The following is a 59,852-nucleotide window of genomic DNA, read 5'->3' as shown; positions in this document are numbered from 1 at the left end:
GGCTTTAAGTTGTCCTCCTGCAGTCCACCGTTCTCCTTTTAGGGGATTGGGAAGTTTCTGGGAGGTGTTTGTATAGCTAGGCAGTGGAGCCGCCTGGTTTTATCAGTGAAATCACATGAAGGCACCCGTCTCCAGCACCTCTCTCTGTCGTACGCGTAGCGCTACAGTACAGTTGCGTTTAATAATACTTCCACGCATCTGGGGTTCCGAGCACTGTAGCTTGTGGGATTTTAAACAAGTGTAGCTGATGGATTATTATTGTTTCAAATACTGAAATTTGGGGGATTCAAATAGTAAAACAAGATTTCAGCAGCCCCGCCTTCCTCGTTAACTAAGACTCCAATTAGGTTCTGACTGAGGAGTTACTAACCTGTACCGAGTTACATTTGGGTCCGCACGACATTTATCTTCACTGAATGTCAGAGACTTGAATAGGAAGGAATGAGTGTGTGTATTCGTCCCTTACCACACAAATGACTGCTTCTCTTGCTTGTCTGTTTTCCTTCATGGTTGCTGGATCATGCTAACACTATGTACAGATAGGCATGCGATGAAGTGATTATTTTTTTCCTGCTTGCCTTTATCCCTTTTCATTCTCCATTTCCCCAAACCTCCTAATGCATAAGTATTTCATATTTCTGCTGTTAATAATGTTCCTCAGTTAATTTTTTAGGACACTGAACGAATACAAGTGAGTTAATGAATGTATGGAACTCTGATGAGATTCTTCAACTTTTCATTACTTCCATCTCCATCACGGCTTCAAAATACGAGTGTAATATAATTCCTCTCATACCGATGACAAATTTTCGCTTTATTTTTACAACCTCCAGACTCACTTATACGGTTTAAGAGAGATTTTTCGAGCTAATGAGGTTAGGTATGGCTTTCATCAACTCTTCGATTGGTAGGACGATCTCCTGATTTGCTTACAATCGCCTCAGTCTTTACTATAGCTCAAACACCTTAACCTGGTCCAGATGTTCGTCTTGTTGCACGTCTTCATGATTAGCCTCATATGCTAGTGTTAAACTATTGTTGCAGCTCAGCATTCGAGCCGGAGAGATGACTAGTTTAAGCCAAATAAGAATAATAGGAGCATAGTATTTCAACTAACTCGCTGGAATATTTTACTGCCATTGGTGACCGGACTGGCTATCTCATGACTAGTGCTGAAAGAAGGTACGTATCTCAATATGCACTTCTTCGTCCACAGGGGTGAGGGTGAAGTGGTGCGGGAGGATGACTCTCGTTCCTTCAATGACGCCAGGTACATACAGCGCTCCCATTACTACTACGACCCCTACAAGAGCCATACCAGCCAAGTCTAACACTCCCACCACCACTACGACCCCTACAAGAGCCATACCAGCCAAGTCTAACACTTCCACTGCTACTACGACATCTGAAGTCACATCTCTGCACCTCATCTTCGAGTCATGTTCTCCCTGATACCTCTTCCTAAGCGATTTATTTTGCTTATTGCACTGTACTATCATCCTCTGTATATAATCCTTCTAATATCAACATACACTGCATGACTAAGGTACAACAGGATTGCAACCAGTCGTAACTAAGAAAATGTGCTAGGAGTTCTTAAGTTGAATAGAGTTTGGATATTGTAGAAATTAAAAAAAAAAACAAGAAGAAGAAGGTCTTAGAATTAAAGAAATTAATAAACCAAAGTCTCCGATACCTAGATATTTGTGTAAAAATACATTGTAAACTGTATGTTCTATTTTACTTGCTGCTGACTTCTCGTGGTGTATATATACTGTATTGTCATGTGTAAACTAGACATACGTACTGGCTGTGTGTGTGTGTGTGTGTGTGTGTGTGTGTGTGTGTGTGTCACTGTAAACCAAGTGATGCTACCTTATATAAATACGTTACCTCCCATGTGTGTGTGTGTGTGTGTGTGTGTGTGTGTGTGTGTGTGTGTGTAAACCAAGTGATGCTACCTTATATAAATACGTTACCTCCCATGTGTGTGTGTGTGTGTGTGTGTGTGTGTGTGTGTGTGTAAACCAAGTGATGCTACCTTATATAAATACGTTACCTCCCATGTGTGTGTGTGTGTGTGTGTGTGTGTAAACCAAGTGATGCTACCTTATATAAATACGTTACCTCCCATGTGTGTGTGTGTGTGTGTGTGTGTAAACCAAGTGATGCTACCTTATATGAATACGTTACCTCCCATGTGTGTGTGTGTGTGTGTGTGTGTGTAAACCAAATTATGCTACTTTATATTAATACATTACCTGCCAAATGGCACTGAATATATATATATATATATATATATATATATATATATATATATATATATATATATATATATATATATGTATATATATATATATGTATATATATATATATATATATATATGTATATATATATATATATATATATATATATATATATATATATATATATATATATATATATAATCGCTGTTTGTTAATAGAGTGTGTTTGACTTTAATTCATCTTTTAACTATTTATATCAGCCTTTTTTTTTTTTTTTGTATCAGTATCCTCATTTATGTTATTTATGTTCATTTAACGAAAAGTACGTCGACATCAAAGATGTAAACATTGGACAAGAGAATGTTAAGGTGAAGTATAATAAATATATCGCTATGGAAGAGGTGCTACAGCCCAATGAACTGTGAGGAAAATCCCAGAATAGTGAATGAATAACTCGCCACTGGCTGACATTACGGAGCACCACGTCTAAATGCCTCACCTCATCTGCCCTCGTCTCCACATATCAAGAACATGTCAGCCTGTTTTCTATTGGCATGGTAGACTCCGCAGCACTTGTTGTCTAGCGATTTAGTTTGAATATTGCACCTTAGTATAATCTTGTGCGTTCTGTATATCTTTCTAATATCGATATAGTTTGTATATGCAACGTACTTAAGAGTACATTGGGTCTGGGGATGGACGCCTTCACGTAGTGGCGCTGATGTAACTGAGTGGTGGAGCTACCTGGTCGTAGCCTTTATTCAAACTCCTCTCAACTTACTCCCTGTTCCCCGAAGGAGGATGGTGGGCTGCAGAAGGGCAACTTAAGCCTGCAGTCCACTTGGGTTCACGTTCCAGATGAACCTTGAGAATTATGGAAGGCAGGACACAGTGCTGGTAAAGGAATGTCGACAAATTTTGACTGATGTCTGTAGTGATCAAAACAGTATCTGTAGTGCTTCCGTCTTTATATTTGGAAAAACTGGACGAAGCGTTTCAAAGCAACCTTCTGTAACCTTTCATGAATATGTATGTCTACTCTTTTCATCAGCACACCATGAGGAAGGAACATAAGACAACACATGATATACTGTATTCAATCACAAACATTTGCCAGGAAAAATAAACAGCAGCATCACTTATTCTGAAATCAATGCTCGCCTATGCTTCTTTTCTCTAACTTGCTCTAAAATTGCCATCTCTCCATCTTCAGTGCTGAGTTGTAACAATAGATTAAGACTAGACTATGATGCTCGTCACGAATCAGCGTTATGTAAAAGATTTAGAGTAGTAACACTGTCTTCTGTCATTGAGCTGCGTGAAATAAAATGCAAAGGACTATAATCTGGGCCAAGTTAGTTTGAGAGAACTATAGCTGGATATACATTTTCCTTTCGTTCTTTTCTTTTCTTTTTTCTTTTCTTCCATTTTTTGTTTTTTTATCGGATGAAGTGCAAATACATGTCGTGCTTTTGAATCCAGAGAGGCATTATGAGGCCTTAACGGGGATGGACGTGTGTGTGTGTGTGTGTGTGTGTGTGTGTGTGTGTGTGTGTGTGTGTGTGTGTGTGTGTGTGTGGTGAATAATGAGTCAGCTAGGCAACCATAACTGAATGGAGTATGTGGGGTAACTTGCTGCAACACTGGCTGTGGTGTACCCAGTGATTCAAATTTATCTGCAGACCTTATCATCCATGCCAGTTTATTTGACAGCCTCTCAGTAACCGTGGTATTTTGTAGCCAACTTCCATAAAAGGATTCTAAACTCGAAAACAAAATTATTCCGAAGTGACTCTTGAGATGTATCCCCTCCCCTGTCACACGCGACACTGATCCTCTGCTGGCATGTGGGGGAACCGCGCTGCGGAAGATGTTTGTCATGTAAGTTGAATCGTACTATGCCACAGATTCCCAAGCCTCGTCATGTGACTGAGACGTGTCATTGGCGTTGAAGCAATGGTCGTATGCGGTGTAGGCGTAGTGGTCGTCGCCGGTTGTGGTGGGTACATAACTGTGGCTGCAAAACTGAACCAGCACCACCACGTAGGTTACCATCACACCAGACAGCGACACGAACGTCTGTGCTGACAGCCTGTTAAACATACAATAAATACTAGAACATGTCTGGTCTAGAACATATTCGGTCACTTGTTGAACAAAAATAATACTTTGAACATGTGCGATCACCATTTCATTTAAGTTAGCCTAATAAGAAGTAAGGATTATTGAACAAAAATGAATACTTTGACATCTCCCATCATAACGTCATATCATAAGAGTTAGCCTAATAAGAAGCAGGCAAGTGTCTTAGTTTTTCTGTGTGATCCTGTATAGAACACTTCATGACGGCACAATGATGATGATGATGATGATAGTGATGGTTCTGTGATCTAAAGGTGTGACAAACCCTCCTCCACCCACCCTCGTACCGGCAAACATAATAAAGAAGGTGAACGTGGTATGGTAGATTTATCAGTGGCCGATTTTGACCAAAGAAAAGCATTACTGGAAGTTTGCTGTATTTGTCTGGAACCTTGTCAAAGAAACAGGCAGACACTCGAAGTAAGCACGGACTATAAAATGAAGGTAGAGTCAGTGTAACAGGCCAAAGTATACCCCTCCCCCTTCCCCAGAATACACCCGGGATTAATTTGGGCTACGAGGTTGTATATTTCATATAGTGGGGTAAATTTTGGCTCAGCACACACTTTGCCCAGACAAGTAGGGCAGGGTGGAGGGCACAATGTAAGGGGTACCCTATATGATGCAGATGTGAGTTGAGAGAATCGTGTCATTACCTATCCATGCCCCAGACGTGCAGGGCAGGTGGTGTGGCCTCCAGACGGGCGGTTAACATAGACAGGACTTGGTGGGGTGGCGTACCCAGGCCGGCAGAGTAAGTGGCAGCCCTCACCGACCCCAGCACTGACTCCCCCTGCACCAGTACAATCGGAGACATATATTAGCCTATACTCATTTTATTTTCATCTGATGGGACGGGGCACTTCCACAACCTGAATACTAAGTCGTGATTGCATGAAATTTGATTAGCCTTAGTTATGAGATAGGAATGACTCTCCTTCATTACTAGTCAAAGTTACCATCCAATCTGACATCATTTAGCCATCAACTGAGCTCTCAGGCAAAAGCAAACAGCCATAGTGTTTCACTTAAACCTGAAGTCCACTGGGTTCATGTTTCAGATGAGCCCGTGTTACAGCTACTACTGCTATTACTACTACTTTTACTACTACTACTACCACTACTGAGTCCTGAGTGATGGCACTGACCGTCATGATGACCAACTCCCCCACATAACAGAGGTTCTGGAAGCGTGATAGCACTTCCAAGAGCATGCCCGCGGTTACCAGCACGAGGGGCAGACACCCCCTACTGAAGGGCTGGTTCACCGACCACAGCACAAAGATGTAGGACATGCCGTTCACCAGCAGCCCCACCAGACGCAGGTGCACCCGAGTTTTGAACATCTGGGCCACGGATGCCAACAAGAATCAGGCGCAAACAATATTTTCTTTTTATGTTGCAATAACATAGGAGTCTTAGAATAGTTGGAGCCATTAATTTTCCCCTTTAAAATTTTTCTTACAAATTACCCAGACAAGTACGCTGCAGGCATGCTAACTGTATATATGAAAGGCTAAGATTCAACAGTTTTAAAATAGACAGATAGATCAAAATGGCGACAGTTAGAAGAAGCCTTTGTCCTGTATACTGATCTGAGGTAAAGTTGGGTAAGTACGTATGGCAGACTACATAAATGAACACACTGCATCACAAATGATCTTTTCAACTTCACTGCGCTAGCACTATTTACGAATTATTCGTGTTACCTTATTGTAGATGTTAAGAAGTGAGGATAAGTAGAGCCATCTGTCTGTCGCCAACCGGGCAAGTTCAAGAGTCCAGCGAGACTGCTGATCAACATCCCTGTGCAGCTTGACAAGATTCCATTGCAGGGCCATGATGAGGCTGCCCATATAGATATCCAAGGCTGCTGGTGCGAAGGAGACCACGACGATGACGAAGGCGAGGTCGAGTTGCTGCTGACACACGAACATGGCGGTGGAACACGACATCATCAGCATCGGGTACACCAAACCACACACCACCACTGTCTTGAACTTGAATTTTACTGGGATGCTGAGCTCACTGGCAGCTCTCAAAAAGACCTTCATATCGCAGGTGTGGCAGGCAGACTTTATGTAGGCGTAAACACTGAAGCAAATGCCATACGCGTAGGGCAACATAAGGACCTTGAACCAGATGGGCACAGGTTGGAAGAGAACCATAACTGTTGGCACAAATGAAGCTAAAGCAAAACTGGACCAGAAAATCATGATCACCACCTTCCACACTCTGACCACATATTCCCCGTCCTGCCGTCGGCTCAGAATGTGCAGACCCATCACCGTGGCCAGGATGAAGGGAAGTTTGTATCTCTTTTCTAATATCAGCTCAACTTTCTTTGTCTCCGATTCTTTCTCTGACGGCTTGAATTCGTTTATCACTGTTTTTTCTCCTTCCTCCTCACGAGCGGTCAAGTCACTCTGCTGAGGTTTGATGTTGTCTTCACTAGTACAAGTAGTGGACTTCATGTGAACTGAATAAACTGTCATTTTAAGAATATGTATTGGTGTAAAGAAGTTTCGCTTTAATCCAGTCAAGATATAGAGTTGTGGTGTCAAGCTTGTCAGTTATATTCGGTTTGTTTTCAATTGACGGAACTGTGCCAATCTCACACTTGAATATCAAGTAGTGGTTGCATGAAATTCGGTGAGCCCTAGTTATAAGATAGGAATGAATCTTTTTGGTTACGTCAACTCAGCCTTTCAATCTGACCACATCTGGCCATCAACTTAGCTGAAATGGGTTAGGGATCTTGATCAGGTTAGTATAATCTGGGTATAGTGGTGAGAATGTGGTGGTAGTGAGGGTGAGGGTGACGGAGTGGTGGTGTTGGTGGGGCTGTAGTGGGTAATGCCGACCCAACACTGCTGAGAGCTGGGCAAACATTTATCCCCGCCACATAGTAAACCTAACGTGATCACTCCAACACAGCTAACAAGGCGTGGTTAGATGCGCGTTAGGAAAGTGTGTAGATTCTAACACGTGATAATAGGTGCTCTAGGAAAGTGTGTAGACTCTAACAATATGGGAAGGATAGGGGAGAGGAGGATGGGGAGGGGGAGGGAAGGATAGGGGAGAGGAGGGAAGGGGAGGTAAGAGGAGGGTAAGGAAGGGGTAGGGGAGGATAGAGGGGTGAGGGGAGAACAAAGATGGAAAGGGGGAGGTAAGGGAGGTAAGGGAAAAGTAAGGAAGGAAAGGGGAGGGTAGAAGAGGTGAGGGGAAGGTACAGGAGGTGAGAGAAAAGGAGGGAAGGGGAGGGGGGGGAGGGAGAGAAGGTAAGAGAGGCAGTGGGTGAGGCTTACTGATTAATTTGGTCCAAGCAAGGTAAGAAGAGAGCTGTAGTGCCTCACAGACTGACAGCAACCAACACACTGTAAAAGAAAGTTGTTGTGCAATCCTCTTAAATGACTTAAGTAGAGCCATATACAACGTTTATCATTTCATTGCCTCAGAGAGAAAATACAGAGCATCTGTAACCAATCACATCAAGCTAAGGGAGCCGAGAGTAAAAAGATTCCTCTTGCATTTAACTGCTTATTTACAGAATCACTCCAGGTCTACAAGAATGCCACAAAACAGCACTGAGAATCAAAAGGACTGTGAAATTCCGGCTGAGAAAACGAATGAGGACATTAAACAGGAAAAAGGGGAATATTTGTTCCTGGAGGCGAGCAGCGCCATTCTGAGTGTGGCTAGCTGTGTCGGTGTTCACGTGGTGGCCAAAGATCAGAGCGGCGCCTACACTCTGTCCAGTCGCAAGCTTGTGCCGTTGTTGCTATCGATGCTGCTGTCGGGAGGAGGCCTGGTGCTGGCTCAGTACATCAAATACAAAGGATACTTGTCGTACTTCCAGTACATCATGATCCTCCCGCTCATTTTCAGCTGTATTTTCTGTATGTCAGAATACTACAGGTCTGTTACAAAATCCAAGCCCTACATTGAGTATTTAACTGCAGTTGAAGACAGCCACTTTAAAATGAAGAAAATACCTTATATGGGGTTGATAATGAGCAGCATAGGCGTGTATACCGTAGTGTATGCAGTTTGCCTCTTGTATGTCCTTGGCCTACCAGTCTGTATCACCTGTGGACTCCTTATTTCTATTCTAATAACATCATTCGTGCCCAGTTTCATGGACCTGTACCTGTTGCACTTCGTTTTGGTGCTTGAGGCTGGGGTGATGAGACTTCACCATGCGGTACAGAAGGTACACCACTGGACCACAACTCATGTCAAACAAGTGGCCGACGACTGGCTCCGTCTGTGTCATTTATTCCGTCTTCATAATGAGGTAAGTTTCTTCTCGCTTAACCCCTTCAATACGGTGCCATAAGCTATGTTAAATTTAATTTTTGCTACCTTGAGATGATTCTATTCAATTTAGGGAGAGAAATTCAGGTTGTGACGGGGCTCTTGGGGCGTGTGTCGAACGCCGTCAGGGAAGAATATATCAAGCACCCTTAGTTCGAAAAATCTATACCGAAGTGAATTAAATTGTTTGGAGACAGCAAGAACAAAATAGAAAATACATCACTGGATCTAAGGGGCAACTAATTTCAACCCATAAAATCTGGATGATAATACTAGACGTCAGAGATTCCCGGTCAAAAATCGGAATTCCCAGTCTTATCATACTTGTATAAATTTAGAAATTTAGCTGTGTGTGTGTGTGTGTGTTTGCGTGCGTGCGTGTGTGTGTGTGTGTGTGTGTGTGTGTGTGTGTGTGTGTGTGTGTTTTAGCAATTTGTCTGTTTCTCTATATCACTTTCATCCCTTCACTCCGATGACGTATTAATTTTTTCCTGGTAACTTCAGATGATTTTACTCTTATCAGGAAGGATCTTGTGAAGGCTGTATCTAACCCTTTCAGTTTGGAACGTCTCTCCTAAGCTGAAATAAAATCGTCTGGGACGGCAAGGAAAAAAAAAAGCAGGATTAAAGGCCTTGAGATCATTCTGTAACCATACACTGATCCAGACGATTTTCCCCACATCCAGGTGTTCAGCTATAGGATGTACCAACGCATGACGTTGTTCATAGTGCAGATGATGTGCTTTTCCTATGGCCTGGTGGAGGTGGTGCCCCTCACCTATCAGCCTTCCAACGCCTCCCCACTCCTGCTGTTACCGCTCCTCGTGCCCCTCGCTGAGACATTCACACGTGCCCTCATTGTCTGCATCATCGGAGAAGCCTTCAAGAAAATCGTGAGTCCTGTACAGTGTAGGCGCCTGGTGGTTTAGTGACTGAAACGTCATATTAACAAACCTTCATCTGAGTCCTGTCGGTCTTGTGGTTGGAACGCCCCATTCGGGGTGACGTCATGAAAGTTAGAATGTGTGGTAATGCAGGACAGCTGGCTGGTGAGTGCTGAGGATGGCGGCAGGAAACGGGTGCTGGGTGTTAGGTGATATTGTGGGGTGTTGAAGTAGGACAAAAGGAGACTGTGATCAAGTCCTATGGATGGGGATCAGACTAGCTCTGTTACATCACTAAAATATCATGCATAATATATTATGCTTAAAAAAATTGTTAATGGTTTTACTTGTTTTACCAATGTGTTATCCGATAGTTCATACTGGTCCAACGAAGTTTCATGGGATACGACTCCTAAAATAATAAGGAAAGATCACCCCAGTTAGAGTATAGTTGAGTGCATCCATGAACAGTCGTACGAGTATTTGCCGGAGTGCATCCCTTAATAATATACAACCGTCCTGCCACAGTCTTACTTCACTGGTATTCAATTTTCTGACAAGGCTAGCTCCACACCTGACAGAGTTTATATTTGACAAGGTCAGGTGAGCGTATATAGGTGAGAATGATCCCCAGCTCAAAGGATTATTCACAACATTACAGCTATTAACACTTAGGCTCCTATGATTCACTCTCAGCTAAACTGAATTGTTTGGCACTGTTGAAACAGAATGGTAGAGATGTTCCGACCATAAGAGGGTTAATGGTGACAATATTATTACTCTCAATCTCCTGTGACTCACTCTTAACCAAAATTTAATGGTACCATCAAATGTTACCTGGAACGGAATACCAGCATTTTCCCAGTCATGAGAGAATCTGAACTAAATTGCTAGAATTGTCTCAATCATGAGAGAGTCAAGATCTCGCGTCATGCAGTGCCACTACATTCATAATTCCAAGTTTTGTTCTGCCTTTCACATCGTGTGTTTGACCTGGGGCGTGGTATGTGCAGCACGAGGAGCTGCTTGAAGGTGTTCGAGACGTGGTGTGCGCCTCCACAGCCACGGAACAGCGTGGCACCGCTCCAGCCCTCACCCACCTACGCCACCTGTTGACCAGTATGGAGGCACGACCACTCACCTTCAAAGTCTGGGGTAGAGACCAGTAAGTCAGCCCGCCAAATGTTTTGTAACACAACCAAGTTCTCGCAACGAGCAACCCCAAATACTCTCCTCGGCTGCCGCGAGGTGCCGATGCTTCCTGGAACCTTAATGTACTTGGAACATCATTTGTAGCTCCTCTCGAAAAATAAAGCTGCATATCAGAACCATATATTATTATACTACTTAATTCATCAAAGAGACCAAAATTAATTCATTTATTTGATAAAAAAGGAAATATCATAACTTCCTGATCAACTTCCCGGCCTGAGCTATTTGGGTAATTTCAGGAAAAAGTTACTGCCTGCGCTGTTGCTTCATTATCCAGTAGCATAATACATCAGTTAGACAGTTTGACTTATAAAAGGGTGGTTAATAGTTTCGCCACTGGAAATTACCCAAAATTCTTCCATGTGGATGATACAACCGAATGCGACTTAGGGGTACAGAGTAGCTATCTGACTACGTTGAGTGAATTTACTTCGTATCAAACTGACATAATCTAATGTATAGAATTGAAGCTTGGGCCCTGCTGAAAGTGCTTACCTGAGAGCAAGTATGTGGAGTTACATGGAGAGACAGCCAGACATATGAGGAAGAGAAGGACCATTGTGATGACGACGTAAATGTGCTATAAATATTAGGAGAAATGCCCTACGATGGTTAGGGTATGTGGAAAGGATGAAGAATGACAGTGTGGCTCGGAGTCTATGTGAGTGAGGTGAAGGGGAGAAGGGGAGGAGGGGAAAAGGGATGAGATGGATAGATGGGGTGGACAGGATAAGAGAGAAGGGAGTGTAAATCGGAGAAAATGAGGTTTGTTGGCAGGGGATATGGCAACACTGAGGCGATTCGTTTGTGGCCACCCCTCACAGGATTAAGGAGTCTGGAGAAAGATATATAGACAGACAGACGGATAGATTAAAATGTTTCGAAAATAATGGGAACCAAATGTACATCAGGTAAATTTAGACAACATGAGTAAACTAAGTAAAATAAGTGATGATACAGTAATGTGTTGTCTGTGATGACGGCAGGGTTGACGGACGGGCCTTTGTGCACAACGCTGGAGTGGTGATGAGCTACCTGATGGTGTTACTGCAGCTGCACCCCATCCTGAGCCCAACCCAGCAGCCTGTCGCCACCACTATCACTACCCTTACCACCACCACCACCACCATCACCACAACCATACATCAGCTTTAAGCAGCACCACCACACAGTAACTATACTTTGCTGTATAGTGACTTGCGAGTTGCTTATATTAACATATTTAAGTTACAAAATAAATATACTTCATTAAAATTACATGGTTTTCCAGTCTCCTTTTAAATAAAAAAATAAAGTGTTTGAATCAGATGAGAGGGGGAAAGGGGAGAGTGGAGATGGGGCGCTACCCAATAAAAGTTAACGGCTGGGCTAAAACGGTACTATAATCTTTTTACTTTAACTTGACCTAGATTTTCGCGATTTTAAGGCTTATTTCAAGTAGCTCACTGGTGGAACAAGATATTGCTGCGGTCCTACAGCCATTTCATAACATTTCCTCGTGACTAGCACCATTTTCTAATATTAATCTATTGTTGCAGCTAAGCATTCAAGATGAAGAGATAGCAGTTTTAGGCCAAGTTAAAGAAAAAAAAAAAAAGTAAAGGAGTATAGTAAGAAAATACAGCGTGTGAATTCCGTAGACTTTGTCAGAATACAATACACTTGCTGGGGTGCAATGGTTTAGGAGCGCATGGGAACGATGCTCCGTCGAACTGAGACGGTTTCGTAAAAAAGATACCTAATGGACGACAGTTATCTATACTTTAGCCTAATCTGTGTTGGAGTTTTAATACATAACCGTGGCTATGGCTGAGAACAGTTTATTACGCACGACAAAAAATATGTTATTACAAGAACACAAAGTGGTCCGGTGAATATTTATACACACTGAAGAAAGGTATCTAGTACTTAAAATCGTTCGAAATACAGCACCTGCCACCACAAAAGCGTATACTTTCCTTTGATACAATGGGTAAAATAGTACTCAGAAATGGCACCTGAGTAGATTCATAAGGTAGCCATTACGTGTAATTCTCTTGCCAGTCATCATCTGGGACTCCGATGGTCAATACATTTCATAATAACCTAATGCTAAATTAAACATTTTTTTGGCCAACAATTTTCTTGGAGCTCCGGCACTTCAATATCTGCCACTGCAACCCCTGGTTAGAGGTGAGGAACAGATAATTTCTTGTTAGCAGTATACAAATAGTAGTGGTAGTAATAGTAGTAGCTGTAGTAGTAGTAGTAGTAGTAGTAGCAGTAGTAGTAGTAGTAAATAGTAATTAACAGTAGTTAATTAATGAGAGTAATTAATAACAGCAACAAAGAGTAGATCGATATGTGTCTAGGCAGGTGTGAGAGGGGAGGTGGAGTGTGTTGACGGTGCTAATGTATGTGAAGTGGTGTGAGGTGTGGCGGGGTGGGGGGAGGGGGAGGAGGACTGTATGGGGAAGGAGCTGGAGGGCTGGATGTTATCTCTCCCTTTAATCACGGGCCTTACCGCACCACTTACATCACCCTGCCTTCTTACACTGCCACACAAGCACAAGATTTGGTAGCGCTCAAGCTGTGGTCACAAAAACGGTCTTGTTTTAGCCCGAAAGCACATAATTAGGATAAAGTAGCGCTCAGTATCGCCGGTAATATTGCTGGCGAAAGGAGAACTGCCGCGAGAAAACAAGAGGATACCACTAGTCTTTACATCACAGACACCAGACATTATTAGAGTTATGAATAAACCAGCCAGTTTTGTCAGGCGAATCAGTCTTAAGAAACTGAAAGTGAAGTTATGCGAGACAGAGGACAGGATTGGAGACGCAAACAGGGAGGCTCCACTAGAGGTGTCCTTCAGACTGGTGTTGTCCTGCGCCAGTATGTTGGGTTTCCACTTGGTGCACAGGTGTCAAGATGGTTCGTACAAGATCTGTGTGCACAAGGTAATTCCTGCCGTCCTGCTTTACATTGTGTCCATGGGCATCACCTTGGCATACTTTGCAGACATGTACTTCAAAGGCTTGGCCACAGTCGATAATTTGATTTACTTTATGCCGGTTGGGTTTGAAGGTAGTTTTCTTGTGTCAGTGACTGGAATAATGATTGTTAGAGCTAGAAAGCTGACCAAGTATATGGAAGAGCTACAGTTAGCTGGAGTGAAGGTAAAAGTATCAAGAGGACATCGGTATGTTTTTATAGTAAGCCTACTGTACGCTGCCGTGCGAGGCATGTGCATGCTGTTAATACGCCCACTCCAGGCTACGAACTACCTGCAACTGGTTATCCCTGCTGTCCTTAACTCCGTCGGTCCCTCTTTATTTGACATCTACATCTTCATCTTCATCTTCAATCTGGAATGGTCCTTCAAGAAGCTGAGTGTGAAGGTTTGGGAGACTGGCCACTGGAGCCTGACAGACGTGGAGGCAACAGCGACCACCTGGCTCACCCTCACTCGCCTCCTCACTTACCACAACAAGGTACTGTACGTCACAAGCTTTGCTTCACATTACTTCATCGTTATAATATGCAGTTTCTCAGATCAGTATTTGTAAGGACCCCTTTTGTGTCGGGGGTCCCCGGGCTATAAAAAAAAAAGAAAAAAAAGGCAAGTCTAAAGCAAAAAATAGGTCTCTGTAGTGAAGTTGCCAGGAAAAAATAAATAAATAAAATGAAATAGCCAAGAATAAACTAATAGAACAGGTCATGGTCGTGAAGTAGCAAGAGCAGACCAATAAAACAGGTCATGGTAGGAAAGCTGCTAATGTTTTGGGATGGTTGCAGGTGTTCGCTCGACCTCTGTCCATGCGGATGTCGCTGTACATTTCCCAGTTGATGTCACTCACGTACGGGCTGATTCGGCTGATGGGCGGGGCCGGGTGTGCCCGGGAAATGGTGCTTCTCACTGTGTCCGTGGTGGACGTGCTCGTCAGGTCATCCTTGATCTGCATCGCTGGAGATAACCTGCGCACGGCTGTGAGTTCGGAACAACCTATGCACTGGTGTACTCTAAGGTCGGGACAACCTATGCACTGCTGTACTGTGAGTTCAGGATAACCTGTGCACTGGTGTACGGTACTTTAAGTTCGGAACAACCTGTGCACTGCTGTACTGTAAGTTCGGAACAACCAGTGCACTGCTGAATTGTAAGTTCAGGAAAACCTGTGCACTGCTGTACTGTAAGTTTGAGTCAACCTGCGCACTGCTATAAGTTTCTTGAAAAATAAATAAATAAATAGAGAAGTAAATAAATAACCTAACAGTCATTTGTCCTCTTCCCCACTGGAGACAACCTGCTCACTGCTGCAAATTCCTCAGAAAGAAAGTTCTAATCAAGGCGCAGCTGGAAATGAAAATTTGACTAATATTTCACCTTTTCTGTTTCCTGCTTTCTTTGATTTTCTGAGTTTTTTCCCCTTAATGATCCTCGTACAGGCAATAAGCATCAGTCCAAAGCCCTCTCGTTTCCAACATGACAGTGTGGTGGGTGGACTGAGAACGACTCCCGTGTCAAGTTCATTCACCTTAATTTGCTGGAAATTTTCTTTCTCTCACAGCCTCTTTCCCGTAACTCCGTGCACACTTTCCATAGTACTTTTCGTGACTAGCACCATATTCTAGTATTTATCTCATAGCTCAGCAACAAAGATGCGGAGATTTTATGTCAAATTAAAGCGAACTGAGGACACTCGATATGCATTAATCCACAACTTTCTTGTTTTCGGCAGCATAACAATGTTGTGGGTGGGCTGCGGCGGGCCATGAGCCAGTCGGGGTGTCTAGTCAACCCGAGGTGTGGCCAGGACCCTGATGCTACCCAGGTGACTAGTTGGTAAACTTTGAGACCTGGACCATATTATGGGTGGTACAGTTGACTTCATTTACACCTTTTCCATTGCAAGTTATTCTAAGCATATTATCTGCATGCCTTCCTGTATGTTGTTGATGCAAATCACGTCGATATTAACACGCTAAACTAACATACAAGAGAATGTTGTCGTTGTTCAACCCCAGTCCGTTTGCCAAAGCAAACCCGTCGACCACAGGTAAACAACTGCTTCTAAAGGACCGTCCTACGGGTACAATGTCGTGCAGGGATCCGGCATCCCCTTATGGTAGACAGCATATCACTTGGGTCCTTCCCACCGCGATGTGCAGGGAGATTAAAAGAGGATCGGCTTCTGTGTGAAGGCCACGGCTGCTTCACCCAGGATGCACAGCGACATTAGGCTCCTCGTCAGCACCACACAAGATAGTTAAGGCTGTTAAGGGGTAATATGCAAAACGAATAAAAAAAAAGGTGTTACGAGGCCTCCTGTGCCACCTAGAGTGTGACATTTAAGTTGCATAACCTAAAAATGCTTGCTTATACCATATCTAAGCTTCCCTGAACCTAATTTGTTTATAAGATCTTTTTATACTTTTATAATCGTAACAATGTTCTTACCCAATTAAGGTTGTATATAAAACTTCTTAATTTTATCTTTACTTGTTTGAACCTTAATTGTATATAACCCACCCTGTTTATATTTCGTCCGTATTTGTTTGAACCTAAGTTGTATATATAACTGTCTGTGTATACTTTTAACCGTGGTGCTGTTGAGGTACACCTTCCCGTAATGGCACCGATATGACGGAGCAATGGGAAACTGGCTGGCTGTGCAAACGTCCTTCACTCCCCTCCCTTTCCCCAGTAGGGGCTGTGGACTGAGGAAGAAGGGCAGTTTTGGCCTGTAGTCCATCGGGTTCACATTCAGCTTACCGTGGTTCTACTACGTACTACTACTACTATTACGGCTGCTACTACTACTACTAACTCTTTCCCTCCCATGGATGCACTAAGGTTTTACACTGCAAGCTAAATTCATTCTATTTTCTTACAGGCGACGAAAATTTGAGCAATCCTAAAGTTAATGGAGAGTTTTTAAGCTTGATTTGAATTCCCTTCAGCTGAACAAAATCGCCTTTTACTACCCTAAATAGTTGCAGCAGTAGTAGTTGTAGGAGTAATAGTAATAGTAGCACTAGTAGTAGTAGTTGTTGTTGTTGCTGTTGTTGTAATAGTAGTAGTTATTGTTGTTGCGGTTGTTGTGGTTATTGTATAGTCGCGGCGCAGACAGATCATTATCGTACCCTGGCAACCTACCATTCAAGAGTGCGTCCCATTTCGTGTATAACATGAGACGCAAGTGATTCGTGTATAATGTGTTCGTGTTTAACAATATTCATGTATAATATATTCGTGCATCATAATATGATTCGTGTATAATATGATACAAAATCGGACGCACTTTAGAATGCTAGGTTGCCAGGGTACGATAATGACAACCTCAGAGTCTACGTGGACCCAGTGGACTGCATGCTGAAGTTGCTCTCCCCAGGCAGTCTATTCTCCTTTTGAGCGACACAAAAGGAGCTTGAGGGACGTTTGTATAACCGGACAGAGGAGCCACCCGGTTTTACCGGTGCCATCAAGTGATGACTTCCCTCTCTCGCACCTGCCTGAGTAAATTAAATGCTTCCATAGGAGTTGAAAGGGTTAACTTGCATTACCAGATACATCAGAGAGCCTATATTCTGTTCACTTTAACTTCGCGTAATATGCCATCTCCACTTTGAATGCTGAACTGTAACGAGTCGAATATGCTGCCAGTCACGAAGAAGCGCTATACAAAGGACGTAATGCCGTAGTATTTTCTTATTCTGATACTGAGTTACGAGTAGTAGGCTGCCAAAGGCCAAAGATATCCGCCAAGTTAAAGTGAACAAAGTACAGTGTGAATAATAATGTGAAAAATACGACAGAACAAGATAATTTATAATATTCAACTGCTATTGGCTCCAGCATGTCAGCAGAGGGAAGGACAAGTGTGACCAAGAGAAGCCACTGCGGAATGACGAGGGAAATCAGTTCAAGACTGACGGAGACGAGCAGTGCCACCAGGAAAACGATTACAACATTGACACGCGCCATCGCCAGGACCACCATGACCAAGACAAACTATATAAGAAAAAGGAAGACCAGAACATCATCTTTCAGGGTACCATGCATGATAAAAGCAACGAGTGTTATCAGGACAAGAGAATCCAAGGCAGCAAGTGGAGTGAAGGAAAGAGTGAATGTGACAGACTGAGTGATGGCAAGGGTGATCATGCCAGTAAGTTGAATGAGGACAAGAGTGAGCATGACAACGAATCGAGTGTGGGCAAGAGTAAGGATGGCAGCAAATACAGTGAGGGGAAGAGCGAGCATGGCAACTGCTATGAGGGAAAGAGTGAGCATGACAAGTGTAGTGGGGGGAAGAGTCAGCATAAGTGCAGTGATGAAAAGAATGATCAGGACAATGAGGGCAAGAATGAGCTTCACTTGTGGAGTGAGGGCAAGAAAGATCATGACAACAAGTGTAATGAGGGCAAGAATGAGCATGACAAGTGGCGTGACGGCAAGAGTGAGCATGGCAAATGTGAACCAGGCAGCGTATGTGATCTTGGCGGTGAGAGAAGCAATCGTGAAGAGGCTGACATTCAGTGGAGGCAGAACAAATGCTGCCTTACGCTGGCTTCCATTCACCAGCTCACCTCGCGTCTGGAGGCTCGGCCCGCTGAGGTAGAAGTCTGGGGAATGGGCAGGTGAGTTTTCGGCTTCGTCATTCGTATTATCATCCTAAGTCTACTAATACCAAGTCGGTTCACTTTCCATCAGGGCGCAGGGAGGCGTGGCTTGTGTGTGACGTCAGTTGGTTTGAGTAAGGGAAAGTGTATAAAACGGCAGACTCAAATTAAACATTTATAATAACAGAAAAGAAGAAGGGGAAGAGGTGCGGACTTGTTTAACCCTATGATATACGGTAGCAATAGGTCCCCACACACCCCTACACCTTCCCTCACACCCCCACACATTTCAGTCCCTTCCCTCACTTATGCGGACTGAAAATGTCATGATCTGGTGAGTGGAGTAAGCATACACTCACCAGAATGGTCAGGAGTCAACTGAACCAACTGGGGTTTCGTAATTCGTTCGTGCCAGCCAGTCGACGTCACTGCGATGCTCCGCCCCGTGCGCCAACTTGGTCGAGTTTTAGAAGTGATCCGACTTGGTATTAATAGACTTAGTTATCATCAACGTCATCACAGTCTTCGTCGTCAGTCTTTGCCATCGTCATCAATGGCATCGTCAGCATCACTATCATCATCATCATCATCATCATCACAAGTCATCATCATCACCATCATCGCCACCACCACCACCATCATCATCATCCACATTCACTCGCTTTATTCAAGCCATTTCAAAAGATCGAGTCCATTGCCTCGCCCATCTTTCTCACACCTCCCCTACCTCCCCCACTAATTATTCACCTTGCTTTCATCTCACCTAATCCCATGGTTAAAGTCATGGTCTGTTTTTTTATTGTGTGTGTGTGTGTGTGTGTGTGTGTGTGTGTGTGTGTGTGTGTGTGTGTGTGTTTTTCCTTGTACTGTGTTTGTGTTTTATGCTTCAGCCATTTACCAGCAGGTGAGGTGGTGTGGACAGGATTACGTACGCGGACCAGAATTATTTCTTTACACTCGCACGCCTAAGAACAAAAGTGCTATGTTTAATCCTATTTGTCTGTAGCCTATGTATGTTGGCATGATTATGGAAAAATTACCGGACAGAATTACACCAAATTTGGTATAATGATTTCAATCCCAGTACGTAACCTGTATTTTATTCTTGCTGATTCATCCATCCATCCTTCATCCAGTCGTACTTTGCCCCATGAGAAGCGTAGGAACCCGGGGCTAGGCAAGTAAGTCCTGACATTTAAGATGAGTGACCAACCTCACTCATCCCTGAATGGCATTTCATGAGGAATAAACCCCAGCCACCCCTTGGATATAAACCTTCACTGGCCCAATCTGATTGGAGCGCCGTAATTACCCACTAAACCACCAGGCGCCATAATTTGGTTATATGGTTACCCACCGGCGTAGTAAATGGTTTCCTAGTGAAAAAGAAACCATTCGGCTTGTCACTCAGTGTTGAGTCAACCACAGGCAGAAGGAAGAGGAAAGAACGAAGGACAGAAAGACAAAAGAGGGAGTGTAAAGTCACCCGTAGGCAGAAAGACGCGGAAAGCATGAAGTAAAGAAAGGCAGAAGAGGAAGGAAGGAACGGAGGGAGGAAAGGAGAGGGCAGACACCTGAGAGCACCATCTACATGCTAATTACAGACTTTTATTCACTTGAGGAGAGATTTTCACAACAGGAGATAAAGCCTTCTCTGACCCCATCACAACTAAAGTCTCTTTTGAATTGCTGTTGTCTGACTGAAGTACATGTACATTATCTGAATAAAATGGATAATACAGTACACATAAACCCTTTCAATCTGTAACGATTATTTTTTCCATTATATTCTTGCTATCTTAAGATTTTTGTTCAGCTTTGGAGTTCAGTTGCAAGATTAAATGTACTGGTACCCTTCTGTTCAATATGAGGGTTTTCCATACTGATTAAAACTTTTTGGCAGTAGCAATAACAAAATTAAAATTATGGGACTGACGGGGTTAACCTGGGGACTGCATTATTCTAAGTGCATAGGAAGTTTCATGGCACCTCTTTCTTAGCAATTTATATTGCACATTACAGCTTCTTGTACATTATGTTAATTACAGTACAGTATATTATTTTCATACAAAGTTTGCATCAAAAACTTTTAAGAGGATATTGGGTGGTAGGTGGGAACGCTCACCATCCACTCAGTTGATGTAGTGCTGCTTTGTCTGCCCTTTCCTCTCTTCTTTCTTTCCTTCCTTCATTCTTTCCTCTATCTCCTGCCTACGGGTGACTTTACACTCCCTTTTCTGTCTTTCTTTCCTTCTTTCCGCCTTTGGGTGACTCTACACTGAGTGACAAGCCAAATGGTTTCCTGTACACCAGGAAACTATATACTGTACTATGCTGGGTGGTAACCATATAACCAAATTATGGTGCCTGGTGACTGTGGGTAATTAAGGTGCTCTAAATCAGATTAAGCCTGACTAGGCTTATATCCAAGGGATAGTTGGGGTTTGTTGCTCACGTAATACCACCATGGGATTAGAGAGGCTGGTCACTCTCATCTTAAATGTCAGGACCTACTTGCCTAGCCCAGGGTTCCTATGCTCCTCATGGGTCAACATCAGATTGGATGATGGATGGATGGATGGATGGATGGACGGATTGATTTGTTATAGGTACACCCAAGGAAAGTTCCACCTTATACACCTGACTGCCAGTTCGGACCTTTAAGCGTGAGACAACCACTAATGAAGCAGTAGCCAGACACTTAAATATCAGGTACAACTGTGTGGGAGGGGAGAAGTTAAGGGAGGAGGAAGACTGGGGGAGCTGATAGTTCCTACCCCTCCCTCTTCCTTCCCCATCCTTCTCACACAGTTGCTAGATAGATGAATATTGGGTACTGCTTCGTTACCACTTGTCTCACATTTACTATTTCGAAGTGGTGGGCAAGTGCATAAAGCAGAACTTTCTTCGGCTGTACATACACCTCATCACTCTCTCATATGTTATTTTATTGTTTTAATATCAACATATGTCTACATCAACAACATACAAGAGGATACTGATGTACAATAGGCAGAATAAATTGAAGGAAGAGGTGTCGCAAGATCTCCAAAGCCACTTTGAATCACAGCCCTCTTCTTTGTACAGATTAGGACAGACGACATGGGTGCAACTGGGTGGACTTCATATGACCTACCTGGCAGTGCTCCTGCAGGTGATGCCCGCCAACAAAGGTATCCAGGACTGCACAACCATAGATACATTCCTGCTGACCAATACAACCAATATCTAACTGCAAGCACAGCATATATCGTACTGTATTAATAAACACTTTCTAGCCCACCAATACAATGTCTAAATACACAATCTTAGATACTAAGCAGCTCACCAATTCAACCACTGTCTAGCTACATATTCATAAACACTGTCCCATTCACCAAATAAAACCAGATTTCTTCCAGCTTACCAGTACAACCATTTGCATTTCAGCTCACCAATAAAACCATTGTCTAATTACAATGACCCTTCCAGTTCATTAATACAGTATACTGTAATCTCAGAAGCCTTCCACCTCACCAATACATCCATGACTTAACAACAAAACCACTCCTTCCAGCTCACCAATATAGCCATTACTTAACAACAAAGCCACTCCTAGCTCACCAATATAGCCATTACTTAACAAAACCATTCCTTCCAGCTCATCAATATAGCCATTATTTAACAACAAAACCATTCCTTCCAGCTCACCAATATAGCCATTACTTATCAACAAAACCACTCCTTCCAGCTCACCAATTACAGTACAGTGATTATATAGAACTTTTTATCAATGATTCCTGCTTCAATTTGGCTATATTGCTTTTGAGATTCATTGCACCCCTACTTAAGATAGAAATCAAGTTCAGTGATAAATGGATGTAAAAAAAATCTGGTACTAAAGATGGAAATATAACAAATGAAATAAGGCAAATGTATAACTCAGACGTTAAGACAAATACCAAAAACGAAGACGGTTGTTTCTATAGTGTTTATTACAAAACCACAACACCCACTTGGTACATATCTTGCGTTTCACATAAAAGAGAGGACCTTATAAACTGCTTACTTCTGACAGACACTACTGCACTGTACACTATTTACATGGGAGTAAGTCAAGTTCATCACCCAGGCAGTATCACATAGGAAGTCCACTGATAAAACATACTACCTGGACTGAGTTAAAGCAATACCCCTGCAAATAACATGAATGAGGCACACAAACACAATGATGTACATTAAAAAATTATGTAACTTTCCGTAGCTATTAAAAAAATAAAAAAAATAAAAAAATAAAAAAAATAAAAAAATAAAAAAAAATAAAAAAAATAATAATAATGTTACTTGTGCTCTATAGTTACAATGTCCAGCCTTCAAGAAAACAACAAAGCCCATGGACACTGTAACCATAATTTATACCATACCAATGTTATAAGTTTACATATATCCACTGTCCAAGTTAAGGCAATGTCACAAACAAGAAATCATGGAATCTGTGTACTGCAGCAAGTCTCTCACATGTAAAGTACACTAAAGGCATCCTTAAATAGTAGTAAGGTTAATCATCATTGAATAGCAGTGTGTCTATTATGACTTTAGAACCATTAAAGAAAAGGCTATGAAAAGTATTTAAAAAAAAAAAAAGAAGTTGTAAGCAGGTCACTAAATAAAGCTGTAATTCAATAATCTGTAATTTTCCTCTAACTTTCAAGCACTGAACAGTAAAAAGGTAACTGGTACTCTGACACGATAATTTTGTTCTTGTTGCTTAAAGCTGGTCTGTCTGACCAAACAGACCCATCAACCACAGGCAAGCAAATGCTTCTGTGGTGGCATCCAACAGGTAGAGTACAGTTCATACACTGTGTAGTGATCCAGCACCAACTGTTGTAGACAGTGCCTCATCAGTCCGACTACTGAGTAGTGGTAATATGTAACAGCATGAAACTTTTGGTACAAAAATGCAGCAAGTATACACGCTGGTGCAGAACTGGATAAAGGGAAAAATAAATTGCACAAGAATGGACATAAAATTTATCATGTCCAAACGAAAAATGACAGGGTAGTTTTGGACACTAAATACCAGTCTATAGGAAGAACTGAAGCATTTTACAAGCAATCAGGTATGACCTTTTATCTCCCCTAACAATGGGCTGCTCTAGGGTCCAGAATGCAAGGAAAGAGTAAACATTAATGAAGATGAGGATGATAATCTGAGAGATGCATCCCAGCCCCAGGCAGATAAAATCCATAAAAACTGAATATATGCAAAGTAATCTGGTAACATTTACCATTTACTGTACCCTGTATCCCTTTGTGGAATTTTCAGGAAAGATCCCAACATATTCGAGATACAGTAAGCCTGACTTCTTAACAAGTTTAATTTTTATCATTATGCAGAATAACCATTATGGGGCACTCCCTCCAATAACACTGTAGTAGTAGTAGTTGTGACCCCAGGCTCGTCTGAATATAACCTATGGACTGCAGGCTGAACTTGCTTCCTTCCTGCAGTTCATGTTCTTCCTTTCAGGGAGATATGGTGGGAAATGAGGAACATTTATACAACCAGGCAGCAGAGCTAACTGGTTATATTGATGCCATCACACCCATTAAAAAAAAAAAAAAAAAAAAAAAAAAAAAAAAAATTTAAAGTAAAGCTGGACAACGTACCTTACACTGTATGAAACTAATAATGTACTGTACTTGGGATGGCAATGTGAGTTTTCCAAAGAACATTTTCTTCAAACTTTCCTTTGACCTGAGTCAGTAAAAAAAAAAAAAAAAAAAAAAAAAAAAAAAGAAAAAAAGCTATAAAGAAAACTTCAGTTTCCCACCTCCATTATTCTATAACAGCAGCTCCTAACTGCAACAGACTCTGAAAATGATGCACTAGCTTTGAATGAGATTACCAAGGTAACTCCATGCTGCATGTGACTAGGGACATAATGTTCTTTATATGGAGGCTGAAAAACTAGGTTCTGAATGTGGCAGGACTTATATGGCTGTTGGGGGGGCATCTCAAATGCAGCTTCCATCATGAAACCCCTAAACCCTTCCATACCTTTGAAATTTACAATGTACAGTAAGAATACTGATATGACCCACAGAAAATATTTTATCTTTTTATAAAGAAAAACACAGAGCCTCAGAAAGATCTCTACTTACACAAACTGAGTCCTTGTATACTCCATTAGAGCAACGTCTTACCCTAATGTGGCTAAACAAAGCTAACCTACAAAAATACCTTAACAAGATACTGTACAGTTATTGGTAATTTGACTCTGGATTTAAAGATATTGGTTGTGGTGGCCCCAATACTGAGGGATCATTCAGCTCGCCTGGTGCAATGGGCTTGAACTGCTCTGAGGTCATACGGGTCAGGAGGATGCCCACACCCTCGATCATGGCCAGCAGCATCCCACCAATCACTGCACTTCCTGCCATGGCGGCAACACCACCTGAGAACAATAACCAATCAATCAAGCAATCATCATCTCCCAGACACTGTTTTTCCACTTAAAGATGAAGAGAGGGTAGGTACATCAAACAATTCAAATGATGCCATGCTTCCTATTAGGCTTCCTCCTTACTGAGCTTAGCTACAATACTCTAGAGATGATGTTTTCTATGGACTGAAAGTCAAACCATGTGTTAAATTCATTCATTCATTCATTGCAAGACGCCATGTATCCCAGACAGGGTGGCCAAGGGCTTAGTGGTAATTGTTTTACAGGGAGGGGCACTAATCCTCCACCAACCCCACTTGACGTAGGGATGCCAACAGCATCTGGTGTTCCCAGGCGGTCACCCATCCAAGTACTAACTAGACCCAATGTTGCTTAACTTCGCTGATTGAACGGGAAGCGGTGTACTCAACGTGGTATGGCCGTTAAATCAAGCTAGTTAATTACTTCCCAACATCTCCTGGAAACTACTAGGAAAAAGACATCTCAGATGTGTAGTAAGACTTATACCAATGTGGGTCTCAGCTTGGACTGTGATTATTGCCATCAAGAATGGGTATTTACTATTCAAAACAGACATGTATATGGCTTTCTTGGGGAAATCAGTAACTTTAAGAATTTTATGATCAAGACTCTGCTTTCTCCAAAGAATTTCTGATGGACAGCTGAGATATAAAATGTACAATGGCTATTTTATTGTCAAATGCCTATACTGTACTTCTCTTTCACCTGCAGGATGATGAGCTATATTTGCACTGTGAGTAAACAGCATCAGGATCATTCAGAGATGAGTTGGAAGGAAAGAACTCCACAAATTGTTCTGTTTTATTTGTACATGACACAGCAACAAAGCCATATCAATAGAAGATGGGAGGAGAACAAGTAAAATTGAGAAGTAAAGCTTTTGGCACGAAGATACAAGCAATATGTAATGTCTGTACTGGTAAGCCCGCTGCAATTAGAGGCCTGTAATCTTATCAGTTAGGAGGCCTTCTAGCGCCTCTTCCTGATCAGTTTACTACTTTATATGGTTTGTTAATATTCTCCTGTATGTTGTTTATGCAATCTATGCCAATATTTCAATGACAGATCGCAGGAGAAAAACGTTACATGATAGCATTAAAATGAGGATTACACTCGGTACATTATGAGTAAAAGAAAAACTTGCAAATCATGTCACTAACTTCTTGCTGCCAGTATTCCTCCCGTTGCAGCTCCAGAAATAATGGAGTTCCATGGATCCTCCTTCTTCCTCATATAAACCAACGAGCAGTCTATTGTAGAGAAAAGGCCTCCCCACACAGCAAACTGGCCACCAACTATAGGTGCACGTTGCTTCACTGCCACTAAGCTGCCTGCAAATCGTCTTGACATTCCCTGGAAAAATATAACTCAGTTACTCATCTATAGAACCTATTCACACACAAAAAATACTGTAGTGAAGTAATCAATAAAAGACACTTACTACTACTACTACTAGCATCTCTTCACAGTAAGAAAAAATTAGGGGACAGAATTAAGGAACTGTCTAGTATAAGGTGTACAGTATACATGCAATTTCCTCTTTATGTGGGTACATCTTATGTAAAACTTAACTTCACATAACTTCTGTAAAAAAATGACAAAAATACCTTTGTGATCATACTAGTGCATTTACCAAATCTCCTGTTATGCAATTTTTGGGACTGGTGAAAGTCAAGCATTAGCTGAATTTGTGTAAAACAATTTTCTAATGGAAAAAAAAATGCATGTAATAAGATCTCCACAAATTGAACCTCATACCTGCTCTATTCCACCTAATTTTATTTCCAGAGAAGTTATGTCAACGGATTCAGCCACAGAGAAGTTATGTCAATGGATTCAGCACATATTTAACTGTACTCTATGTATGACACAATGATAAATGCTATCAGCACATAAAGCCAATCCTTTAAATGTAGGATTAGCAAACACTGATACATCAGGACATGACTATTTTGATTACTACAACAACTGTACCTGCATTGTGCTGAATAGACTGTAGAGATAATCATTAGTAAGAAACACTGGTGTACAGTGTACATGTATATAGAGGAATCACTAAATTACACACTAGAAAAGCATTGTTTTATGTCACACTTCTTGCAATTTTTCCCAAACCAACATCAAATAATGGTGGATCACATTCACATTATGAAAAAGAGGTAGGTACAGCAGCAATTAGGCACTCATGTAACACTGCAACACACATACAGTATGCACTACATGAGAACATTCATATGTAGCTAATTAATATCTACAGTACTTACACTACGGTATCATAACAATCCATAATCCCTGAAGAATGACAGGGTGGGGTACGATCCAGGAAAAAAATACACACACACACACACACACCGCTCGCTGGCTCAGTGGTAGCGTTCTCGCTTGCCATCTGGTAGACGGGAGTTCGCGCCTCGCTCAGGTTGCGAAAAGTTTCACTGACGAAGTGGGTGGTTACTGTCCCCCTGGAGCAAGGGGACGGGTGTGTGCGTGTGTGAAGGTCACAGCTTTGCTCTTAGATCGGACTATATGAGCTCTCAGCTCACTTCTGGGAGGGTAAAAAGCTGACGATCACGACCATCAAATGATCCTGACCCACCCGGTGAATTACACACACACACACACACACACACACACACACACACACACACAAAAGCTGGTAAAAAATACATAAATTAATACAATGTAAAAGACGGTGAAGTATGGATAAGGTACGGTAAGATACAGAAACTAAGAAAAGGCAAGCAAATGGGAGACCTAAAACATCATGCTCACTGAAATGGACCACAAAATTATTCAAACCTGGCATCCTACCTCCACCTCACAGGCATAACCTTACACACATTTTTCTTGTGTTTTTCTTTACAGATGGTGTTCACACTCTATAAACCCATCAAGAGAGAGAGAGAGAGAGAGAGAGAGAGAAAGTGTGTGTGTGTGTGTGTGTGTGTGTGTGTGTGTGTGTGTGTGTGTGTGTGCATGCGTGCGTTTCAAACCAGCCATGTACTTTTGGGGACAAGAATTCTTACACACCTCCGATTGGCCTCAGCCAGATTTCATCTGGTAACACTGACTCCCCCTCTTCCCCCCCCCTCTCTCTCTCTCCTACTCCCTCTCGCCCCTGCTCCCTCCCTCCCTCTCTTTCCCCGTTCCTCCTCTCCTTTTATTCCCCTTCCCTCTCTCATTCTCCCTCTATTGCTGTCCTTATTCTCTATCCATTCACCTCTGTGTGTGTGTGCGTGTGTGTAATTCACCGGGTCGGTCAGGATCACTTGATAGTTGATGGTCGTGATTGTCAGCATTTTACCCTCCCGGAAGGGAGCTGAGAGCTCATATAGTCCGATCTAAGGGCAAGGCTGTGACCTTCACACACCCATCCCCTTGCTCAAGGGGGACAGTAACCACCCACTTCGTCAGTGAAACTTTTCGCAATCTGAGCGAGGCACGAACTCCCGTCTACCAGATGGCAAGCGAGAACGTTACCACTGGGCCAGCGAGCGGTGTGTGTGTGTGTGTGTGTGTGTGTGTGTGTGTGTGTGTGTGTGTGTGTGTGTGTGTGTGTGTGTGTGTGTTCTGCAATAAACGTATCATGCATATACTGTATAACACCCAATATCCTACGTATAGATTTTATAAATCTGTTTCACATTTGTCAATTAATCAATTGCCAGACGCCATAATCCCGTAAGGGGTGGCCATTGACTTTGAGTTATTTGTTTTAAGGGGAGGGGCACTAACCCTCCACCAAACCACTTGTTGACACGCAGAGAGCACGTATGGTTTGGTTATATGGTTACCACCCAGCGTTGTAAATGGTTTCTTGGCTTACAGGAAACCATCTGGCTTGTCACTCAATGTAAAGCCAACTGTAAAGGAAAGAAAAGTAATAAGAAGAGACAGGAAAGATGGGAGAAATAGGAAGAGAGGAGGGCAGCCACAGAAAAAAAAATAAATAAATAAATAAAGGCTGAGGAAGAAGTAGGCAGCACTACATCAAGTGAGTGGATGATGGTCGCCACCACCTTTCACATTTGTGATTGATGAAAATATTAATAGATGATGTTTGGAAACATTTTGAAACTAGTGTGAAAAAGGAAAAACTTGCTATAAAATTAAGTATAACGTTTACAGCAAATCTAGTATGCTACGGAGCAACAGAAGGCATTTATAAAGATTATACAAGGAAAGTCTGTAAAATATTTGGGACAGCTTTGCAATTTTACAGTTTAAGGGGTCACAAACATGTGAAGTATCCACAACCTCTAATTTAAAACCACCACCTGAAGCCCAAAGAGGAATATGGGGCCCAGGGGTATTATAGTTAATGAGTGAGGGCCAGCGCTGAACGGGACATAGTAAAACCTCCAGCAACACATTGAGACTGAACGGAAACTAATGGGAAGAAATGACAGAAATGTTTAGTTTTAGACCTGTCCCCTGTCTCTGACAGAGGGAAGGAAGTTATCCTTAACTGCGAGGTGGAACGATCCAATACAAACTATTCTCTGCACACTGCACAATCTGTGCAATAATTTATAAGTTTCGAAAAACAAATTTCGCTACTGGGTTACCAATATGTTGAAAGATCTTCGGTTTTTACTAATAGGCTGTTACCAGAGCAACTATATAGTAAATATTATAATGTTTTCCGGAAATAACATTCCATTAACAAAGGAAAACATCTTCGTTTCCTTCTTGATCTCCACAACCTGCCCACAGGGGTGTGTGTATGTAATATTGCAAAATAAACCCTGAGGAGTACTGAAAAAAAAGAACAATTGGCCATGAAACGACTCAGAAATGCAGGGAAAACGAAAGCTTTCTGTATGAATGGATAAAAAAAAGGTATAAAGAATCCTAAGCACTGCCACTTCTCTACTTGACAGCCATAGCATATGATAACACACACACACACACACACACACACACACACACACACACAAAGAGCGGTGTGAATGGATAGAGAATATGGGCAGCAAGGAAGGAAGAACGAGAGAGGGAGGGAGGGAGCAGGGGTGAGAGGGAGGCAGGGAGAGAGCAGGGGTGAGAGGGAGGCAGGGAGGGAGTAGAAGAGAGAGAGAGAGAGGGCAGAGTGGGGGGGGAAGAGGGAGAGTCAGTGTTTCCAGATGAAATCTGGCTGAGGCAAATCAGAGGTGTGTAAGAATTTTTGACCCCAATAGTACTTCTTCATACACTCATTTCAGTATCTTGTCAGGTCCTTTTTTTCAACTTCCATACCTCACTTTCTTACAGATCATTTATCATAGCCATCTACCCCCTCCTGGCGAACGGCATCTCCTACCACCTTCAAAATTCCTTACACCCTTTTCACCATCCTATCTATATCCATTTTCTTTTTATGACTATACTGCCTAAACACTCTATTATCCATTTATCAAGACTTCATTACTCCATCTCTTTTGCAAATACTGTACACAGTAAATGTTTTTTATCCTATCCAGTTGGCAATTCATATATACCTTACAGCCTGGCAGTACCTTACCAATGCTGAATAAAATCATCTAGTGCTGGCCAGAATATACCAGTAAAGGCATACCCAGGATGAAGGGCTTACCAGTTCCATTTCCACTCACACCAAACCAAAGTCTCTCACCTTCGCAATAATGTTACCACAGACAACTCTCATGCAGTCCTCTTGCAGCCTATTTAATGAGCCTCTGTTTCATATCAGCATGATCATAGCCCTCATCACCTTCCTTCAGCCATTCTACTCTACTGCACCAATGCTGTAGAGCAGAATGAATGAATTTCACTTATCTCAGTTGAGATAAGTGATATTCACACATCACCACATTATACCTGTACTGAGAGTATGTTCTCTCACAACAAGCATCACTTAGCTCTGTCTACATCTACTTATGCCACCCACAGACATTCACAAAACTCTGAATTAGGTTACCAAGCCTCTGTCCATTATCAAAATACAACACATAATCATCAGTTACAAGAGCCCAGAATGAAAGTACTGTACTGTATTTACTGCTCACACCCTTGCATGAAGGTGCAACAGGGGAAGTGAGTGGCAGGGACCTTTCATGGATAAAAGCTGTAGAAATGACCTTTTCAGAACACCTGCAGGCATGAAGATGGATGATGCAAGAGACAGAAATTTATGAGTGATAAGCAATGGACAAAATGATCAATGAGATGTGGAATTCTCGGTGGATAAATATGAATAAACTGAGATGGCAAGGACATAAGAATTCATTTAAATGGATTCCAAAGAAAGTTTTTAAAAGTGAGATCAAAGGTAATACAGTACAGTATATGAACGACCATAGGAATCTTACAAATACTTACACTTGGAGCATTTCTGAAGCCTTTAACTGCCTGAAAAAGTCCCCCACCAATGACTCCCATGGTGAAAGCTCCTCCACAGTCATCTACGATACGCCATGGGCTGTTGAAGATCAGGATTATGAGGTTACAGTATGTCTATATACAATCCATTTACATGAAACAGCACTCAGAAACTAGTGCCATCTGCATGCACAGCTCAATACTCATGCACTACAACAATGGCTACCTGCAACCATTAAATTCTTCTAAGTGTATTTCTCACATAAACACTTGATGACTATTGGGTTCTTATAGATGGTGGGATGACAGAGGCTGTTCAGTATTCCCAGAACCTATTTCAGCCCATCAGGTAAAAGGTATCATGCTGTTTACATATGCTGAGAAGCAAGAAATTGTCTCCACCAGCGAGAATAATGTATGGAAGGCTGACATTAGAAAGCGAAGGAGTCAAGCATTTAGGTAAACTCTCGATTATCTGTTGTTGCAATATCCAGCCAAGTACAATATCCGGCCCAATGCAATATCTGGCACTGCTGGCTTGGCTCTAGTAAAGATGTATCTGGCGCCAAAACATGACATAACCAGTTGTTCTATGCAATACGCGGCTTCGAGGTGTATCAACCAGCTCATATATAAATGGTAGCCAACTGAAGCTGTATTATAGTAATTTATTATTTATTACTTTATTGTATCTCTATCTATCTATTGCCAGACGCCTCAATCCCGTTTGGGGTGGCCACAAACAAATCGCCTCCAAGTCGCCCTGTCCCCCGCCATTTCACTACCCTGCTCCCAACTCACACCCCCCTCTCTCATATACCTCTCCACCCCATCCCTCCATCTCATCCTCGGTCTCCCCCTCCCTCTTCCACCCTCCACCTCACTCACATACACTCTCTTCGTCAGTCTTTCACCCTCCATCCTCTCTTACTCATGGGAAAGTTAAGATAGAGGGTTAAGACAGATAATAAAGCAATATCCGGCTCGATGCCAAGTACTGAACCAATGGGGGTACTAATAGGAAACAGATTAAATTCAGTTCTAACCTTTACTGGTAACCAATGCAACTCAATTAGCCTAGGGACTATGTAGTCGAGGTTCTCAGGGAAGACCAAAGAAGCAGTGCTGCCCTGTTCAACACAGACTGAACTTTTGTTAGTATATTATTTGGAAGACCAATAAACGGTAAATTACAATAATCCACGTGAGACAAGACCACTGCATGGACCAATGTTAAGAGGCAACATCAATTCTGGAATTCTCTCACAGAGTACAGATTTCTGATATGCAAGTTACACCCTCTGACAACTTGATTTTTATGTTCTTTGTAATTTAACTTTGAATTAAAATAAACTACCAGATTTTGAACAGAAATGACTGGATGAAGCTGTGACACACCAATGTTCAAAGCCAGGGCATTACCAGTGTCATCACCTCTTCTGGTTCCTCTGATGATGCCGATCTCAGTATTACCATCATTCAGCTTAGGTTTCCTCCTTGCCATCTAAATCTTAGGATGCTAGGTTTGGTTAGGTTAGGTTGAGTTACATTAAATTATTAGGTACAGTTAAGGTAGGTTAGGTTAGGTTTTGTTAAACACTTAGGACAATCCCTTCCGCAATTTCGCAGACAAATTAAGCAACACAGTAGAACATAGCTAACAAAAATGAGGTACAGATTTCGCATGAAATGTTTATTTACCCTAGAAATAATCAGAAAAAATATAACAATCGAGAAGAAATGATTTGGTAAGGTCCTTCTACCTCAAACAAAGCGCATGTTTACCAATTTTTCATATACTGTTGGCTACAGAATCCCTGAACTACCTTTGCCAAAATTTAGTACCCTAGCCTGAGCGGGGAGGAAGAAAAAAATGCAAGAGCATGGAAACTGGAAGATAATCACAATCAAGGCAATATGCAACGCACGGTGGCCTACTGTAAACGTCAATCGGGTGTAATTATTAACAAACACTTTAACACACATCACCTGAGCAAATTTTATCTCGTGTCAACCACAAACCCCATCTTTACCTACGACAGTTACATTTAACATTATTCATTAAGCAGCACAAGCATCCTGAAATGTCTTAGGTACAAGTTGCATAATGTGTACATGTAGTGGCTTCTGCAGACGATGCCCGGGTCGCATGCCTCTGGCATGCTGTAAACAGCCATACCATTTGATATTGCCAACCACATCACTCTGCAAGTTAAAACCAATAAAACTCAAACATCCAGGCATTTCCAGAACGTCCATTTACGTATACTTCATAACAAAATCTTACCACGGCTCTCTTGCGTATTCCTCCATGGTGCCAAGCTTGACTGCTGACAAGTGAGTATCTACGAGCGCAAAAATTTCATCATCCCAGTCCCTGCTTTCTGAATTTAAATATTTATTGTTATGAGTTTATGCGAAGTACATAATACAATAATAGGTGGTTTGTCTTGCCACACACCATCAGCATATACTCGTGTGCATACCATACATTCATACATCCAGTGTCGATGAACCTACATTCTATATATATATATATATATATATATATATATATATATATATATATATATATATATATATATATATATATATATATATATATATATATATATATATATATATATATATATATATATATATATATATATATATTGTGTGTGTGTCACTGAGCTCTATAATATGAAGAGGCTTTCTGGCTAACACAGCGTAACTGATGTAGCCGCCGCCAGGGCGGCGCTGGTGTAGCGGCAGCTATGGTACAACTCGCATGATGATTTTCGTCTGCCCTTGATGCCACAGTTTTTGAACTGAGGTGTTCAGTTGCGTTATTGAAAGTAGCCGACGGATGCAAAAATGGATACAGGAATTCAACAGAGAGAGATGGCATTATATTTCACAAGTAAGAAATATATCTTGTTGCTAATTCTATAAGATTATTGCCCTCTGGGGTGGGGCGGGAAGACACTTCCCCGGTATCCCTGCATGAATGAGGCCATCCATTTACCCCCAGTCTTTCTCTCCCTGTCCTCTTCTTTTATTCACACTCTCTTGTAGCTATTTCCATGTTTCTTCCGGCCTTTATCAGTCTAGACATTCGGGTTCATGACATAGTGCCATAAAGGATAAGTTCTGCTGTTAAGGTATAAGTAAACTTCAGTTTCTTTGTCTATTAATTTTAGTATCAGTACAACCAAACCTTCAGTTTGGAACATATTTAAATTAGGCAAAAATTGTTTTGACCCTGCTTAAGTTGAAACCCAGTACCCTCAACCTCTGTATATGGCAGCTGAGAGAGACCCTCCAGGAGTAAACAAGAGAGAGCAACAGAACTCCAACATCTGCACCGCAGCAACCTATGGCGTTGTTTTATACTCATTGGCTAAATGTACCCGATATAATTCGTTGAACTAGGCAGAAAAAAAAAAAAAAACATAATCCCTATATGTTTTTGTATTGTAAGCAAGAAGTGTCTCTTTATTAGTAATCATTGCTTAGCTGAAATGAAGTACCTGTACTTGAATTTGAATTTAAGTGTCGGTGTTTCAATATGGCCGCCAAAATCACGCCCGCGGCGGAGATAGCCCCTTCATATTATAGAGCTCAGTGGTGTGTGTGTGTGTGTGTGTGTGTGTGTGTGTGTGTGTATGTGTGTGCTGGAACTTCAACACGAAATGCAACTCAGACAACCCACTATACCCACACTGCAATGCAGCCTCCCACACCACAATACACTCACTTTATGTACCGAACTATCACAGCACGGACAAAGCTTGACCATAATCTCAAAAAAAAAAAAAAAAAAAAAAAAAAAGCCTCTAGGAGCGACCGGCTGAAGTGATAGTTTTTCTGCAGTCCACTGGGTTCAAGTGCAGATGAACCTGGAGATGCAACAATATGTATGGAAGCACTGGCTGTTTGGGCTACCTTTGATCAGGGTGGTACAGAGATATAAATCAGATTTCCCCTTTTATCTGATCACAACACATACATGTACAGATGCAGAAACATGCTTTATAAAATGCCCGCCGTGCCCGCCGCCGGACCTCCCACCTCACCACCCCCCACCCCACCACCGGGCCGCCACCGCACCGCCACCCAAGAAGGACACAACGGTGGGGTTAGTGACCCCAATCAAGAGGGTCACCAGGACACTACGGTCCTGGGCCCTTGTTCCCCGCAACTGCCCCAACACCAGGTGACCAGGGAAAGGCAACTACCTTGCGGGCGGAACAACTGTCGTCAGAAAAGGGGTGGGACTGAACTAGCTTCAGGCCCAAGGCTACGGCCTAATAAAGTGTACGAGGGTAAGGCGACCCAAGGCTCCGGCCTTAGTACACCCCAGAGAGAGAGTTGCCCCAGTGCATCTCTCTCCTGCTGTTCTCCCCTACAGGAGCAACACCGCGCCGACGGTCCCTATACGTGGCGGGGAAGGAGCGGCCCTGTACGCCCTTCAGTTGTTTCTGATCGGAAAGATCAGCTCCCGTCTACGGCCAGAGTACGTATCAGGGTAAAGAGCCCCTGCTATCGTACGTGTAGCTTTTCCCTACTACGGGAGCAACACCGCGCCGACGGTCTCTATACGTGGCGGGGAAGGAGCGGCCTTGTACGCCCTTCAGTTGCTCCTTGTTCGCCGGGTAAGCTCACGGCCACAGCCAACGTACGTACCAGGGTAAGGCGACCCAAGGCTCCGGCCTCGGGACGTACCAGAGGGGACACGAGTGACGTGAGTCCTGCTCCAGCCTCTTCCCCCTGTGGGAGCCCTTGTCACCACCCGGGAATATAGCTCCGGAGGTGACACTAGAATGGTGGCAAGGCCCGATATCGGACCTACCTCCCACGCCTGGGAGATCCTTGTTCCTGCCCGAGTCCGGAAGGAGAAGCTGCCGCAGCCCAGCCCTGCCGGCGCCTCTCCCCCTAGGCGCCCGCAGTCCCAGGACACCCAAGCCAGACCCACCAGCTCCCGACGAAGGCGATCCGGGCTCCCTCACTCCATGGAGCCAGAGACAACAGGCCCGACTACTCAGGCTGTTCGGCCCCAGTCCCGAGGGCCACCTCTCAGGTCGAGGCCCCCAGACAGGAGGGCCTCCCTGCACCACACCGACGAGGCCCCAACTCGAGGGCCACCTCTCAGGTCGAGGCCCCCAGACGGGAGGGCCTCCCTGCACCCCACCGACGAGTGTGATCCGGGCAGTGACTCCCCTGCGGGTAATCCCTTGCCCTCTGCAGGCCGGGTCCCCCTAGGGCTCTACCCTCACGCCCTGGTCACGGAGTGAACATTACCCAGAAGATACAGGTAAATAGTGACGCCCCTTGTGTCGAGAACAAATCGGGGAAAAGAACAGTGAACAGCGACTAAGTGAAGAACAGTGCAGTTACCAATAGTCCACAAGAACTCAGTGTCGGCAGGACAGAGAATGAACCTTAGAGTAATTATCCAAGTCCCCCCCAATAAAAGAACTTTGTGAACGCATAAGGCTAGGGTGCGCGGGCCGGTCAAAAGCCTGAGTGTGAGTGTCGCCGTGACCAGGTGACTGTGTCAAGTGTCGCTATCCGCACCCTATCTTATTTATAGTAATATTTCCCCTACAGACTCCCAATCTTGTTTATCCCCTTTGTGATCAGTTCAGTGTATATCCTGCCTAAAAGTGACACATAGACAATACCATATATAATTCAAGATATCCCTGTATGAGCATTGTAGTGTGTACTGAGTGTAACTATATTTTGTGGTGCTGAATGTTAACTCTGTGTCCCTGTTCCCCTGTATCTCAAATATCACTCTGTGTTGTATTATAACGGTTAGAATTAAGGCAATAGATGTGTTAAGGTATACTGCCTGGTTTTTATGTCCTGTTCCTTTGTTGGTGCTTTACTTCCGGTCTAGAAAGAGGACCCCGCTTCAGTAGCTAGTGTTTTTAGGACAAGAAGTCGCCTTAAAAACACCAGCATAACACTTTAGTATAATAGTAGTGTCACCCAACGGTTAACCTTCTGATCCCTTCGACGTTGGACGTACCACACTGCCGGGTTGCTGGTCAGGTCATTCAAGTCGTCAGTGCTAAAGATCGGTCTTGGGTGACACCACCCTTCATGTTAAAACTCGGAAGTTTCTTGCAGGCCCCACAAATCCAGATTAATAATGGAGTAGTAGTGGTACTTGCAGTAGTAGTAGTATAACAGTAGCAGCAGCAGCAGCAGTAGTAGTGGCAGCAACTTTAGCCTGAAGCTCATCTGACTGTGACCCTAATGGACAGCATGCTGAAGTTGCTTTTCTTTAGTGGTCCACCATCCTTCTTTCGGTGAATAGGGAGAGTCCTGAGGAGGATTTATATAACCAGACAGTGAAGCGCCTGGTTGTATTGGTGTCACCACAGGAAGGCGTCCCTCTCAAGCTCTGACATGGACGTAGGTTGCATAAACGAAAAGTGGAATGATTTGTCGTGGATGTATAAATTTACCTGACTGAACGACCCATGATAATTCCAGCCACACTGATGTTATAACTTTATGAACAAAGTGATGCATGTATGACTGTTTCGAGAAATCAGGACTTTTAAGGCCCCCCGCACACGGGCCACTTTTCAATGGATGGTGGCTGCCACTTTTTCATAGCCCCACTAAAAAGTGGAGAGGGATGCTATGACATCCCGCACACGGGCCAGTTTTTCGTGGCAACCACAGGCAGCTCCATCATGGATGTCGAGGAGGTGGTATGTGTCATCACTGTGCTCCTCAAAATAAGAAAATAAAGACGTACAAGGAAGTACTGGGTGCATCCAATAATCAGCCATAGACTTATCAGGGGTCAATTTTATACCTTATTTGAAGACTTAAAATCTTACCCAGGGAAGTTACAAACTATATTAAAATGATCTATGCTTTTTTGATGACCTGCTGACTGATACTGGGCCTTCAGAGTCACGTCTGAACGCAAACATCAGAAGTGTGTACCAACAGAAGAAAGACTTGCACTTATCTTAAGATGACCAGATTTATTGGAGCTAAAAGCGGGACACGCGCGCGCGCGTGCTTGTGTGTTCTTACCTAATTGTTCTTACCTAATTGTATCTTTACAGGAATGAGTCAAGCTCGTACTGTCCCGTGTCTTAGACCATATTTATCATACATATCCTTAAATTTGTGAATTGTTTTGGCACACACTACTTCATTCGGTAGTGCATTCCATTGATCAATTGCTCTGTTTGGGAAACTGAATTTCCTTACGTCTTTATCACCTCTCTTCTTATGCAGTTTTTTGCAGTGTCCTCTTGCTGATGCTTCTCCATATGTTAAGTAATCATTTATGTCTATTTTCTCCTTTCCTGATATGCACTTATATAGCATTATCATGTCACCTCTTTTCCTTCTCTCCTGTAGTGTTGGTAGATTCAGTTTATTTAGAGTTTCTTCGTAGCTTAGGTCCCTTAAGCTTGGTATCCATCTTGTAGCGGTCCTTTGAACTTTTTCAATCTTGTCTAAATGCTTTTTGAGATGAGGACTCCAGACTATTGATGCATATTCCAGGGTTGGTCTAATGAATGATGTTATTATCCTTCTTAGCATGTCTTCATTTATGTATGTGAATGCTATTCTCATATTTGCAAGCAGTGTGTATATATATATATATATATATATATATATATATATATATATATATATATATATATATATATATATATATATATATATATATAATGTGAATGACAGCAACCGCTGCTGCGCTACACCTCATCGTAAGGCTGCTAATCGAACACAAACGTCTCATACGAACTCCAAAAATACCGTACGGTACAGTGAATGGGTCGACCAAAGTTACCAGCTAGTGAGTATTACAGATTTTATATTAATAATTCGGTATTTCATTTGGGTAGGATTATGCATAATTTTACTAATTCATCATAATTTCACTAAAGAAGGTCATGATATATCTGATCCTATAGTAATTTTCTAAAAGCGGGACATTTAAGATAATTTGCTGAAAAAGCGGGACACAATTTAAAAAGCGGGACAGACGTCCAAAAAGCGGGACTGTTCCGCCTAAAAGCTGGACTCTGGTCACCTTATCTTAAGGTAATATAAAGGAACACATACACGTTGTGCAAGAATTATAATGAGAAAACTTGTGAGTAAATTAACCACATATCACAAAATAAACGAGACACTATATTTTTGCAAGTGTAAAGATGTTACACTGAAATAAACTGTATAACACAGAAATACGTTCCACAGATATTTGAGAAAATGGCATAATAATTTGCTTTTCTAAATATGATTAAACCTAGTGGTAAACATATTAACAAAACATGCAACACTGATTGACCAAAGAACTGTGTCACTACTAGGAAACATCCACCAACATGCTACCAATAAACAAAATATAAAAATGAATCAGTCAGATCGTTTAGCTTCGCTAGGAATACCTAACATTCTGTCTGGCACTGGGGAGGACACATTAACCTTACCTGGTACAAACTGTAGACTTTCACGAAGTTCAAGCTCTGAACGACTTTGTAATGTGGTGTAACTTATTTTGGGAATGATTTTGTGTATGCATGTAACCTTGGGAAGGAAGATGGTTTTGGGTAGGGAGGGGACATGGGGTAGACACATGACCTTGGGTAGGGAATGGACCGTCAACAATGCCAGTCCGTCAGCCAGTGCCACCGCAAAGTGGCCCGTGTGCGGGATGCCATTTGAATCAACAGCATCCATCAATGGTCACCAGTGGCGAGTCACCGTGGCGTGGCGTGTAAAATGGACCTGGTTACCATTTTTTTGCGGCTGCCACTAAAAACTGGCTCGTGTGCGGTCTTCCATAGAATCACGTGCGTTTTATTTCTCGCCACGAAAAAGTGGCAGCCACCGTCCACTGAAATGTGGCTCGTGTGCGGGGGGCCTAAAAGCAAAGTTGGAAGAGTATAGAAGGACAGTAGAGCAGCACATGAAGAGAAGGGTGTGAAAGTGTGGGCGGGGTATGTGAGGTGTTTGTCACTGCTATTCCCTGTAGGGGGTTTTCAGCTAGGATCAACATGTCCGGTTATACTGGTGCCACCGTGTAAGGGTGTCACTTTCCAGCACTGGACACAATAATTGTAGGAAACGACCACAGAATTGCCAGAAGTCGAGTAGAACTATACTCTCATCTCAGATGGGAGAGGGAGAGGCGAATCCGAAGAAAACAGTCAATCCCTGTAGATGAGAGAGAAAAAGCAGCAGAATTTAATTAATAGTTCATAGGATCATATCTGTTGGGTGCAGTGGATATCGACACAACAAATGAACAAATAATTTACAAGAAGAGTAAACACGGCCCCTCTAGAAGTAACATGCAAGAAACCCCGAAAAAACGGTAGAAAATTCTCAGAGTACAAAGGACTTTCTAAAGAAGACAAGGAACATAACTGCAAGGGCGAGGAGAGGTCACACCGAAGCAGCTGAACTATAGAAAACTACCAAGAAGAAGAAAAATGAAGATATATGAATATTTAACTTGATCAGAAATGGAGAACTATAGGAAGTCTGAAGGCACCAAGCGGAGACTTCGTAGAAGCCAAAGTTATTTGTTCTGAGAGACACTGGCAAAGTAACAAACAGCAGAAATGGAGTGGTCAAAACAGCAGAAGAATTGTATGCAAAACTTGAATTCCTTTATGCTGAGGATCCCCTCCCCTCCCCGACTATTCTTGCTACCACTAGATATTTTTCGCCAGCTTAAGGGAGACATCTTGCAGTGAAAGGGGTTAGTGTCCACATCTAACCCCTCCATGTCGAAAAGTCTGTCAGGTGAATAACATCGTCTGGAAATATATAAATGAAGTTCTTGGACTGAAAGGGTATAGCAGTACTATGGCAGAAGGCTCATTCCTACCACCATCACCATAATATAACGAGCCTGGATGCCAGTATCTCCTCTAGCCCCAATATTTGTATCGATCATAATTATTTCCCAGAGCATATCCACCCGTATGTAATGTGTTGGTCTCAGCTCCCAACGCCTGGAAAGTTGGCAGTTTCAGGTGAAATTAGGGTAAAGAGATCACTTTTTTTTTTTTTTTTTTTCAGTTTAAGAAAGACCTCAAACAGTGCAGAAGTTATTGATGGCATGATATAACCCGGAGGTCCTTATCCTGTCTTGGCTGCCACTCACATGCAAGATAAAAGACAGTCTCGGCCACCCATAACTTTGTACATATTTATTAATTATTTTATTTATACATCCAGGTAACTCCAGATAACGATGGAATAAATGAACGACAATATGACGTAATTATCGTGTACTTCAATATATGCCTGCCCCCAGAATATGAAATAGTTATATAGGCACTCATAATTTCTTGACGATGCCTTCCTTTGCGTCAGATAGACAGATAGATATACAAATACAGCATGATCACCATAGTTATGGAGGAGACCATTAATATATATATATATAATATTAATGGTCTCCTCCATATGGTGACCATGTTGTATTTGCTCAGTTTCTTTCTTTTTCCTTCCTTCCTTTCTTCCTTCCTTGCCTTCTTTCCTTCCTTGCCTTCAAACACCTGTTAGACTGGATGTCATTCCTTCATTTTTTTTTTTTTTTTACCACCTCACTTTAGACTTACCACACATATTCACTAGAGAGATACCAGCAGACATCTTCCTAATTTATTTGATTTAGGCCTTCAGAGTTTTCATGAGGCCAAAGTTCAAAATATACAAACACATACAGTATTTCTTGAAACCCGTGAAATGTGACAGCGAGAATCCTTTACCAACTTTTGCGAGGAGGTTTTTGAATGCTAGAGATATTGTTACAGAGACCGTTGATCATTTCCTTGGAAATATTGAAAAATTTTATGTATCTGGTTGACGTGTGTAAACTATCACACACACACACACACACACACACACACACACACACACACACACACAAAGTAATACAGGAGGAGTTAAGTAGATTAGACAGAGGAAAAGCAAGTGGTCCTGATGAAATTTCATGTTGGGTATTACGAGAATGTGCAAAGGAGTTAAGTAAACCATTATTTTTAATTTTCAAGAAATCCTTGAGTCAAGGGAAACTACCTGATATTTGGAAAAAAGCAAATATTGTCCCCTTATTCAAGAAAGGAAATAGACAAAATCCTCTCAACTACCGACCAGTATCACTGACCAGTGTTGTAAGCAAGGTATTAGAAAAACTTAAAAGAAAAGCTTGGGTAAATCATCTAGAAGAACACAGTATGATAACAGAAAGACAGTTTGGTTTCAGAAAAGGAAAATCATGTGTTACTAATCTGTTGAGCTACTATGACAGAGTAACAAACACAATACAGGAAAGGGAAGGATGGGTGGACAGTATCTATCTAGATTTCAAGAAAGCTTTTGACACAGTACCACACCAAAGACTTTTATGGAAACTGTACCATCAAGGAGGAATTCGAGGCAAACTGTTTTGTTGGATGCAAGACTTTCTCATAAAAAGAGAAATGAGGACAGTACTAAGAGGAAACTACTCATCATGGAAAGAAGTGACTAGTGGAGTACCACAGGGTTCGGTGCTGGCACCAATCATGTTTTTAGTGTACATAAATGATATAAACAGTAACACTGGAAATGAGAGCTATCTGAATATGTTTGCAGATGATGCAAAAATACAAAGGAGAATTACTAGCACAGACTCTTGTAGGGAGCTACAGGAAGAATTAAATAAACTTCATGAATGGAGTAGTACATGGCAAATGGAATTCAATGTGGACAAGTGTCATGTAATCAAGTTTGGTAAAAGTGGAAAAAGACCTGATTGGGATTATAAGTTAGGAAATAAAACCCTATACACATCAGAAAGAGAGAAAGACCTAGGTGTGATTATCAATAACAGACTATCTCCGGCTGACCACATCAGCGAGAAGGTACGGAACATGTATACACTGCTTGCAAATATGAGAATAGCATTCACATACATAAATGAAGACATGCTAAGAAAGATAATGACATCATTCATTAGACCAACCCTGGAATATGCATCAGTAGTCTGGAGTCCTCATCTCAAAAAGCATATAGACAACATTGAAAAAGTTCAAAGGGCCGCTACAAGATGGATACCAAGCTAAAGGGACCTAAGCTACGAAGAAAGACTAAATAAACTGAATCTACCAACACTACAGGAGAGAAGGAAGAGAGGTGACATGATAATGCTATATAAGTGCATATCAGGAAAGGAGAAAATAGACATAAATGATTACTTAACATATGGAGAAGCATCAGCAAGAGGACACTGCAAAAAACTGCATAAGAAGAGAGGTGATAAAGACGTAAGGAAATTCAGTTTCCCAAACAGAGCAATTGATCAATGGAATGCACTACCGAATGAAATAGTGTGTGCCAAAACAATTCACAAATTTAAGGATATGTACGATAAATATGGTCTAAGACACGGGACAATACGAGCTTGACTCATTCCTGTAAAGATACAATTAGGTAAGAACAAGTAGGTACAATTAGGTAAGAACACACATTTTTTCCTATATACAATTTGTTTTCCTTCCCCTGTTCATCTTCTGTACAAACACACACACACACACACACACACACACACACACACACACACACACACACACCACACCTTCAACCACCTGCATTCCCGGAATATGCAATTATTATTCATATATCGATTAGGCTACCTGGTATCAGCCCACCACCCACACAACGCAGGCTGCCAATATGTTCTCTCACAATACTAAGCAAGGAAACACATCGGGATTTTACTTAGGCATAAATATAATAAAGACGTGTCACACCAAAGTTTCTCTCTCTCTCTCTCTCTCTCTCTCTCTCTCTCTCTCTCAACAGCAGAATCAATCGCTGTGGAAAAGATATAACGAAATCTACATTGGCACTTCAAATACAACTCAGAATTTCAAGGACTGGATTAGGGAGGAAGGGAGGAATGACTTGGAGGAAAATTTTACCTACGACCTCCAGCTCTCTCTGGTAAACAACACAGCATCATGCAACTCACGTATCTTTGAGCGTTCATTGATCTGTCTGTACACACACACACACACACACACACACACACACACACACACACACACACACACACACACACACACACACACACACACACACACATATTCCACGTAACTATTCATTTACAACAATGTTCAGCTCGTGATGCGATACCGGTCCAGCGTTGGGTGGAGATGTTATGTTCCAAGGGACAGTGGTATAGATCTTTAATTTTGAACTAACCCAGTATTTCGACTTTTTGCAGGTAGTGTCGCGTAGCTCAGTGGCAGAAAGACAATGCTACGGATCAACATGCTGTCTCCAGCACGTTTTCGTGACTAGCATCAGATTCTGGTACTAATCAATCGCTATTTTACGTACTGAAGACGGATATACGGAAATTACAAGCAAAGTTTGAGCAAGAGTATTTTGAGCAACCTAACAGCTGACGAGACCTGAAGCCGGGTTCATAAAAATACGCTTGTTTCCCTGTCGTAACTTATAATTCGTTTTCCTCACAAGAATAAAATAAAGACGAAGGAGCGCAGCCAGGATTTTGCTGTGGGAGGGGGGTGAATTTTTATTGTAATTATTCTTGAGATACAGATGCCTGGAATGTATTATAATTTGTATCTACATTAATAAGAAAGTACCATATATCGTTTTGAATAATAAGGGAACAACAGAAGAAACAATAATTAATACTAGAATGAATAAATAAAATATAAATAAATGACTAAATGACTATCTTGCCCTTCAGCTTATCCTGTTAGAAAGAGAGGGGAGGGGGAGGGGGGTCGGACTAATCGGACCCCCCCCCCCGGCTGCGCCCTTGCGAAGACCTCATCCGGCTGAAGTGGATAAGAGCAAAAACATGCGATATTAATGCTGTAAGTTGGAATAAAAATCGTAATACGAAAACTGGGAGCGAAGCTGTGAACAAATCCCTGGTTTTTTCCACTACTTCCTGGAGCATGTGAAGATGATAGAGCATGTCTGATCTTTTTGCATCCATGCTGACTACACTCTAAAATATGGGATATAACTGCTAACCATATCAAATAATAATACTGGTTCCTTCATAAATATCATCCAGGAGAATATTAATGAGTAATATGCAAGGTAAATTGCTTAGGATGAGGTCCTACGAAGCCTTGTATCCAGCCCTCAGTTTTAATAACAGGTGGGTGAGCGAGGTGTGACGTGGGTGCGTTTGTGTGCTGTATATAGAGGGTGTGAGTGAGGGTGGTGGGGGCAGAGGCAGCCTGAACACACCATCACACACATAAACCAGTCTTCCATCCATCTGCACGCGTGCACGCCACTCCAAGGTACTTCAGGCTCGTACTCTAGTGGCATGGGAGGCTCCGTAATACATTATCTCAAGCGACTTATTACACCTTTATCGTAACACCTCGAACTCGGCGATTTATTCCTGAATATTGCACCTCAGTATTCTCTTGTTTGTTTATTTCGTTTCAATATCGACATAGTTTGGATTATAAACATACAAGAGGATACCGAGGTGTAATGTGCAAAATAAATGGCTAAGAACGATATATTACCTACTCCCTAAAGTCATAAAATGCTGATATCAAGATAGAGTACATCTAAATTGGTAGTATTTAATTATATCTTCATTAATTAGTTCTGTTGCCGCTTTCACAGACTCTTCTCGTGTGCTGAGTGATCTTCCAGGCCACCCACACTAATCTGTACCTCTTTCACCTTAACTTAGCCTATTTTTTCGTCCTTCTGCAGCTTGTTTTACGTAGATCAGTAACAGAGAGAGAAATACTACGGTTTTACATCCTTTCCACAGCTCCTCTTCGTGACTAGCATTGTGTTCATCTCTTGTCGCAGCTCAGCACTGAAGTTAGAGAGATGGCAGTTTTAGGTTTGTTAGAGTTGAAAAAAAGCATAGTTTTATTTATATTTGGTACATAATGCATTCTTAATTTTTTTCTTTTGTGTCCTTTTTTCTATGTTAAAATATTACTGCTGTGGGTGTGGGGTCGCATATCATCCATTCACTCGATGCTATGCTACCTTCAGGTGACTCTGCATTGAGTGATAAGACAAACCTATACTATAAAAACTGTTGTGCATCTCTCTCTCTCTCTCTCTCTCTCTCTCTCTCTCTCTCTCTATCTATCTATCTCTCTCTCTTGTCTGGAGAGTGACAGGATATCAAAAAGCAAAGTAAACGGGTTGAGAGGTTAAAAAGAACTTCTGGAGGTGAGCCACTGTATATATATATATATATATATATATATATATATATATATATATATTTGACGGAACTAGGTCATGCTCACAACTTAATACTAATTCGTGGTTGCATGAAATTGGATGAGCCTTGCTTATGAGGTAGGAATGAGTCTCCTTGCTTACTAGTCAAATCAATCCTCCAGTCTGACAAAACCTGGCCAATAGCTGAACTGAAAGGATTTATGGATTTCTGTAAGGTGAAAACAAATGTGCTATAATAACAAATGATCTGCTTTAACAATAGGGTTTGAGGGAGGTATTCTAGGTACCATAGGAAGCTTCGTATCGCCTCTTCCTCAGCGATTTATTTTGAAGATCAAGTTTTTTTTTTTTTTCTTGGCAACGTATATCGATGCTGGAAATATATATAAAAGTGTAATATATGCAGCACCTCTTCTTCCGGGATTTATTTGTCATATTACACCTTAGAATTCTCGTGTGTGTGTTATATATACCGTTTTAGTTTCGGCGTACTTTGCACCAGTAATATACAGGAGGAAAGTGAGGTTCATTTTGTAGTTTAAATCGCTTAGGAAAGGTGTTACGAAGTGCAACAGGCGCCAGGAGTGGTGAACGCCCCTACCTCCTTCACCCACTCCCCCCTCCACCCTCCCCCTGCCACCATACCCGCTTCTCACGCATACTAATTACACACTGCACCTGTAATTCCCTTACCTGTACTGAATACACTACCTCATACACAGTACTGCACTTCCTGCCCTGCTAAGCTTCAGCTACACTGTTACTTGCTGCCGACCCCCCCCCCCCCAGGCCCGGAAGTAGATAGAGGTCTTCATTGGTTCCACCCTGCCCAAAACTTGGTTCTCGTGGAGGTCTACCTCTATGCAAAATTCGTTTTCGTCGGCCAGAACTCTGGCTGCACACTGAACGCGCACGCGCGCGCGCACACAGACACACACACACACACACACACACACACACACACACACACACACACACACACACACACACACACACACACACACACACACACATTTGCAATCCTATTTCTATGTATCAATTTGCCTTTCTATCTGTCCACCTTTATATGAAATGCTGTCTTAAATTGGATAGATTTAGGCTGCCATGGAACTTATAATAATTGCAGGGTATGTGTTTATGGTGCACAGATGGCCATGTGGGCGTGGGTGCTGGTGCTGGGTGTGGTGGGCGCTGCGGTGGAGGGGGCAGGGATCAGTGTGAGATCGTCTGATCCCATCGTGGAGGCCGTGGAATCTCTGCCACACTTCGACCCAGCTATGCCCCAACTGCCTACTGGACACCCGGACACTGTGAGGAAATCCATTAATCTCTGCAGTCCACAGCATAGCATACCATAACAACATAACCTGACGTGTTCTAACTTAATCTTACTTAACACAACAAAACATAACATTATTTGACGTATCCCAACTTAGTCGTACTTAACCTTGCTCAACCTAGCCAAACCTTACTTAACTCAGCTGAACATAAACTAATCGAATTTGACATAGCATAACTTAATCTAACCTAACCTTTCTTAACCTGACGTGACCTAACCTAACCTGAGGTTCCATCGTAACCTGGCTTAACCTAACTTAATCTAATGTAACCAAACCAAACCTAACTTAACCTAAGCCTATCTGACGTATCCTAACCTAATCTAACCTAACCTAACTTAGCCCAGCGATGTACCCCCGCTGTCCCATGATGTATGAATAATATATATCATGAAATTGCACCAACATGAGAGAAAGCACTGAAAAGTAATGTGCAGAATAAATCGCTACTGAACAGACGTCACGAAATCTCCAGGTCCACTTAGGATACAAAACATACGGATCGAGATGAGCGTAACCCCCTGAAGGCAGACGATTTTGTTAATTTTTTTGGCGACTTGTTCCAGTGACGGAACTACTACTACCACCACCACTACTAGTGCTACTACTACTACTACTATTATTACTACTACTACTACCACCACCGCCACCACCACCGCTGCTTCCACTGCTAGTACTAATACTACTACTGTTTTTACTCACTGTTGTCCAGATGGTGTGGGACATACCCGGAGCACCACTCAGCCCAGACGACTTCAGGGAGGGCAGTCAGATGGGTAAGTAAAGCAAGCCCGGGGTCCAGTGGTTAGTACATTCAGCTCGCAACTGGAAAGACCCAAGTTTGACTCCTAGACCAGTCACTATAATCTCAGTGATACCAGTCTAAATAGCCTAGTAAAGCAATGAGAGGGGAAAAAAAAAAATGCTTCGTTCCTTTTTTTTCCATATTTTGCACAGCTTTATAAATTACCTGTTGCATCAATGGTCCTTTATTTGTGTGTGTGTGTGTGTGTGTGTGTGTGTGTGTGTGTGTGTGTGTGTGTGTGTGTGTGTGTGTGTGCTAACCCAATCCTTTGCTTCCCCAGTACACAAAGACTATGACCCCTCAAGCAAGGCTGATCCCATAGAGCTGGCGGGACTGTACCAGGGCGACATCTTCCTATCACTTCAGGAGTACAACACACTATTTCAGGTCAGTCCTCCTCACTTCATCTGCAGGGTAGTCCATATATAGCTCTCTCCTTCCTCTCCACTGGGCTATTACTCGTGTGTTGTGGGGGAGGGTCAGTCAGTGTTTACCCTACATTATTTATTCACTTCCTACCCCCACTGTCACACTCACGCCCCATCAGCAGACTGAAACGTCCCCACAACACATAAGCTGCAGTGCAAAAGTTCGTCTGCTACTTCGCTGAGTCAGCCTCAGAGTTAGGGTTAGTCCATCACTCTCCTTCCTGACGTCTCTTGAAACAGGATTATCTATGGCTAGAGAAATATACCAAGCCTCTATCAGTTTAGGAATATTAGCCAACAGAGGAAAGTGGAATGCAGGAGAGGTGAAATCTCAGGCGAACTATTCTCTCGGACTGTATATATTAACTGAGTAGCCTATAACTACTTTTGTTCGTATTTTTGTAATAAATTATATGAGAAGAGGCGCAAGTATCAAGGGGACTGACAGGGTTAACGAATTACTGTACATAATGAGCAACTGAGTAATTTCCGATTCGCAAAGCACATTGTTCATTTCAGTTAATCTCAGGAAATGATAATTGACCTGAACAGAGGCTCTGATTGGCATGAAGGATGAGTATGAAGAAAACGGAACTTATGTTTAATAGATATGGTCACTTCCTTCCACTAGAACTAGGAGATGAAGAGCTAGAATACATTATCTCTACGATTGGCAGTTCAGAAAATACCAACTGATGTCAAAGAAATCAAGCAAAAAATAAGACTTGGATGCAGGGCTTTTGGTAAACAAAGAAGCATTCTGAAGAACAAGAACATGCCTGTAAACAACATGGAGTGAAATCAGTTAAACCTGTCCTTCCTCCTAAAATGCATTGGAAACCCTTGGACTGACAAGTACGTTACCCCACACCCGATACCCGACATTCAACATCCGACACCCGACACTCGACACCAGACACCTGCCATCCGACCCTAGACACTAGAAATCCGACACCCGACGCCAACAATACTGATCCATGTCTTGTGCCCCCAGCGTGCGTCGGTGCCAATGTCCAGAAACGCCATGAGGGACGTACATCAGCGATGGTACAATGGGGTCATCCCTTATGTCATCTCATCCACATACTGTATGTACTACACACACACACACACACACACACACACACATATATATATATATATATATATATATATATATATATATATATACTTTCAAATGTTTATAATAACATACAGTGAAATAGGCACAAATGTACACACCAAGAGTCATGCTTGTGACGTTGTGAGGAGAATGGTTGCTTACACCGATGACTTTTACTTACATTGTGGAGATTGTGCTTATTGGCAAGACATATAACTCCTGTGATCCAATGATTTTCTATTTTCATTCTTAGTGCATACAAATGATTTTATTCAGCTTAGGGGAGTAAATGAAGTTTGTTTCTAACTCCAGTTCAAAAGGCTTCTCTGAAGCAAAAAAAAAAAAAAAAATAGTTTATCTGAAGCAAGAATGAAATGTAAATTACGTCACCGGACAGAAGGGGTTACTGATTTCGAGCAGAATTGGAATATCCTCATGTATATATTATATCTGATGTGCGAGTAAGTCGTCCAGTTAACTGAGATACATGGAGCAATAACTACATAAGAACAATGTTGCTCTTATAATGTTTGTGCAGCCAAGAAGGAGCGTGGAACCATCGCCACTGCCATGGCAAAGTACCACAACCACACCTGCATCCGCTTCGTCCCTCGCACCATCGAGAGTGACTACATCCATATCTTTAAGGGGGACGGGTGAGTACCACACGTCACACCACACCACACCTATACACCACAGCACATTACCACACCACACCTATACACCACAGCACATTGCCACACCACACCTATACACCCCAACAGACTACCACACCACACTATCACACCACACCACACCGCACCACTTTAAGGAAATATACAAGTATGTTGTGTATAGGAAGATAACTTACTTACATCATATTCGATATCTCTCCCATAATTAACTTGCAGCTGAGTGTCCTGGAGGCAGGTGTCACTTACCTGACTATACACACGTTTTTGTCACATAGTGGGGGAAGTTAATGAAGGGAGGTGCTAAGAAATCAAACGAAGCGTGTATTTTTCTACGTGTAATAATGAATGAGAAATAACTTCCAGGCAGGATTACAATAATAATTTTTACTCTGGCACTGAGTCTGTGGCAGAGTTAAAACAGAGGCAAGATCAGGCAACTTTTTACTCTCCTCAGGAGCTGTTCACACCACCATGACCAGGTGATTTATCGCCTGTGAGGAAACTGGTTACTGTGATGTTGTAGCTAAGAAGAGATTATGTTTCATTTGGCCATCCTCTGGGGAAATGATATATAACCTAACCTAACGGCGAAATGAGTTCAGCTTCCATCACACATTGCAGGGTGTAGACAGCATCTGTAAAGGCAAGACATGTTCATTCATCATCAGATGCTCCAGAAATTATCGTCAGAAACTGGGGTCTTGCAAATATCTTTGTGCTCTCAGTTAATAGTCGTATTCAAAGTGGCTCTGGGGTTCCCGTAACACATATTCCTAAGCTATTTATTCTGTGCATTACACCTTCATTACACCTCACTATCCTCGTGTAAGTCACTGATACAAACTACGTCGATATTAAAACTATATTATAAAAATACAAGATAATGATAGAGTGTCATATGCTAACTAAATCACTGTGCAAGAGATGCTGTGATGCCTCCTACGTCAAAGAATACGAATCTTAATAACTCTCCCTCGTTCTGTAGCGTAACCCTCAATGCATCAGTAGTGTGTTCTGGCAGGGTGGGCCCCAAAGGAGTGTCAAAGGGGCACCAAAAGGTATCAAAAGATTGCTGAAGTAGTGTCAAACAGGTCAGTGGGTGGAGTGTCATAGGGATGTCGGAAGAATGATAAAGGGGTGCCAGATGGACGCCGAAAGGGTGTGAAAAGGGCACCAGAGGGATGTTACAGGAGTACCAAAGGGGTTTCAGAGAGGTGCCAGGAGAATGGTAAAAGGGTGTCAGATGGGAGCCAAAAGGGTGTGAAAAAGGCACCAAAGGGGTGTTAAAGAAGTTTCAAAAGGGTGCTGAAGGGTGACAGAAAAAATTATAGGTTCGTCCACACCTTCGCGCTCTCAGTTTTCATACAGTAATAGGGTCTTACCAACCGTTAGGTGCTCCAGCAGTGTGGGGAGGCAGGGTGGGGCACAGGCGGTGTCTCTGGGGCCGGGGTGTTTGTACGTGGGTATTGTCATGCACGAGTTCATGCACGCTGCGGGGTTCTGGCACGAACAGTCCAGGGCAGACAGAGACAACTTCGTCACTATCAACACCATCAACATACAGGACGGCATGGAGGAGAACTTTGTCAAGTATCCCTGGGACAAGATACAGAGCTTGGGTGTGGAGTACGATCTTGGTGAGTAGTATACCCTTCAGTGTTCTCTCTCTCTCTCTCTCTCTCTCTCTCTCTCTCTCTCTCTCTCTCTCTCTCTCTCTCTTTATATATAGATAGATAGATTGATTGATTGATTGATAGACAGATAGATAGAAAGATAGATAGATAGGTAGACAGATATATATAGCTAACGTGTCCGTCAGTTACAATGACACCGCAACAGAAGCCTCAGAGTACAGAATGGATTACTGAAACTAAGTCTGTTACCTGTGTCAAGAATTTTTTTGCTACCTGTTAAAACACACACACACACACACACACACACACACACACACACACACACACACACACACACACACACACACACACACACACACACACACATTCAAAAAACGTTTCATGATGACTTAGTATCGCCATCTTACGGAAACAGAATATGTTTTATGAAATAAAGCTGCAAGTCGTCCACGTGAAGGCTAATCTGTCGATAATGATGAATATGTCTGACATGTCTTCGTCTTTAGTCAACTGCAACTCGTAAGTTACAGTTGCTAAACCCAACTTTGAACTTGGTTTCAATAAACCACTTTTTGGGCTATGGCTTCTTGTGTGGCATTATTGTAACTGACAAACACATTCACCTCCTAAAAGGTTTTATAGATCAAAGGAAAAAGTATACAAACACACACATACAGTATTTTGGGATCTAATGTTCTCGTATATTCATTAATCAACATAACAATTTGCGTACAAGTATGTCAGTGTGCCGTAGCTGTGTGAAGACCATTCTGCATATCCTTTGGGACTATTGGCAGTCATTAATTTGAGAATGAATCCTCTCACACAGTTTGCCTTTACCCTGTAGTTCATGCTGAATTGTACATTAAGATGTTATCTCCCGCTGCATGGTGGCGTGGCGTGGCATGGTGTGATGTGGTGTGGTGTAACGTGATGTGATGTGGTGTGTTGCAGGGTCAGTGATGCACTACGGCCCGTACGCCTTCGCCAAGGACCGCACCAAGCCCACCATCATCCCCAAGGCAAAGAGTGTCGAGATTGGACAGAGACGTGACTTCTCCCTCGTGAGTATGCACCCAGCACTCACAACCGCCTCTGCTCTTTTAACTTCAGCATGTCTTAAAATTACAACCTCTCCATCTTGAATGCTGAGGGAGTTGGGTAACTAAATTTTCTCAGCCACGGAGAATATCAATAAACCTTTTGACTCGCATTTTTTTTTTTTTTTTTTTTTTTTTTAGGGGGAGTTAAGGAGGCTCGCTGGCAGTTCATTGTTACTAAACCCATTTTACTTTAACCTGGTCTGAGTTTGCCTTTGCACCATTTTGCAAACAGATTTATAACAGATTAACACTGATACTCGTATATGATCTTAGTTACAAAGAAGTGCTAAGGGAAGACTGTAGAGCCATAGTATATTCTTAATGTCACTAAAGTTGCATTAAATAAGCTACAAAAGGACAAAAAACCAGGCCAGGTTAAGGTAAAAGGACTATAGTTTATTTCTGTACCTGGTAAGTTTATATTTTCTCTGTTTTATGCTATGGATGTCAGTGTGAATAAATGCAGAAATATTAGACAAATACGGGACCGTCTAAGATGAAGGACCATGTGGGACTTTGTTCAAGCGAAGCACCTTGCACGTGAAAATCCTCAGGGAGCTACAATGAAAAACCATGGGGCGTCTGTAGAGTGAAGCGTCTTGCGTGTGAACATTTTTAACCGGGCCGACCCTAGAGATGCTCTCGAATCTGAAAGAGACATACACAGCATACAGGAATATAATGATTTATAATGCCCAGAATAAACCGCCGAGGATGAGGTGATGAGAAATTTTATAACCCCCATAATACAATTATCTGTTTCTCATCTTAGTCAGACCACCACAAAACGCTTTTATTCGACGACTTTGTTAAAACAAAAACCAAAAAAAGCATTCTCACTTCCCTCCCTACTCCATGGAAGTAGGATGGTGGATTGTGGACGAAGGGCAGTTTAAACCTGTAGTCCACCGGGTTCACATTCATAAATGCCTGGGATTGCCACTACTACTACTGTACTACTACTACTACTACTGCTACTACTACTACTACTACTACTACTACTGCTACTACTACTGTTACTACTACTACTACTACTATTTCTGTTATCCATTCGATACATGAGGTCTCGCCTTTGCTTAATAAAACAGTCTGGAGGTAACTAAGATTAAAAGCAAAATAAATAAAGAAGCTTTTAAAAAGTCCTGAAATTGAGGGAGTTAAATAAAAAAAAAATACTAAGGTGGTGTTGCCTTTTCAGAGGGACATCCAGAAGCTGCTGGTGCTGTACAACTGTGCTAACACCACTGCCATCGTTACCGTTGAGCCTATCAGTGTCGAATCACCAGGTACACTATCATCATCGCCGTCACTAGTAACTCATCCTCACTTTCACCATCACCTTACATCATCAGGTACACTACCATCACCTTCACTTTCACCTTTATCCTTACTTCAACCATCACCATCACCCTGCACCATCACCTTGCACCTTTATCTCTACACATTGCCTTGTCATTTTCACTTTCACACGATCATCTTGATTCTCACAATGTCAAAATAGCCCTCACTGTCACTATCATCCTCACACTATAGCTTTTTAGTATTAACAAGAATGACTTGCCGAAGTGAAGCAAAAAAATATATTTATTAATGAGCAGGGTACTCACAGATTGTTTGAACGGTTTCATTCTCAGTTGAAACTGATAAGAAATTATATACATTTACCATATAATAATCTGTCTAATCTGTCTGGTATGAGAAATAGTGTTCATTTTTTTTTTTCTTTTTTTACGTAGCAAAACATGTGGAGATACATGGAGAGACAGACTGACAAGTGAGGAAGTGAAGGAGCTTTGCCGTGCGATTGTGGATGTGATAGAAAGCTTTAGGAGAAATACAGTTAGGTGGCTTGGACATATGGGGAGAATGGAGAGTGAGAGACTAACTAGGAGAGTGTATGTGAGTGACGTGGAGGGGGTGGGAAGAGGATGGGGAGACTGAGGATGAGCTGGAGGAGTGGAGTAGAGAGGCATATGAGAGACGGGGTGTAATTTGGGGGGAGGGCACCGAAAAGGCGGGATTATGGCGTCTGGTTATAGATTAATAGAGAGAAATATATAGCAAACAAGCACAGGCGCTGTGGGCACGTATCTATCAGTTACCATGACCCACAGGGGAGGAGCAGGGTCGTATTTTAAGTGCCTTTGAAGGCTTCATAACATCTCTTCCATATCGATTTATTTTGAATATTACACATGAAAGTGCTCTTATTAACGACTATGAGGAATGTATGCACGGCGTATATGTTTTTTTTGCATTGTTACATAAAAACTTTGATTAATTACTTTATAGAAGACCAAGAAATGGCAGGTTTTCATTAGTTTTTTTTTTTTTTTTTTTTTTATGAAACCGTTCAGACAATTCATGCTTACCATGGAAAACATGTTTGTTGTGTTGTGGTGTGATTGGTATATTGTGTCTGCAGAGCCGTGTGAGGACTACAGCAAGCACTGCCCCACCTGGGCGGCTATGAAGGAGTGCGGCAAGAACCCCACTTGGATGAACGTCAACTGCAAAAAGTCTTGCAGGCAATGTGGTAATGCCAGACGTAACCTTTATCTCGTCTGCTTTAAACTGGCGAAGATTTTGGTCCGTTTGCAGCTTATTCTTCGTAGTTTATTGGCAGAATAAGACAACATTGCAGCTCTGCATCCTCTTCAAAACAATTCTTCATGACTAGCACCATGTTCTAGTGTTAATCTCCTGTATTCATTCATTCACTTTAACTTGGTGGAAATTTTTATCCCTCTCCAGCCTATTTCCCGTAGTTAAATATCAGAATAAGACAATATTACGGCCCCACATCATCTTCGGATCATTTTTCGTGACTAGTACCATACTCTAGTGTTAAACTCAGTATTCAAGGTCGGGAGATGGCAGTTTTACGCCTAAATAGAGTGAACAGAGTATAGTATTTGAGATGAAGCCGAGAATTTCGAAGGTAATGCTGAATTAACAGATGAATGGTTCATTTGACTGAGCACTTTCTTGATAGATCTAGTCTGAGAGGCCTATTTTGCTTTTTCTTGTTTCTAGAGAGTACCCACTCCATTTTTAGCGGGAACATGGTTTAGAACACCAGTGATATTGATAATACAATGATAGAGTGTTTTGGTTATATGAAGAGAGTGTTTAATGAAGGAATAAATATTGTACATGGTGAAAAGGCACAAGTCAGGGGTGAGAGTACTGGAAATGAGTCATTTGAGAGGATCATGTGGCGTTAAGTATAGAGGCAGACAAATGAGGATGTGATGGAGCATTGTGATGATGTTGTGGATGTGTTGCAAAGCATTAGGAGAAGTGCCCTAAGATGGTTTACCCATGTGCAGTGAATGACAAATAATAGACTGACTAGGACAGTGTACGTGAGATGGAGGGAGGGAGAGGGTGGGGGAGACCGACGATGAGATGGAGGAATGTAGTAAAGAGGTAATATAATATTTAAAAAGGTATCGAATGTGCAAAATAAATCGATAAGGATTAGGTGCTACGAAGCGTCCACCATCTCAAGTACTCCCCTGAGATGCCCTTCTTCGTTGCAGGGAAGGAATGCTCTGACCACAACGAGCACTGTGCTTTCTGGGCCTCTAAAGGAGAATGCGTCTCCAATCCAGACTACATGACCCGCCTCTGCAAAATGTCTTGTGGTGTCTGTCATGCTGCCAGTGAGTCCATGTTAGTTTGAGATTTACACACACACACACACACACACACGTAGTACATATACATACACACATACAGTACACACGTAAAAATACATACTCTTACATACATACACACCGTACACACACACACACACACACACACACACACACACACACACACACACACACACAAATACATACTGTACATACAGACATACGCGTTCTCTCTCTCTCTCTCTCTCTCTCTCTCTCTCTCATGTGGGTTGATCTGATGTTGCAGGTTGTTGGAAACGCTTTTTTTTATTAACCTCATCTGTCCAAACCTAAAGGGATTATAATGTACCAATGCCGTACTAAATCGTCATGAACAGCAGCAGCAAAAGACACCCATCCCTCACTTTAACACCTCGGCCCCCCTTCATAATAATCTTGTGCTGGGATAGTTGCGATTAGTTTTATTTCTAGACATTTTTCAGACCACCTACACCATCAAATCAACCAATATAGAGGAAAAAGGCCAGAGAGAGGAAAAAAAGAATGGAAAACGGCAAATAAGAGGAGCGTATAAGGTAAATATTCTCCTCGTTACTATGATATTGCTAAATCAGTATTTAATATGCACAGTTCGAGACAAAATATTCGTCTCCTATTCCACTGTGTCTGCCTTTCATTAAGGGCACGTCCGTCACTTTCCTCCCTAACACACCATATCAAAGAGAATGATCTGTGAGGTGGAAAACCATACCAAACCTCCCTCAGCTCAGGAACAGTAGCCAGTAGAGGAAAATGAGACGTAGAAGTAAAATATTAAGACAAACTTTTGTTCCCAACTGTAAAAGTGTATGGAGTACGAAAGATAGAGTTTCCATCATTTCCACAGCCTCAGTAGAAAAAGAAATCGTAATGAAAAATATTAGCTGTCAAATGGTAAGGCAGGAACATATAATAATCTGGGTTAGATTAGGTAGGATTAGGGTAGATTACATTAGCTTAGGTTAGATTGGATTAGAGTGGGTAACATTAGCTTAGGTTAAGTTCGATTAGATTAGACTGAGCTAGATTAGGTTAATTTAGGTGAGGTTAGATATGGTTGCAATGGAAGGCTGGATTATTTTGTTAGGTTAGATTAGAATAAGTTAGATTAAGTTAGGGGTTAGACTAACGCTCGTTCCTCCGGCACACAGATGACTACAACCAAAACCTGTGCGAGGACCAGAACCGTCACTGCGAGGCGTGGAAGAAAGACGGTCACTGCCGCACCAACCCCAAGTATATGTTGTTGTGGTGCCGTAAGTCATGTGGTAACTGCTAGCGCGAGCACACACACACACACACACACACACACACACACACACACACACACACACACACACACACACACGATCAACATAACACTCTCTCTTGCTTCGTGAGCGCAGATGCACCTATCAGGCACTAAAGTCACTGAATAAACAGCACAAAATTACGCTGAACAAGCCTGTCGTACCTGAAGTGGAATTTGTCAGTAGTTTCAGTATCACATCTGCTTCTTAATCTCTTTAGTCTAGTGGTGTCTTCTTTAGCTTTATTACATCTGTCCATCTATTGTCTGTCATTAGCCAGACGCCTTAATCCCATAAGGGGTGGCCACAGACAAATCGCCTCCATGTCACCCTATCCCCTGCCATTTCGCTCGCCTCCCCCCAGCTTGCACCCCCCTCCTCTCTCATAACTTCTCTACTCCATGCCTCCATCTCATCCTCGGTCTCCCACCCTCTTCCCCTCTCCACCTCACTCACATACACTCTCGCAAGTAGTTTCTCACTCTCCATCTCTCTCCACACGGCCCATCCACCTCAGTGTATTTCTCCTAACGCTTTCTGTCACATCTACCATCATATGAATTTTCTCAGCCCCAGGAATAGGATTCAAATCATGGCATCCACGAGAGGTACAATCGAACAAGAATGTATCTGAAAAATTTACCTCCTTACATTTTTATAAACAACGGATGGAGTGTTTGAAAATATCTAAAGGATTTTAATGATTGTATGTACCTACGAGCCAGAAGATGAGTTGAAGGGATCGAGTGGAGAGGTATATGAGAGAGAGGGATGTAAGTTGGGGAGAGGTCAGCGAAATGGCGGGGGACAGGGCGACATGGAGGTGACTTGTTTGTGGTCACCCTTCACGGGATTAAGGTGTTTGGCTATAGATAGATAGATAGTGTATCTGTTGTTTTTATCAATACACCACCAAGAAGGAAATTCATACAACAAACGAAATACACATACAATTCCGAATTATCTGACTTAGAAAATTGCTAATAGGAACGCTCGCTAGGAAGCCATCTATCACCTGGTTGAAGACACTTTTTTGCTCTAGATTTGCTGTTTTACGTTGTGTTCATCCCTCTGAAGATGTCCTCAGGAATAGACAGGAATAAAAGCTAATTATTAACTTTTTTTTCTTCCCTGTTAATTATCCACCTGTCCATGGTGAAAAAATAGACTTCGTAGCATTTTTTCCTTAGAAATTTATTGCGCATACAGGATACTAATACTCTCACGTGTTATTTATATTGCTTTAATACTGATGGTATTTGCTTCGATAACATTTAAAAGGATTTGGAAGTGAAATACACATCATACATCGCTAAGGAAAATATGGTACAAATCCTCCTTAACCAAGAACAACAC

The 59,852-nt window shown here is 42.2% G+C and overlaps 3 protein-coding genes and 1 pseudogene across 3 annotated transcripts; 1 reads left to right on the top strand and 3 right to left on the bottom strand.

The window, feature by feature from the left end:
• Nucleotides 1–5,041: 5,041 nt before the first annotated feature.
• LOC145415063 (uncharacterized) lies at nt 5,042–5,735 on the bottom strand. The gene is made up of 2 exons (XM_080284477.1): nt 5,538–5,735; nt 5,042–5,182 (listed from the first exon to the last, which is right to left on the bottom strand). Exons 1-2 carry the CDS (start codon nt 5,733–5,735, stop codon nt 5,042–5,044), a joined length of 339 nt encoding a protein of 112 aa, XP_080140603.1.
• Nucleotides 5,736–24,163: 18,428 nt separating this feature from the next.
• LOC145415095 (mitochondrial import inner membrane translocase subunit Tim17-B-like) lies at nt 24,164–33,519 on the bottom strand. Its single transcript, XM_080284510.1, has 4 exons — nt 33,483–33,519; nt 31,196–31,295; nt 26,038–26,230; nt 24,164–24,847 (listed from the first exon to the last, which is right to left on the bottom strand). The coding sequence occupies exons 1-4, from the start codon at nt 33,506–33,508 to the stop codon at nt 24,654–24,656; spliced, it is 513 nt and encodes a 170-aa protein (XP_080140636.1). The 5' UTR covers nt 33,509–33,519; the 3' UTR covers nt 24,164–24,653.
• Nucleotides 25,165–25,283, bottom strand: LOC145415178 (5S ribosomal RNA; annotated as a pseudogene).
• Nucleotides 33,520–47,592: 14,073 nt separating the features above from the next.
• On the top strand, nt 47,593–58,486 carry LOC145415062 (zinc metalloproteinase nas-4-like). Its single transcript, XM_080284476.1, has 11 exons — nt 47,593–47,754; nt 48,494–48,557; nt 48,867–48,973; nt 50,009–50,102; nt 50,655–50,772; nt 52,183–52,427; nt 53,379–53,488; nt 54,726–54,813; nt 55,953–56,063; nt 57,073–57,195; nt 58,359–58,486. The coding sequence occupies exons 1-11, from the start codon at nt 47,593–47,595 to the stop codon at nt 58,484–58,486; spliced, it is 1,350 nt and encodes a 449-aa protein (XP_080140602.1).
• The last annotated feature ends 1,366 nt before the right edge of the window (nt 58,487–59,852 follow it).

Source organism: Coenobita brevimanus, chromosome 101 (assembly GCF_032717465.1).
Source record: "Coenobita brevimanus isolate Jiangsu-jjx chromosome 101, ASM3271746v2, whole genome shotgun sequence".
Lineage (NCBI taxonomy): Eukaryota > Metazoa > Arthropoda > Malacostraca > Decapoda > Coenobitidae > Coenobita > Coenobita brevimanus.
The sequence above is the reverse complement of the archived record's forward strand: the minus strand, read 5'-3'. Positions and strand labels throughout refer to the sequence as shown.

Excerpts from the sequence above, each read along its gene's own strand:
- LOC145415063 (XM_080284477.1), bottom strand. The coding sequence starts at position 5,735 with ATGTTCAAAACTCGGGTGCACCTGCGTCTGGTGGGGCTGCTGGTGAAC. Across the intron at positions 5,183-5,537 it reads GGGAGTTGGTCATCATGACG|GGGGAGTCAGTGCTGGGGTC; the intron begins GTCAGTGCCATC and ends GTACTGGTGCAG.
- LOC145415095 (XM_080284510.1), bottom strand. The coding sequence starts at position 33,508 with ATGGAGGAATACGCAAGAGAGCCGTG. Across the intron at positions 31,296-33,482 it reads GAATACGCAAGAGAGCCGTG|CCCATGGCGTATCGTAGATG; the intron begins GTAAGATTTTGT and ends GATCTTCAACAG. Across the intron at positions 24,848-26,037 it reads AGGAATACTGGCAGCAAGAA|GTGGTGTTGCCGCCATGGCA; the intron begins GTTAGTGACATG and ends TATTGTTCTCAG.
- LOC145415062 (XM_080284476.1), top strand. The coding sequence starts at position 47,593 with ATGGCCATGTGGGCGTGGGTGCTGGTGCTGGGTGTGGTGGGCGCTGCG. Across the intron at positions 50,103-50,654 it reads TGTCATCTCATCCACATACT|CCAAGAAGGAGCGTGGAACC; the intron begins GTATGTACTACA and ends ATGTTTGTGCAG. Across the intron at positions 53,489-54,725 it reads AGAGACGTGACTTCTCCCTC|AGGGACATCCAGAAGCTGCT; the intron begins GTGAGTATGCAC and ends TTGCCTTTTCAG.